Genomic DNA, 70339 nt, shown 5'->3' on the forward strand with positions numbered 1-70339 from the left:
AGGCTGAAGCAGTTAGGGGCAATCAGGCAGGCATGCAGGCGAGTGGTTGGGAGCCAGCAGTCCTGGATTGTGAGAGGGATGTCCGACTGCCCATTTAGGCCCGATCCCAGGTGGTTTCCCAGGTGGGATTGGGCCTAAATGGGCAGTCAGACATCACTTGAGGGGTCCCAGATTGGAGAGGGTGCAGACTGGGCTGTGAAACACACACCCCCGTGCATGAATTTTGTTCCCCGGGCCTCTAGTGGCTCTGTAAAACACCCAGGTTCATCTTGTTATTTTGTGTCACAGTCATAGAGTCAGCATTGCTCCAAGAATCCCTGATTCCTGCTGTTGGAGAATGGCATTAGGAACCAAGACCCGAGTGCTAAATGTGCTTATTGTTACTGTTGCTTCCAGGCCCTCTCAGCTAACAGAGGAGGAGATGTATGTGTGTTCACTAAGCCATGTATATCTACATATGGACCTGGGAGGAGAAGGGAGGGCAGGGAAAAGCCCAGGAGAGGAGAAGTACTGTCTACTCTATCAGAGTGGAGAAAAGTGTCTTTAAGGTTTACCTCTACTCACCTGCCCCAATAAAGAGGTCTCAGTAGAGGCTCCTACAACTAGAGAAATGAAGAAGAAAGCACACCGAGACTGCACATGCAGTCACATTCACAATATTAAGGCGGAGGAGGAGAAAGAGGGGAAGGGGGAGGAGGAGGAAGAGGACGCGGAGGTGGAGGACGATGAGGGGGAGGAGGAAGAGGAGGAGGAGGAGGAGGAGGAGGAGGAGGAGGAGGAGGAGGAGGAGGAGGAGGAGGAGGAGGAGGGAGAGGAGAGGGATGAGGGGGAGGAGGAAGAAAAATGAAAGAAAAAAAGAGTACCATTTTCTGCTTCTTCAAAGAAGAATGACAGTCTGCCCCTCACTTCCACCCTTCCAGCTTCACTCCTCCCCGGGCTTCTCTCCCTGTCTCCAGCAGCTCCAAAATCTTCTCCCTGTTTTTGTAGAACGTGAGCTCTTCCTGGAATTTTGGGGGAATGGGCCAGGTTATCTTAGGAGCGCATGAAAAGCTCACTTATGACAGTGAATTCTGTGCTCTTATCTCTATTTATTTTACACCTGCTGACTTAAGATAAACTGTACCTCTTTGCCTTACAGTTGGAACCATTAAAGAAGCACACTTGATCTTTCTTTAATATCTTCTACTGCATAAGGCCAAATTTCATGTCTTTTCCTTTTAAGGGTGCTGTAAGCACTGCCTATAGTGTAGGAAAGGACGCGTCAACCCTGGCAATAGCCTGTCCTCACAGGCAGGGGTACGTTATTGTACATGGCACTAATGAAAAGCAGACTGACTTCTAGTCCGTTTTATTATTGTTTTTAAATTGTCTACAGACAGTAGCCTCTCTTACCACCTGCCCTCGGGGCAGAGCGCTCCCGGAAGCCCCCTTGCTCAGTTACAGGTGCCAGAGCTGTGCTATGTGTTGGTCCTCACACCAGTCCTGTGAGATGGTGCTGTTATCCTCCTGTTACCGATGGGAACGTGGAGATACCCCCCTAACTAAAATATCCCTTGTTTACTATCCTGTGTTCTTTTGTGCGCATGCAATGACAAATTCAGTTCTAGCATCCATGGCTCCACTGGAATTTCTAAATGGTTTTTGTGGATTTTGCCGCCTGCTGCACTATTCCTTCCAGATGGGAGGTTTTCATTTTCAGGAACAGGTATTTCCGAAGGCCAGTTACAGTGAGATGAGTTCTCATGAGCCATGCTTGATACATGCTGGATGGTGCCACGATTCTCACGCTTTCTTATTCCATTTTGTTGTAGCTGCTCCTGTGTTTCCTTAAAATCCCATGGAACCATCCCGTGTCATCTCTGAGGGCACCGACGCCAAGGCCCCTCCTTGTAGGAGCAAATGGCACCCCCTCTGACTCAGCCTTCCTATTGCAGAACAGGGACATCGGGGTGTGGTCAGCTGCAAGTCTAGCCCCTTTTGTAGTGGGGGCCAGCCTGGTGTCCAGGCTAAGCCCAATGAGGCCAACCTCAGCTGGGGCTTCCCCAGGGGCCAGGTTGTCCAGCAACTTTCATTGATTGGGAGGCCTGTGACCAAACCACGTTTGCCAGGGTCCCTGGTATTTGGGGGCTGCAGGTCATCTCTGCTGCCCCTGCCTGGAGGTGCTTAGGGCTCACGACAACTGGTGCCCCCAAGGAAGGGTACTGGGCCTCTGCTCCTGCCCTTATGTCCCTCTGGGCCTTCTCAGTGGTTGCCCAGCCCACTGGGCTAACCCTGGTGGAGTGGCAGCCAGGGGCTCCCCAGAGGTGGAGTCACAGCCTCAGTGCCCCCACTGTCCCCTCCTCTGCCTTCCAGGCCCTGGCCCCATTTCTGTTGATTTATTGTTTTTCCTTTAAATGAACCATACTTTCCTGTTTCTTTGTATGCCATGTCATTTTTTTGGTGTGTTTTTTTTTTTTTTTTTTGTTAGAAACTGGACATTTGAATCGAATTATGTGGTAATTCTGTAAATCAGATTCTTCCCCCTTCCTCAGGGTTTGCTGGTTTTGGTTATTGAATTTGTTTATTGTTTTTATTTTCTTAATTGTTGCAGGCTTTGCCACGGCCCCGGAGGTGTAAACTTAAGGTCTTCTCGGGTCTTTTCTGAGTTTTTTCTTGGGCATACGGGGTCACTTTCTAATTTTCCCTGTGGTTTTTTTCATGTAGTTTCTATGCAACTGTTTTGGAACCTTTAGTGCCTGCCTCCCAGATGAGGAAAATGAGAAGGGGTATGTGTGAAAAAAGGGTCCCAGCCCTTTAAATCTCCTGGAAGTGCCTTCAGCTGGAGGGGGAACGGCTTGCATCAAGAAGTAGCCATCAGCCATCAGAGCAAAGATTCCTTATATTTACAAGTCAGGGTCCTTTTTGCCCACCCGGGTTCCTGAAAGCTGTGTGCAAGCTATTCTAGGAACATGTGCACAGACGGCTGCTACAGAGCTGAGGGGCAGGGGGTGGGAGGGATGGGTATCTGCTACTGTGTTCAAGGCTGAAACTGACCAAAATTAACCACAACTTACCCTCCAAACCTTCCCCTGTAAGTTTCAAGCTTTCAATGGAACCCAAAGGTCCAAAATAGTTAGATCAGACAGATCCTACCAGTGGCATTGTCTAGGCGTGGAGACAGGTTCCTGGTGCTTCCTGCTCTGCCATCTTCCCAGAATCCTCTAAACTGCATTTCTTCTTTGTAAAATGATGCTGACGTTTGGAGTATCCTTCTACCCTACATTAATGGTTTTAAACATTTTCCCAGTGAGGAAAAAGCTTTTGAAAACAAAGTGTTCAAGCCCTGGCTGGGTGGCTTAGTTGGTTGGAGCGTTGTCCTATGCACCAAAAGGTTGTGGGTTCGATCCCCTGTAGGGGCACATGCAGGAAGCAACTGATGATCTCTCTCTCTCCCTTCCTCTCTCTCTCTAAAATCAATACAAACATATCCTTGGGTGAAGATTTTTTTAAAAAAGTGTTTAATGGAGAACAGTTTACAAAAATGGATATAAATGGAGGCATTCTAGTTGAAGTTGGGCGGAGGAGTTCATAATAAAGGAAGGGCTCCATCCATCTCCGTCCAACCCAAACCTGCCTCTTTCCAAGTCTGAGTCATGTGTTCAGCACCCCTGGTTCACCTCAGAACATTACCTGAAAATTACTGTATCAAGTGGTTTAAAAAAGTTATCTCTAGCTGACTAAGTGGCAGTGTAATAGGTGACAGTGCCTCAGAGCCCAGAATCTGTATTTAGATTGCTCTGGGTTCAAATCCTACCTCTAACATATATTAGTGATGTTAACTTTGACCACTTAAGCTCTTTGGCCCTTAGTTTCCTCATGTACGAAATGGAGGTCAATTGTAGTACTGGCATATAGAATCTTGTAAGGACTTAATGAAATAATTTATGTAAAACATGTGAAGATAGGTAGATAGTAGATAGATGATTTGCTAAATTTTGTTGGAGTTTTTGTTGGAGGGGATATTGGTGTGTAATTTTATTTACTTGTAATATTTTTGACAGATTTGATACAGGCTGGCATTATGAAGAATGCGGGAAAAGTTCCCTCCTCTTTATATTATTAAAGTTTCTGTTCAGTTTGGTGATATTTCTTAGCCATTTGGGCCTGCAGGGGTTTTTATAAGAACACAGTTAATCACAAATTCATTTTACCTAATAGGATATAGGGTTAATACTAAAGGAAGATTATAACAATAGGATGAAAGTTATATTGAGGTACTTCTATTTTGTCTAATCAATTGGCAAAGAATCCAGATGAATAATTCAGATGGCTGATTTTATACCCTAAGACTTCCACAGACCTGTTCCGAGTCAATGTGACACGTAACTTCAATAGACTGATGGATGGATAGGTAGGTAGGTAGATAAATATCTGAAGAAATTGACATGGAGTATGCCTAAGAAAAAAGGTAAAAACCTAATCACCCAATTCTTTTCAACAGCAATATTTATACAGAGTTCAAAACAAAAATAATTCAGCAATAGATTCTACAATCAAGAATCTTATAATTTTGCTGAGCGGGTATGAGATATATAAATGAAGTAACCAGAGGATTATGGTTGAGCGTGACAGTGGCCTTAAAAAGAAAGGAGTAGTTGGAGGAAAAGATAATAAACGGATATATGTTCTTTATCTTTAAAAAAACACGTTGATTGCATTGAATAGTTATAAATCCTTAGTGCCTTCACTATGGAGGCCTCCTACTAGTCACTTCAAGACTTCAGAGCTGCCCTGGCCTGGAGGCTGGGTTGGATGGAGCATCGACCCATACACAATAAAGGCTGGAGGGCTCAATTCCAGGTCAGGACACCTCTGTATGTATGGGAGGCAACCGATCCATGTTTCTCTCTCCGTTTCCATCCTCTGTAGGGGCACAAGCAGGAAGCAACTGATTTCTCTCTCTCTCTAAAATCAATAAAAATATATCCTCAGATGAGGATTTAAAAATATATTTTTTTTTCTTGGTTTCAGAGCGGGAGAGGGAGAGATAGAAACATCAATGATGAGAGAGGATCAGTGATCGGCTGCCTCCTGCAAACCTCCTACAGGGGATGGAGCCCGAAACCTGTGCATGTGCCTTTGACGGAATTGAACCTGGGACCCTTCAGTCTGCAGGCCGATGGTCTATCCACAGAGCCAAACCAGGTAGGGCAGGATTTTAAAAAATAAAAGAATTCACAACTATTTGATAGAATTAGCATCACTCTTTAATAGATGAGGGAAGTGAAGCACATGTCATCTAAAAAATTGCCCAAGGTCATATTGTGATTTGTCCTGGGATTAGACTGTTTCTAAATTCCATGCTTTCCCCAATACTTTATGTTGTCATCCTACCTCCTCTAATTTGATATATTCTTTTTCTTTTCTGTTTCCCTTTATGGTAAGTAAAAACGATTCATTGAAAAAAATCTGTGACTGTCATTGAAAATCTATAAAATACCAGTTAAAGTTTGAAAAACTTTCTTCAAAAAACTTGATGTAAAACTTAGATAATAGCAAAAAATATATGTGTTATAAATACGGAGTGTCCCCAAAAAATGTATACAAATTTTGAATAATTATAAAGGTAGTGTTTATTAAAATACATTTCACTTTCAAATGTAATAGAATCTATAGACATAGTTTATACAGTTTTTGGGACACCCTGTATAGAATAAAACATATTTTTGTATGATTCTCAGCCTCTGAAGGAAATTTTTTAAAATTTCAAACTTCTTTGAAATAATTGCAGCTTCTAAGGTACAGAGTATATTTTTTCAAGCTTATTTCTTACAAGGACAATATATTTGGATGCACAAGTTCTGGTGTTTTAGTTAAAATAAAAAAGAAACTTTCTAAAAACAAATTTGTTTCATTCCCATTTATTTTCAAAGATAAACTTTTTTTTTAACAAATAAAAATTGGCTTTCAAATTTCTGATTCTGAAAGAGAAAAGATGCCATCTAGTGAGCTAAACACACATTAATATTGGCAAGTATTGAGGAAACACTGCTTTCAGACAATAAAAAGTCAGATAGAATTAGTTTCTTAAGTCCTAGCTGCTTGGCTCAGTGGATAGAGCATTGCCCTGTAGACTGAAGAGTCCCAGGTTCAATTCTGGCCAAGGGCACATGCCTGGGTTGTGGGCTTAGTCCCCTGTGTGGGGCATGATTCTCTCTCATTATTGATGTTTCTATCTCTCTCTCTCCCTCTCCCTCTCCCTTACTCTCTGAAATCAAGAAAGGTATATATTTTTTAAAGTTTCTAATAGCCTTACTTATAAATTTAACACAGCTGATGTTTCATGAAAATACTTAATTGCAATGAAGTCACTATACCTTCATCATTTTGTATCTTTCTCTGTGTTTCATTCTAGTAAATGTCTTATCTGCTCAAGTAGATGTACACTTCTGAGAAACAGGCTTCTTTGTTGTTTCTTTTCATATCCTGAAAATACCTTATGTAAAATAATGGGAAGAACATAATAAGGATTTCATAAATTTTGAATCAATAACTTAATTTGCTTCTTTATAAGTAACTCACACAAGGTATGCCATTAGGAAGTCGAGGAAGGATTTTCTGAGTCCTATACCATTACTCTTTGACCACATATGTAGTATTGGTTCACAGGAATTCAAGGAAGAAATGGAAAACACATATAATTTATTTATTTGTGTTTTTGTCTAACATGTTATTTTCTTCTCTATGAAAGTTTTCTACACCTTCAGAATTAATTATATATTCCCACCTCTGTTTTTCCAGTAAGTGTAGTACTTAACTATGGACTTTACATTATATTCTGTGTATAATTAGTCTGTATATTAGGATGGTACAAGGATAATTTTTTGCTGTATCTGCAGTAAGACAGGTTCTGTGATAGGCCTTCACATAAGGCATTATTTAGTGTTTGCAGTAACTTGGAATCCTGGAGCAGTGGTTCTCCAAAGAGTACATCAGAACCCCTGAGAGCTGGTTAAACCCCACACTGCTGGGCTCTGCCTCAAGACATTCTGATTTGTCAGGCCTGGGGGGAGGGAAGATTAATAATTAGCATTTCTAACAAGTTCTCTGGTGATGTTTGATGCTTCTAAGCTGGAGACTACAGTATGACAAACATTGCACTAGAGAAATGCCAGAGGTTTTCGTGACTTATAGACCACAAGTCTCATGGCTGCATTAATATCTTTACAAACACAAAATGCCAAATGCAATATATTCTATGCTTTATTTTACACTTCTGATTATTAAAATTTAAACAGAAGTGTTTGTTTAAAAAAAAGAAAAGGAAGGAAGGAAGGAAGGAAGGAAGGAAGGAAGGAAGGAAGGAAGGAAGGGAGAGAGAGAGAAAGGAGAGAAAAGAGAGAAAGGAAGAAAAAAGGAAGAAAGCAGCAGTAAAAGTAAATGCTGGGAGCGGATGGGGGCCCTGTCCTGGGAAGGGCTGCACACATTTGCAGGGCATCTCAGCAGAGTGGCCTGTGGAGCTGGACCTAGTGAAGACAGCGGTTAAGCCAGGACTCGGGGTGTCCTGAGACTTGGGCACAAATGGATCTTCTTCCTGCTCTACCCCAATCCGGGCTGCATTGGATTGAAACAGGGTCAAACATCCCCAAAGTGCACTGCCATGCCTCTTCCTTCAGAATCTTCAGGCCCGTGCACCCTTCTCTCCACACATACGTGCACTCATTCACACACTCATCTAGCACGTGGGCACATGCAGACACATTCACACACTCACAGACAGTGCTTCTGATTTTAGGCTCCATCGTGGCCTCAGGGTCCAACACCAGGGTCAAGATGTGTGAGTCTCCTTAGCAGATTGACAAAGGGCCACTGTCGAGGCAGGGAGACCTAAGGACCCAGCCAGGGAGGAACTGCATTCTGTACCCCATTGGTGCGAGGGAGCATTCTATTGACTAACTGGAGCTGCCTGGTCTCATTAGGAAGGTCCAGATGCTAGTTCTGAAATGCCATCCAGCTCTGCTTCACTCCTCAATAACCAACTGATAAGAAAGCACAGTGCTAGGAGGCCAGTCCCTAGGAGGTCCCCAACCCCTGTGAGGTAGGGGATACAGTGGCTGTCAGGATCCAGGGACTGGTGCCACGTCAGCCGAGTCATCACTTCTGCCAGGTACAGCAGGATTGTCACCTGTCATAATAACAAGCAGACAAAAAGACAATGACCAAGTCAGAAACACTAGCAGATTTCAAGGGCAGACACCAAGGTGGACATGTCAACCCCAGGGAGTCTCCTTCCACAAGCTTCTCTTGGGGTCTGGCGCTCAGCTATGAGCTTGTGCAGGGGCCAAAGAGTCCACCCTCTTCCACTCTTGCCTAGCATCCCTCCCTGTGGTTGGACCCCACGCCTGGCATATTGAAGTGCCAGACAGACCTGTTGCTGATCACTAGCCTTGACTTTCTCTGATGCACCAGCTCCACTCAACATCCTTGGAACCTTAGACACAAATCTTGCTGGGACTTCAATGTGGGTTTTCTGGAGGCCCACTTATGGGCAGCTTTGAATAGCTGGCTTTTCCTGGAGGTGCCAAGGGGTCCACACAGCACTGGTCAGGTCTCAGGGCTTCTCAGTCCCTAGCTGCAGGCTGCCCACAGCTCCTTTCCTGCTGTTGCTCAGGACAGTTTCTCAGACTGCCCCAGCCTATGCTTCAGGGTCAGGGACATGCTGAGATTGCAAATGCCACAACTCAAGGAGATCTGAAAATGCTAGCCCCTTAAAAATTGCCCACCAATGTCCATAGTAATCCCTGCAGAGTCCCCAGGCCCAGCAGGGCATCAGCCAGCTATAGTCTTGGCAGAAAGTCTTTGATATCCTTATCATTATCCAGCTTGGACTAAAGTCCACAAATGCCTTTTAACAACACCCCAGCAGGGGTCTGGTCCCTGCCCATCCCGTCTATAATAAGTGATGCATAAGGCCCAGCACATCAGCTGGACCTGTTCATCATCTTGCTTCAGGGCAACATGCTGCATTTTCAGGATGGCTCCTCTGATCCTCTGTTGAGGAGTGTAGGGTGAGTTGTATACAGTATGGACTGTGCCTTGTGAAGGGTGGAGTAATGAGTGTGCTATGTGGAGGGTGGCCTATGCAGTGTGCAATGTGGAGGGTGCAGCATGGAGTGTCTAGTGAGGAGTTAGGGATGGCCTCTGGGTCTGGATCATGCCCTTGAGCTTGAACAAGTTAGCTTGACTCCTGGAAGATGGGGACTGTGTCCTACATGTCCAGGACCCCCAACTCCACCTTCTCAGCGTCTCTCCCAGGACAGGGAACCACCACTGAATGCTCCTTTGCTGCTGCTACAATCGTCCTTACCTGGATCAGGCCTGCTAGCAGATAGAACGCCACAAAGATCTTGCTGTTTGGGACCGAAGGGCCTTCTACCAGGTAGATAACATAGAAGAAAATCAGATGGCCTGGAATCACCAGAAAGAGCAGAACTCGGGCTGACATGGAATTAATTTCTGGAAGAAACAGAACCAACGAGATTGTGTGACCTGCCTGACATGTGACAGTCTCCAGTGAGGCATCCACATTCATTCAGCTGCTTCCTGAAGGTGCCAAAGGGTAGTTCACACAGCCCTGGTGGACTATGTGGCAGGCATATTTCTGCAGATGGGGAATATAGCCCTATCCATTCGTTCATGGAGCTGGCATTTTAGAGAAGAGAGAAAAATTGGAATTGAGTAGCAGAAACAAATAGAAAAGGTCATTTCAAATTGTGACAAGTACTAGGAAGAAAATAAGTCAGGGTAATGTGGGAGAGAATGAGTGTCTATTAGTGGGAATGAGCGACAGAAATTGGAAGCTCTCTCTCGAGGAGGTGACATTTAGGCTGAGATCTGAATCTGGGGGAGAAGATTCTGGCTAGAGGAAAGAGAATGTGCAAGGGGCTTAAAGTGGAAAGCTCGGGAGTGTCGAAAAACAAAGGCTCACTAGCGATCCTTAGTGATAAACTAGCGAGGCCCTCATGGGCCTTCAGCACATTGGTGAGGTCTGCGTGCTTCCCACTCTTTTCAGGAGCCAGTGCTCCATGAGTTTGAAACGGCAAGAAATGTGATTTACCCTGCCCATCTCTTTAAAACTATAACATGTGAATATGATGGACGACTCAAACACAAAGCGTTTCAATGAAAAGTAAGCCTCCATTTGCTTATGCGTTGATATAATGTATTTTATCAACTTAATAAGGAAAAGGAAGGAAAATCATATGTAGCTTAGAAACTGGAAAGTCTACTGTAAAATAATATGTAGAGAGAGAATGAAACCATAGAAAAGCAACAAAATCTATTCATGATGAAAAATCACATAAGGTTAGATTCTTTAAAAAAAATACTTAAAAAGGAGGAGGCAAAATAATTATTATAGGAAGGTGACATAAACTCAAGAAAATTTATAGAAAGCTGCATAAAGAATTCAGGAGAACCAAGATGGCGGTGTAGGTAAATGCTTGTACTTGTGGCCTCCCACAAACACATCAAAATTACAACTAAAATACAGAACCACCGTCATCCAGACCCACCTGAAAGTTGGCTGAATGGAAGTCCTACAACTAGAGAAGTAAAGAAAGTACACCAAGACTGGTAGGAGGGGTAGAGGTGCAGAACCCGCTGGACCGGCGCCCATGTGTGCTGTTTTTTAAATCGGGAGGGAAATCATCTCTGTGGAGTCCCGTCCTCCCCCCACCCCCCCACCCCCAGGTGTAAGGGGTCTCAACCCCCAGCCCAGGCTACCAGAGCTGGGAAGAGAAGTCCCCGTAACTTCAGGCTGTAAAAACCAGTGGGGATTGTGGCTGAGAGACACAGAGGCTGCTGGAGACCCAGCTGTTCCTTTTAAAGGGTGACACCATACCTCTGAGTTCCAGCCCAGACACATACGAAGGGGAACTGGACTGTCTGGCATTGGGGCAGGAACTCAGGGGCGGCTTTCTCCCAGACAGGGGTGCTCGCAAGAGTCATTGTTCCTGTGCTGGGACCTCCCCTGTCGCAGGGCTGACTGGCAGCCATATCCGAGTCTCCGTCAGCCTGGAGCACACTGTTTGCTCCACTCTGGGGATTCCCTGAGGCCCTGCCCCATCCAGTTTGCAGCCCCATCCCAGCTGTTTGCAGCAGCTTTTCCATATGATCATCTGTGCTGAGGTCAGCGCTGGTCTTAGACATCATTGCTATAAACACGAGGTTCCAGTGACATTAATTTTTACTTGTTCAAAGCAATGGCCCCATGGCCTCTGAAAAACCTAAGACCCACCTGAAGTGCAGAAAGTAGAACATGGGTTGGGCCAGAATTTTTTCATCCAGAGGGGTAGGACCCCAGGTGTGCTCCACATGTGCAGGTAGGTGGAGATCCGGCTGGTCTGAATGGCCACCAGATTGCCACCAACACCTGTGAGGAGAAAAAGAACCTGGTTTCCCCTTCTTTACGCCAGTCTCTGAGTTCTGTTCCTTATGTTAACATCACTTTCTCCAGGAAGTCTTCCGATTCAACACTTGATCTCTTTTCCTTCTTTCCCGTTTGACCTCAGATCTTGTTTAGCACCAAACGAGGGTGGCCTGGACCTCATGAATGAGGTATCAAGGTAGTACCTGTATCACCTTCACAGCTCTTAAGGTGAAGGAAGTGTTGCAAAGTAGGTCCCCGATACATATTTATTGGGTAGAGGGAGTGTGAAAGGGAAGGAGGGCGAGTGAAAGAGGGAGGAGAGTCAATAGAGAGGTCAATGAGAGGTATCTTGATAAGCCACCCAAAGCCATAGGAAGTGACAGAAACTAGAGGACAGACTGGAATACCTGAGAAGACAGAAGGGATCTTTTCCACCTCAGGCAGGACGGAGAGGAAAGAGAACATTGGTAAGAGCAGTAAGGGAGGAGAGGCAATCATATGATGGCGGAGCTGGGGCAGCTGATAGTGTCCAGCTCTGCCAGGGGCAGAGGGCCCAGTGACACAGGCCATGCCAAAAGAGGGAGGAGAGTCAGTGGGGCTGAATTTGGGGCTGGCAGAGAACAGGGCCCACAAGGGTGACGGTCAGCTTTCGAGGTGGAGTTGGGTTGCCCCCATTCTATGTCCTCAGCTCCACAGGGAACAAACTCTTACTGGACCTCATGTGTCCCAGTGATCTCCAGGGGCAAAGACCAACTGCCTCGGGCTTCCAGACGATGCCAAAAATGGTCAGTGGGCAGAGGATGGCTGCAGATCTATTTTGCCTGGCCCACACATGATGAAAAAAATAACTCAAATTCATTGGCAGCACTTACAAATTGGGCCTTTCATCCAGATTCCCACCTTCTCCTAACAAGTCAGCTCAGGCAACTCCAAACCTTAGTTCCTACCAGGTAGCAAGTGGCCAGAGCTGAGCAGGCCCTACTCCCTTCAGTCCAGGAACATGGGCTCTGTTCCCATCACTCCTCACTGCCTAGCTGTTGTCTTGTTTGCTTAACTCAGTCAAACTGCTTGCTTGGCCCCTATAGGTATCCAAGTTGGTGCCATCCACGAATATCTTCCCAGGCTTATGGCTTTCTGGGCCTGACTTAGCTGTTGCTGTCCTCACTTATAATGGCCAGCCCTTGTGCTGGGAATAGACCCGGTTGGACTCTGTCGAGGTACAGACCTACAGGTGGCCTACTGACATTCAAGGAACAGACCTACAGGTGGTCGGCCTACTGACATTCAAGGTGCAGACCTACAGGTGGCCTACTGATATTCAAGGCCTGAGTTCCCACGGAAATGTGCGTCTTGCGGGGGGGGGGGGGGGGGGGGGGGGGCTGGCCCAAGGACCCTGACCTGCAACTGAGCCGTTCCTGTTTCTGAAGTCTCAGAACGCCACAGCCTGGGCATCAAGCAAACTGTGCAATAAGTCATCATGGCTGGTTGCTCCCCTGACCACTGGTTCCGTTACAGAGCTTTATCAGAAACCAGACACATACCAAGCTTTGGTTAAAAGAGGGTTCCTCACACAAATACCCACAGGGCCTAACCCAGAAGGTGAATCAGTGAAGGGCTGGGTAAAAGACAACAGGGAATGGAGGGGATTGAGGCAAACTGGTCAACACAGGTCCTGTCTCAGTGGCAGCTGATTCCGGCCCAACCCCCAGTGTGTAAACCCAGTATTGTTACAGCCTCGCTTTTCAAGAAAACAGAAATCCAGATTTTTGTGTGTAATGTCTCCAGTGAATCTAAGTTAAAATAAAAGAAAAACCATGAGAGGCCAACACTCCAGTTCCGAAGGCCACATTCATTCTGCAGGTGTGAGAACCTGGGTTAGATCCAGGGTGCCTTCAAGGCATGGAATTCAGGCCGTGGGAAAGCTCAGGTCTCATGGCCTGTGAGGAGCAGGGTGTGATCTGGTGGAGCAATGGGCATGCTTCTCCCTGAGGTCTCCTTCTGTTAGGAAAACCAGCCTTGGTAGCCTCTGCCTGCCAGCTTCCTGCCTCTGCCTCTGAGGGCCGGGGGCTGGACCTCTGACACCACAGCTGCCAGCCCCCACCACTTGGGGCTGCGGGGCCAACCCAGCCCAGGGTGCCCGGGTGGCAGGGATTGCCAATACCTACCGCAGATGATGGGCGTGAATATGGCCATGCCTTTGTATTGCTCCTTAGAAATGGTTTTGTTCAAGATGAGCCCTCCGAAACTGGGGAGAGAGCAGACGGCAGTTAAATGACTGGAGTTTGCGCTTGTAAGTGGCCTTGCAAACTGCCTTATCAGGCTGTCTTTTCAGCTTAGCAAACACTTTCCTTAGCCCTCTGCAAGATATCTGTTGCAGCCAGGCTGTCTCCACAGTGTGCCCTGCACCTCCCACATGCATTTTCGTCTCTAGTCTAGTCTTCGCTGTTCTCGAAGTGTGTCTGCCCACGGAAAACAAACAATAAACTCCTTTCTGAGGCCTCTCGGCTCGCTGGGCTCTGTCTTGTGACAGCCCCTGACCTGCAACCGAGCCGTTCCTTAGCAGAAAACGAACCTGCACGAGTGTCCTCTCCAGCCCCTTGTTCTTGGAAGGTGCTGCAGCAAGGCCTCGCTCCCACCAGCCCCTGTAGTTTAGCCAAGGCTGTCCCACCCCGAGGGCCCTGAACAAGTGCGATCCTTTTGTGTAAGGAACCCAGGAGCAAAGATGCCTACACCATTGCCTCTCTCCTCTGAGAATCAAAGTTAGGAAAGCACATCAGAAAGAACTGGGGTGGCCCCCTCAGGGCCTGCTAGCGGGAAGGGCCCTTGAGAATGGAGCTAGACGGCAGAAGGCCTGGGCTCAGCTAAAGGCCCAGGCTCTGGAGGCACTAACCCCTCAGCCCCTCTAGGTCCCACAGGCAGCCATGCTGTGGAAATGGTGTTTGCAGAGCCATTGCCTTGAGGCCAGATGAGAGACTCCCTGCAGCTTAAGCAGGGGCCAGGCCAGGGAGAGCTGTGGCAGCAGGGGAACGGGAGGCGGGGTCCCACAGGCCTGGACAGGGCAGGGAGCCAGGGCACTAGCACTCAGCTGATGTTTCCAGGTTCGGCTCTTCCTGGCTCTCTGGTGCTCTGGCAAATGTAAACAGGGCTGCCTCTCAGAACAAACAAGTCTAGGGTTCTTGGTAAGAAAAACAGAGGCAGAGAGTAAAGAGGTCTCACTCAACCAGCCTCAGTCCACGCCCACCATGGCCACAGGGCAGTGACCCGCCCCCTCCTCGGGGGTGCTTGGCTCTCAGGCCACTCTCTTGAACACAAAGACGGGGGATGGCACGGGGAGGGGAGAGGCCCTCACTCATGCTCACCTGCTAATCACCATTGCTAGGATGATTGGGAACCACCCGAACTTTAGGATCTTCATGATGGGGGGGTTCTGCTTTGCAATGAGGACCCACACCGGGGTCAGGGCCATGAAGCCGATGCAGACCACGGGAGTCAGAAACCGGCTGTCTGGGAAGAGAAAGAAGAAAAAAGGGGATGCACACAGCCATGTGGCCAGGGCCAGAGCACAGCATGGCGTGGTGGGCAGCGGCCTGGGTTGTAGAGGTAAGAGGTGGGCTGGGAACTAAAGGCTCTACAGGTGTGAGGAGACACTTCCGACCTCATCAGCTTCAGTGACACCTCCCCAAGCATTTCCTCATCCTGTTAAGCAACTGGAAAAGCTCCTCTGTCCTCAGGTCCTGCCCCCTTCACTTTCCCTTCTCGGGTTTTGCTATTTTCCTGACATAAATACCCTCCTCTGCCTCCTCCCACCCAGTGAGATGGAAGCAAGTGTCAGTCTGGGAGACAGCAGCCTGCAGGGGCGCCTACTAGCAGGACACCTTTGCGTCTAGTCCAAGTTTTCTGGAACTCCTCAGAAGCCTCAGCAGAAGTCCCACCTCCTATTCTCGCAGCCCTGTGGTGGACACTTCATTCCCCTGCACATGGCTTGTCTTCCTGACTACACTGGCAGATGTGATAGTCAATGGCTCACACCTTGTCAGTGAAGATGTGTCTGATATGTGCCAGGCCCAGTGACGCACTCCCCACCCCCTACCCAGTGCACCCAAGATAAACTCACAGTCCAACTGGAGAGACGGACGACCCGACAACGATTCAACATCTAATAAAGTCGTGAGTTGAAACCCACTATTTCAGGAGGGGTACAGCAGGGGCGAAGTGGAAGGGTCTGGGGACACCAGTGACCCGAATTAATTTTGCAAATCAAATAGGATTAACCCGTACACAAATCTTCTTATTCTAAATTCAGTTTGGCTTAAAAATAAAATGAGGTCATCTTATTATTAACTCTTCATTATCATGCACATGAACGTTGAGAGGCTCCCAAATCATTAAATAGGGTTGGTGGTAGGCAGTTCCCAGGGTAGCCAGGAGCCAGCCCAGAGCCGAGAAAGGCTCCGCGTGCCTGAACACGCGACGGCAGAAGTGTTTTGTTGCTCTGCTTCAGCCGCCAACACGTGAACACGGGGTGATTTCTCCAATGCTTGCGTGCGTGTTCCCACGAGGCGGTGATAAACTGGAGCTCCGCTGTGCTGCTCCTTTGTCTGGGGCCTTTCCTCCCACCAACTGTCCCCCATGCCCAGCCTCCCCACCGTCTCATCACCACCCACTCCGTTCACTTATGCTGCCTGCCCCCGAGCACCCAGGGTCCTGACGGTGCCCGGAATCGACACTCACTAGATGCCAACAGTTGTGGGCAGCCCTCTGAGCGAGACCGTGCCAGGTGGGAAGTAAAAAGTGTGACACTCAGAAGGGAGTGGTCAGCTGTGGAAACCCGGAAGGGAAAACCCCTGGGCCTGGGTGATGCTGCCCGGCCACACTGCCCAGGGCATGAGCAGACTCTGTGTTCATGGCAGCCCTGGGAGACCTCTGGGAACGTGAGGGCCTGCAGCCACAAGACGTGTGAACTCCTCCCTCAGCTACTGAGCAGGCTGCCAGGCCGCCTTCTGAGAAGCCCGGCTTCCCCTGGCTGGCACCTGCAGGGACAGCATATGCTGCTGCTGCCCGGGACAGACCTTCCTCCCTGGGAGACTTCTGGGGCAGGTGACATGTGCCCAGTGTGAACTGCCTTCCCCGAGGAGGCGCTGCCGCTGTGTTGAAGTGGCCAGACCAGCCTAGAACCTCCCCGGCCTCCTCGCATACCCTGGTCTAAGGTGATAACTGACAACCTATGTGTCAGCTAACACGGTTGGGAGAGCCGAGGAACTTGCTGGAGAACTCCTTGATTTGCTCAGGGACTTCAGGCTTTGTTTCTACAAAAGGAGGATCGCCGACGCCACCACCGAGCCTGTGGGTTCCTTCCTGCGGCGCCCGATTTGAATGTTGCAGCTCAGTGCAAACCTTCCCGCTCAGCCTTGCTGGCGGGCCCCTCCTCCTTGGGACCCCCTACCTTTGTATTTATAGAAGAAGCTGCTAATGAAAGCCAGGATGGACAGCGTGATGAGGTCTCCCAGGCTGGCTGCAATGGGTGTGGCGATGTTGTCTGGGTTGACCCCGAGCTTTCGAGCACCAATCACTATACAGACCATCAGCAGCCCTGCAGAGAGGAGAGAGAGGAGACTCGAGGCTCGGGGAACGGACTGACCCCGAGGAGGCTCAGCAGCACAGGATGAGGAGGGGGTCAGGAGGCTGCTCAGGAGCGCCCTTCCCTCTGTCAGCACAAGCCAGGCCACCTGGCTGGGAGTGTCAGACTCCGCTTTGTGGCTCTCTGGCATGATGCTAAGGAGCAGCCCCGAAGCTTTGATGACACACTCAAACCCGCTGGGGAGACCACAGCAGGCGCTTCCTGGGCTTCCAAACCGCTTGGACTAGAGACATGAAGCTCACAGGCCCTCACTGCGGGGAAGGTGCTCCCAACTGCTCTGAGCAATGGAGCCCCAGGGACCGCGCATCGCCTCCCATGCCTGCTGGGGCGCCTGGAGAAGCAGATGCCCAGGTGGAATCAGTCAAGTGAGCAGCTCCAAGGGAAACAGGAGGGTGGCGGAGCAGGGTGGCCCCTGCGGCAGGACAGAGGGAGAGGAGGGGCACGTGCAGACCGCAGTGCAGTGCTGGGAGCGGTCCTCAAGCCAAAGGCGGGTCCATGTCTGGGGAACAGGCCCATCTCAGGGGCCCTGAAGAGCCACCACCGGGTGGAGTCAGCAGGTGGCCTCTGAGTGAGGGCTGATGGATTTTAGGGTGCAGCACTGAGGACCTGCCCCGTAGCTGGAGACCTGAGGGGGACACCACCACTTCAGGTCCTACTTTCTCTTCTGAGGTGAATGTCACACGTGGACTTCGAGCCCCCATCTGCTCCTTAGGCCCTAACCCAACCACATCGCATGTGGGTCTTTATGAAGACACTGTATCGTGGCTGTTGCTGTTTTAACACGTTACCCAGTATCCTGTAATTCTAAAAATACTTAGCGTTACCACCTCAATGTCGTCTTAACGCTGGGTTGACCCATGCTTTCAAGCCACAGTCTGTGCCCTATTTTGTGGCCAGGTCTTAGCTACTTTATCTCTTTTGAAACAGCAGTTCTAAGTGAATCCGAATTTGCATGGTTAAACTGGTGGTCTGGTGCCAGTCCCACCGGGACTACACACAGGGACACCGTCAGTTTGAGAGCACTGATTAAGAGCCGCCACCACCCCCTGGCTTTATGGCACAGTCATGTCGTGGTCACACTGTGAGACACCGGCGACTTTTCTGACCTTCCACACAACTTTGGGTAATCCTGATTATGTCCATGCATCTGCGCTTCACCCCATCTCTGGGCCTCTGTTTTCTCATCTGTAAAATGGGGAGCTATGACATTCTGTACAAGGCCCTACAGGAACAGGCCTTCTGAATCATTTGATTGTATTGTTTTCAGAGGAAACTGCATGCCAACCATCTCCTGGGCTCTCTATTTCTCCAGGTTTGGCATACCATCCTGCCTTTCCTTTGACCAGACTGAGTAATTGTGCCCCACCCCATGCACATGCATAGGCATGTGACCCGGTGCAAACATCCCACCTGGGAAGCACAACTTGTGAATTTGCTCCTAGGCTTCTGCACTCTTACCTCCCCTCCCAATCATGGGCCCTAGTGCAGGAATGCAGCGGTTCCATCGATCAGCTGCCTGGTAGGAACAAAAATCACCAAATAACCCGCTGCATTAACTTACAGAGAGCTGAGCTCAACGGTGTTTTGTGGGCAGTCAGATGGCTGGACAGAAGTGTAAATACAAATCCAATGTATAAAGTTATCACTTGTTCCTTCTTGCATTTGCACACATTGCGACATACCCACAGATACACAATCCACAAGAGAGTCAGAATGAAGTCCATCCATTCAGCAAACATTTGGGAGCTGGTTATATGCCTGGGACTGTTTTAAGTAACTGGGCTCTGTACTCACACTTAAATGCCTGTCGGATTGAGGAACAGACCATATGCAAGGAAGTGAACAAGCATTTGAAGTAAATAAATAGGATACTAAAAACAAAGAGTGACTTTGGACAGGGCTACTCTAGAGAGCTGATCAGAGAAGGCCTCAGAAAGGAAGAGGCATTGACACTTAATTGGAATTACCTGTCTGCTCCCATATGGATGTCTCACTCTGAACTAGAATATAAACATCACAAAACAGGATCCCTGGGAATTTTGCTCACGAGTGTATGCTCAGCACCATAACAGTGCATGGCCAGCGGCAGACACTCAGTAAACACTGAGTAATAACGAGTGGGTGACATTCTTTGGTACAGCCAACTGGTTCTCCACTGACATGCGTGGGCTCCAAGGTCGGGGTTACGTCTGCCAGAGCCTCCGGCTTTCCGCCTTCCGTAGACACGTAGGAAGCATCTTGTGGCAGCCAGTGTGATAGGAGCAGCAGATGGAAAAATAGGAGATGGAGGCCTCCCGCTCTGAGGAGCTGACATTGTAGCAGGAAGGTGAGACGGAAAATGAACAGAGAAACCAGATAATCTCAGATTTTCCCAAGTGTTCCAAAGGGGAACGGCATGGGACAGTAGTGCATGGCGGCAGTGGAGAGGGGAGAGGGAGGAGGACAGTACATGGGAGGGGTAGTCAGGAAACACCTCTCTAAAGAGAGAAAATTTAAGCTAAAAACTGAGCCTTGCTCCTCACATGACTGCACACAGCAGAGCAACACAAGCCCACACCCAAGCCATGCCTGAGAAATGGCTAAGGACTGAATGAATGAGTGAATGAATGAGTGAATAGATGAATGTCTACAGAGCCACAGGCCGGTTCTTTAAACAAGCAGAGGGAAGAAACGGAGTTAGCAGCTCCCCCGGCACACACACCTTACCCAGGACGGGGCTCACTGCCCTCTTCCCCTGCCCACAAGGTGGGTCGTGACTTGGCAGGATGCCCAAGGCCCCACCAGTAGTGCTCCGTTTTTTTTGGAACTGAAAGCAACAAAGTGCTGAGAGTGGAGCATGGGGCCAGCCGGGAGGAGGAAGGTGCTGGGGTTGGGGCACAGCTCACCTAGAGCAAGGGCCGCGAGGAAGGCGGTGATGACACTGCTGGCACACAGCAACTCCACCTTCGCAAAGTCCAGCTCCCCCCTAGACGCAGCTCCCAGCAGCAGGGCAACCATAGCAGCCAGGAGCCCCACGACGGTGGCCTGCACCTGTCGGGCAGAAATCAGAAATGTGAGGAAAGGTCCTCTGATCTCTTGCTTCTCTCATTCTCTCAATATTCTCTGATCAACCTCCCTAGTTGTCAGGAAAATTTTAAATGAAATCGTAACTTGAAGACATATTATTCATTTGTAACTGCTATTGGTCCTCCTCTATTAAAAGATTAGCACAGTCTTATTTTCTGCTGGGATCCTCAGCTTGAGGAGAGGCTGAATCTCAGCCCTCATCTGTGCTCACCAAATAAATGGATGCATGAATCTATGAGTGGATGGGATACACTCTTTTTACCCATCAGACTAGGTAAAATTAAAATTTGAAAGGTTGATAATATAAAATACATCTGGAGGGAAATGGTCTCATACATTGATGGTGGTAAAATTGGTACAGGGATTTTGGAGGAAAACTTAGATGTACATTATCCATATACCTTATGATCAAGCATTTTGCAGGGAAACAATTGTACCTATGTACAAAGAACCATGTAATGATAATGATATTTGGAGCTGCTATTTACTGAGTGCTTACTATTTGCTATTGTAAGAGATTTTCATTCATTAAGTCGTTGAGAGAAAAGTACAAATTACAGAATTACATGTACAGTGTAATATTTTTTGTGTTGTCAATCCGCACCTGAGGATGTTTTGCCCATTGATATTGAGAGAATAGAAGGGAGGGAGGGAGAGAGAAACACTGATGTGAGAGAGACACATTGATTGGTTGCCTCCTGCACACACCCCAACCAGAGCCCGGGATCAAACCTGCAAAGCAGGTACGTGCCCTTGACCAGAGAATGGAAACCTCGAGCCTCTGGTGCATGAGCCAATGCTCTAACCACTGAGTCACATCAGCCAGGGCTACAGTATAATATGTTTTAAGCTTAAAAATACAGAAAATTGTTATCATACATTGTCTATGGCATATATACACTGAGTGGCCATATTATGATCTCTGAACGCATAATAATCTGGCCACTCAGTGTGTGTGTGTGTGTGTGTGTGTGTGTGTGTGTGTGTGTGTGTGTATTAGAGGCCCGGTGCATGAATGCGTGCATCGGTGGGGGAGGGGACATGGGCGGTTGGCCAGCCTGCCTGCTGGTCGAACTCCTGGTCGAGGGGACATTTTGCATATTAGCCTTTTATTATATAGGCTATACACTGAGTGGCCAGATTATTATGCGTTCAGAGATCATAATAATATGGCCACTCAGTGTATATGGTAAATACAAAAAGTAGTTTAGAAGAATACTTTCAATGCTGGTGAGGTTATGAAGAAACCAATACTTCAAATATTAATACTTGTGCTATAGTTTAATACTAAGAAAGCAAATATTTTGTAATCTTTTTGGGGGAAATGTGGAGCTTTAAACTGTTCATACCTTGTGAACTTGTGGGAAGTTCTCTCAAGAAATTCGTGCTAAAGAGAGCATTTTCATTGCAGGATAATTTTTCAAGTAGAAGCCTCCACACAACTGCAGGTGCATCCACAGGGCACCAGTATAGTGAAGTGGGTCCGGGCCGAGGTTAGGCAGGTTTACACTGGTCCTGCTGGGCCAGCTCTTGATGGCTGTCCTTCAATCTTACTGGGGTATCTCCAGGCGCTACTAATTGTTAAAAATTTTAAATATCACTCTTGGTTATATTTACACTAGAGGCCTGGTGCACGATATTCATGCACGGGTGGGGTCCCTAGGCCTGGCCGGCAATAATCAGGGCCGATTGGGGCCTTCCAGCTGCCAGCTGGGGCCTTCCTTCATTCCGTGCCGCCCCCTGGTGGTCAGTGCATGTCGTAGTGAGCGATCAAACTCCAGGTCAAACTCCCAAGGGGATACTTTGCATATTAGCCTCTTATATATATATATACTAGAGGCTCGGTGAACGAAATTCGTACACAGGGGTGTGTGTCCCTCAGCCCAGCCTGTACCCTCTCCAATCTGGGACATCCCTCTCACATTCCAGGACTGCTAGCTCCCAATTGCTCGCCTGTCTGCCTTCCTGATTGCCCCTAACCGCTTCTGCCTGCCAGCCTGATCAGCCCCTAACCACTCCCCTGCCAGCCTGATTGATGCCTAACTGCTCCCCTGCCAGACTGATTGCCCCTAACTGCCCTCCCATGCAGGCCTGGTCACCCCTCACTGCCCTCCCCTTCAGGCCTGGTCCCCCCCAACTGCTCTCCCCTGCAGGCCTGGGTCCCCAACAAACTGCCTTTCCCTGCAGGCCCAGTGCCCACAACTTCCCTCCTCTGCCAGCCTGGTCACCCCTAACTGCCCTCCCCTGCAGGCCTGATTGCCCCCAACTGCCCTCCCTTGCAGGCCTTGTCCTTCCCAACTGCTCTCCCCTGCTGGCTATCTTGTGGTGGCCATCTTGTGTCCACCTGGGGGCAGCCATCTTGTGTTGGAGTGACAGTCAATTTCCATATTACTCTTTTATTAGATAGGATACTAGAGGCCTGGTGCACGAAATCATGCACGGGGGTGGGGGGTGGGTGTCCCACAGCCCAGCCTGCACCCTCTCCAATCTGGGACCCCTCGAGGGATATCCGACTGCCCTCTCACAATCCAGGACTGCTGGCTCCCAACTGCTCACCTGCCTGCCTTCCTGATTGCCCCTAACCGCTTCTGCCTGCCAGCTTGATCACCCCCTAACCACTCCCCTGCCAGCCTGATTGATGCCCAACTGCTCCCCTGCCAGCCTGTTTGCCCCTAACTGCCGTCCCCTGCAGGCCTGGTCCCCCCCAACTGCTCTCCACTGCAGGCCTGGGTCCCCCCCAACTGCCCTTCCCTGCAGGCCCAGTCACCCCCAACTTCCCTCCTCTGCCGGTCTGGTGACCCCTAACTGCCCTTTCCTGCATGCCCGGTCACCCCCAACTTCCCTCCTCTGCCGACCTGGTCCCTCCCAACTGCCCTCCCCTGCTGGCCATCTTGTGTCCACATGGGGGCAGGATCTTTGTCCACATGGGGGCAGCAATCTTGTGTTGGAGTGATGGTCAATCTGCATATTACTTTTATTAGATAGGATAGAGGCCTGGTGCATGGGTGGGGGCCGGCTGGTTTGTCCTGAAGGATGTCCCGGATCAGGGTGGGGGTTCCCTTGGGGCGTGGGGCAGCCTGGGTGAGAGGCCTGTGGTGGTTTGCAGGCCAGCCACACCCCCTGGCAACCCAAGTGGAGGCCCTCGTATCTGGGGTTTATTTATCTTCTAGTGGCTTGTGGGTGTAGCGGAGTGATGGTTAATTTGCATATTACTCTTTTATTAGATAGGAGGACTAGAAGCCCAGCCCACAAAATCATGTGGCCCCGCCCACCCGCACGGCCTCACCATGCTCGCAGCCCCACCCACCCACACGCGCCCCACCCACCCACGCTGGTCTTTGGTTGTTACGGCATTAGGGCCACAGGCCTTTTATAATATAGATTAGAGGCCCAGCGCACAAAATTCATACACGAAGGGGGGGTCCCCTCAGCCTGGCCTGCACCCTCTCCAATCCGGGACCCCTTGGGGGATGTCCGACTGCCTCTAGCAATCCAAGACCACTGGCTCCTAACCACTCACCTGCCTGCCTGCCTGATCGCCCCTAACTACTCCCATACTGGCCTGATCTCCCCTAACTGCTCCCCTGCTAGCCTGATCGCCCCTAACTGCCTCTACCTCGCCTTGCACCTAGGACGCAGGATTCCCTCCTCCAGCCGGTTACAGGCACCCGGGACCTGGGACCTGGGCTTCCCTCCCTCCGGCCAGCCACAGGCACCCAGGACCCAGGCCGGCCACAGCCGCAAGGGATCGTGGGTTGGCAGCTTTGCCTGGGCCGCAGCCTCAGGCACCCAGGACCACGGGGCGGGTGGCTTGTCCCTCTCCCGGGCCACAGGTGCAGGGGCAGGCGCTGGCGCCCGGGACAGCGGGGCAGGCGGCTTGTCCCTTTCCCGGGCCACAGGCAGAGCCGCTGGCACCCAGGAGCACGAGGACTGTGGGGCGTGTGGACTGTCCCTCTCCCGGGCTGCAGGTGCAGGCACAGCCACTGGCGCCTGGGACCATGGGGCGTGCGGCTTGTCCCTCTTTCCCAGGCCACAGCCTGGCTGGTCCCCATTCCTTTCTCACAAACTCATTTGTGCCTGGCTGGTCCCCATTTCTCTCTCCCCAGTGTTGAGTGTCTGAGCTGTTACTGCGTGATGGTGTGAGGGTGTGACAGCGTGAGAGCGTGATGACCATTTTCATATTAGCTCTTTATTATGTAGGATAGATGATGGAATATGCTGAAGTTTTAAAAAGTTTTCTTGTGAAACTTGTTGCACTACTTATGCTTATGTTTAGTGTTTTAAAAATAGAGGGGACAAAATTTTACCCTCACTATCATTCGAACCATGTGCCAAACTACTGCCTGGCCCAGAATGGGACTTAATAAATGTTTGTTAAGTCCAATCATGTGAAAATGTACATACATATGAACAAGGATTTGGTGTAAAACAGAAAAGTAAATCCAGTGACTTGTAGCTGAGGTATTTATCACTTACCCCTTTCAGATCCACTGTTAGGGGTATCAGGAGTGTCTCATTTAATCTCTGAAACTCTTCAGCTACAAGCCAAATCTGGCTGTACATTATCCATATACCTTACAGCAAGCATGTCAAACTCATGGCCCATGGGCCACATGCCTCATTTATTTGGCCCGTGTTAGCCTTTGTGTTTGACATGCTTACCTTACAGTATATCACGGGTGGTCCAGGCCCATGCAAGTCACTTCAAGTGGAGAAAGAAACATCCAAACACAGAATTGCAACAAGGGCAGCCCCAGCAGCACATGCAAGGCACCAAAGAGCTGTACCTGGTGTCAGGTTAGAACCGAGACCTAACTAGAGTCTTTAAAGGGCTTCATTGCCAAGTGAACAAAAGGAAAAAGGACATTCCAAGAAGAGATAACCGCATATGCCAAGACATGCGGCTGGTGGGGCAGGTGGGACCAGACCGTGAATGCTTTTTGGACCAGGCCCACACTTGGACAAGGGGAACCAATAGAAGGGCTGAAAGAAGAAGGGGTCTGATCAGCTTTAGGCTTTCGAAAAGGTCACTTAGGTAACCATGCAGAGGTGAGTGGAAGGTCAAGAAGCCTGAAGCAGTTAAAACAGTGAAGACGTTTGCAGTCAGCAAGGGGACCAAGAGGCCGAGGCAAGGAGGGGCAAGGCTGGATTCCTGCATAGCTCAGAGGTAGGATGCTCAGTACCTGGATGTAAGGACAAGGGGCAGAGAAGCTGAAGTGATGCAGTTTCCAGCTTAATTAAATGGTCAGACCAGGGGTCCTCAAACTTTTTAAACAGGGGGCCAGTTCACTGTCCCTCAGACCGTTGGAGGGCCGGACTATAGTTTAAAAAAAACTATGAACAAATTCCTATGCACACTGCACATATCTTATTTTGAAGTAAAAAAACAAAACAGCAAAAACACCCACATGTGACCTGCCGGCCGTAGTTTGAGGATGCCTGGGTCAGACTATGCACTAGGCATAGCTAGCATGATTGATTATCACGTGCAACCTAGACACCATGCCTCTCCTATGACCCACAGCTCACAACAGCCCACCTTGCAGGTGAGGTGAAGTGACTTGCCTGAGGGTTCCCAGCTGGTTGACTTCCAGAGTGAGTTTTCAACCATCAAACCAGACAGAGTTGGGGACTTCAGAACAGGTGAGTGTGAGAAGGGAAGGTGATGAGGCCAGATCTAGCTATGCTGTTTCAGGGATACTTTGGGGGCAGTTTGCACCCCAGGCTACGAGAAAAAGAAATGAACAAGTACAGGCAAATCTTTCAAGTAGCCTCCAGCTACTGCAAGCATGTGGTCTGGTGGGCATGGGGTGAATGGATGAGTAGCTCCCATCCCCAAAACTCCATCCAGAGCGCAGGGACAAGGCTCACTGAGCCCTCACTCTTCCCACCAGCCTGGCTGCAGATTCCAAAGAGGGGAGGGGACCCATCCATCAGGTAAAGGGAGAGTCACCTGAATGAGGGCGAGGTTACTGTTGATGACTCGGTGTTGCTCCCGGGGGTCATCAATTTGTCCAGTGTTGGCCTAGTATGGGGAGAAAAGGGCAAAGGGTAAGTCTGCTTAGGCCCAAAGCCAGGGTCAATCCTTCCTGGAAAAAAGGCAGTCTCTCAGGAGACAAATCAGCAAATACCACTTCATTGACATCAGAGAAAATTATTAACCAGCTTTCAAAAGAGTGACTGGGGAGTGGAGAGGTAAAGACACGGGTACCTTTGAGAAACAGATGGTATCATGAACCATCTCTCCCATACCCAAGTGTGGAAACGCACACACATGTATACATGCACACAAGCACACACAGGCATGCGTGTCACCCGCAATTTCAGGGCCACTTGACTCCCAAGTTCCTCCACACGCCACAGGGGAGGAGGGCTCTGTGACCCTGGCCTGCGCCCTCTGCCAGTTCTCTGGCCCCATTCTCCTAAAATTCCCTTCTTCCCACGCCAGTGGGACGTCTCAAAGAACCACCCACCTCCCAACCTCATCTCTGCAAATCATCCCATTTCAGAAACACATGCAAGTCCCTCTCCTCTTAGTATTAAAAAACAGGCTCAGAATGATGACTTTCTCCTTTAAAGATGGTAGGTAGTTGGGTCCAAATATAGCAATTGCCAGCAAAATTCAATACATAGATAAGAAAAGATTTCAAAGCAAAAATGTTTTCTCAGCTCCTTTGTACTGAGTTCTTTAAGTTCCTGAACTCCCAGGGGCAAAATATAATCACTTTTCTTTGTACAAACAAGGAGAGTTTTTTTGTCATTAGCATGATGGACATTGGGGACATATCACAGAAATGTCCCGGGGCCTCAGTCAACTCTTCCACAGACAGACGAACACCCACCTCAGGGATGCTCATAGGAACAAGGGAATAAGGTGGAGCAGAACAGCTGCAGGACCTTCCCTTGCCTGGCTGACTTGTGCCAACAGTGGGATACCTGGACGCAGTTAAGACTGCGTTTTGGGGTAAGAAAAGGCAGAGCAGTACCTAGAGTGGCCAGTAGAGGGACACACAGCCCCCAGATCCATAAGACCAGTCACTGGTATATACCTCCAGGCAACACATTCTGACCCTCCTCTCAATCACCAGAGGTAGCCTGCTCTAAAGAAGGCAGCATTCTCGAAAACACAGAGTAAAAGGAGATCTAAAATACAACTGTAAGAGAGTAAACTTCTGTTGTTTTAAGCCACTAAATTTGCAATACTTTGTTATAGCTGTAACAGGGAACCTGGCACTGGCTTAAGACACAGAAAGTATTCTCTTACAGGTCAGGTGGCCAGGGGTCTGCAATGAGTCTGATGGGGCTAAAATCACGGTGTCAGGAGAGCCTTGCTCTAGGGGAGTCTGTTCCTGTGCTTTTTCCAGTAGGTAGAGCAACATGTTTTGGCTCATGGCTCTTCCTCCATCTTCCAAGTGGCAGAACATCTTCTCCTTGGACTCTGCTTCTCTCAGAGGCCTTCTCTTCTGTCTGAAACTTCCCTCTGCCTTCCCGACATAAGTGCTCTTATGATGACACTGGGGTAATTCAGGATGCTCTCCCATCCAAGGCCCTTAATGTAATCACAGCTGCAAAAACCCTGTCCATACATCTTTGAGGGCTGTTGTTCAGCCCACACCCCTCACCTGTCTTTCCAGAGTCCTGCTCCAGGTAGCCGCTCCCCCACCCTTTGCATTCCACCTAAAGCCATTGCTCTTCTCTCATTTTCTTGAACACACCTCACTTCCTCTTGCCACAGGCCTTTTTCACATACAGAATTGGATGTCCAATGGGCATCAGAGAGAGGAAAAGAATTTCCATTCCCGGGAGAGTTGGGAGAGGTGAGAAGAGGGGCACAGCTAGGGGCCTTGTTAGTCAGAGCCCACAGGAAACAACTCTGGTTGCGGGGCAGTCAAAAGCCCTTCTGCAGAATAAAACCCCTCCTGGAGATCATTACCAGCACTTAATACCCTGTCTCCTCTATGACATCCTCCATCAGCCCTGTGGTGCTCATCATGGCTTCAGTGTGAATGCATGGAGCTGGGCTCAGGGTCCAGGTGGCCGTGCAGAGGCAGCCCAAAGACTTGGGCACAGGGACACAGAGCCCTACCTGACATTGGGTTAAAGAAGAAACTCAGGGCACACAGGGGCTGGGCCTGGGCATACAGCAGTCCAGCTTGGCTAAACAGGATGATGGGCTGGGAAGAGTGACCAAGTAGAGCAATGTGACAGAACAAAACTCAACACAACACTTCTTTTTGGAGAGTCCAACCCACCCACCTACAAGCTACGTCGGGGAGACCTGGTGGTGCAGACATTTCCCTCCCTGAGGGGTAGGTGACCCAGATGTCCACTTACAGCTGTGGAGAGTCGTGATGCCAGTGTCATCTCCAGGTTCCCCTTCAGGCCCACCAAGGGTGGCACCAATGTCAACAGGTCTTTAACCTCCACAAACACGGGCCAATGCTGGTGGGACAGAACAAGAAGCTCAATCCATACACACATAATGGCATATCTCGGACATTTCTTGAGAGCTTTTCACAAGTTACTCCTCACTCCCTGTAAAACAAATGAGTAAGATTAAATCGTTTCCTTTAAAAAAATGTTTTTATTGGTTTTAGAGAGAGAGGAAGGGAAAGAGAGAGAAAGACATCAATGAGAGAGAAACATCAATCAGCTGCCTCCTGCATGCCCCCTACTAGGGATCGAACCCACTACCTGGATGTAAGAATAAACGAGTCATCTTTTCTGTCAAATAACAGTTTAGACAGCCACCATTTGGACTGCGTGACTTGGCAGCTGCCATGTTGGCCGCATGGCTTGCAGCTCCCCTGGGGGCCGCCATCTTGAAACAGCATAGGCCAACCCCTCCCTTTAAATCAGCCAATCACGAAAGACTGTGCGCCTGAGTTCCAATCAAGAGCAAGGGACAGGTCACGTGCATCAGGGATTATAAATCTCAAGTGCGCTTCCAGATCATGTGTGCGCACCCTTCTGCATAGAAGTAAAGATATTTGCCTTGCTGCCTGGCTCCCGAGTATGTTTTGTGTTCTACCAGGACCCCTGACTTGGGGAGCTCACCTATTTCTAACACTGGGCACGTGCCCTTACTGGGAATTGAACCTGTGACCTCTGGGTGCATGGGATAACACTCAACCAACTGAGCCACATTAGCCAGGGCCTAAACAGTTACTTAAGTGGCTTTAAACTAAATACAAAATAATGATGAAGCTGTGAACTTTTCTCAGTACTATTCAGTGAACAGCAGTAGAGGCCTCAAAAGAGTCCCTTTCTCTCTCTGGTCCTCAGAACCTGGGAAAAATGGGGGGGAAGTTGGATTGAGCCTGTGGACACACTTTGTCAGGTGTACACAATGTGTTTGTAGAAATAGGAATGAGTCACCAATTTCAAAGCTGGGAGATCCACATGAATTGGGAGAGCGGGGCTGAGAGTGGCACTGCTTTATCAGGGACAGGAATTCCCAGCTGGCCAGGCCTGCTGGCTGCTCCAGCACCAAGGCTGAGCGCAAGTTGCTCTGGAGTATCATGTGGCGGGGCTCTGGATTTGTCTAAAGAGATAGAAGGTGCCTCCATATAGGTCTCTATCAAACATAAGGAAATAAAAACAAAAAGAATGATAGGGGGGACATGGATATGGACAACAGTGTGGTGAGTGTGGTGGGGGGAAGGCGTGAAGGTGGAAGAGGGCATAGAGGAGATAGATACTAAAAAAATTTAAAATTTAAAAAAAATTAAAAATGAAAGAGATGCATGTTTCAAGAAAACTAGAAGAGGAAACAATTCTTTGTGAAGTGGAAACTATTCCAACCTATTTAACATGCAACTAGATTATTCCTCTATCAATTTGTAATGATTCTACTGACTTGAATGAGCTCCTGGCCCCCACAGTTATCTGTGACCCCTATACTAAAAGCTCCTCCTGGTTTTAGAATGCAAAAACTGAAAAAAACCCTACTTTGTCAGCTAGGAGATAGGAGGCCTGGGGACCCCCATTGCCTGAGACAAGAGCGGCATGAAGCTGTGCGGATCCGCTCACTTCTGGGGCCTGGAGAGTCATCTATAACGCAACCTGGAGGTGAAGGGACTGGGCCAGGGCATCTTACACACACACACACACCCCACCCGCCCAAACCTCTGAGCTCTCCACACTGGCGCCTAAGACCACATCCCCGTCCTATGCTGACCTCTCTAATCTCTCCACCTTGACCTCCACTGAAGGCTCTTCCTCCTCCCAACCTTTTAATTTTTTAAAATGTAATTAAATAATTTTATTCCTCCTCCCCCCCCCCAAAAAAAAAATTATTTCCTTTTTCCATATAGGAAAGCTACACGGTTAGAAATTTCACCAAAGTCTAATAATCCTTGATTTAAAATGGGCACAGGCTTTCAACTCTGCCTAGTCCTCAGGTTACTGGACAGCCTTGTGGGCTGATTTGACCAAACTAACACACTTTTTCCAGAAAACGCAGGGGCAATCTTTTTCAAGATTCCAATTCGGCAGCTGAGAAACGCCGTTGATTGAACCAAGCCGAGGGAAGGTCAGGCTGCCCCAGACCCCTGACTGCCCTGTGGCGCACGGGGCTCCTGACCAATCCTTTCCCACCGTGCTTCACCCAGCCCGTGCAAAGTCTGCTCCTTCCAACAGGAAAACCCAGAGTTCGGGAGACCCGCGGGTGCAGACCTCCCGACGTAATCCTGACTTTCCTTCACACTTGGTCTTCAGTTCCCCTTTCTGTCCAATCCTCTCCTTTCCAAGGCTGGAGCTAACTTCCAGAGCCACCCCACCCTCCATCCACACAAACGGCCTGGAGGAGGTGAGGGCTGGACCGTGACCCGTCATGCAGGTGTCCCCGCTTCTTGCAAGTGGCTGCTTGGGTGTGGGCTGGGACACAGCGTGGCCCAGGAGATTTGAGACGTCATGTCTAGAGACATGAGGCATCACACAACCATGAGGGGTCTATTCAGGGACAAAGTCAATAGACATAGAAGGTAAAGAAGAAGAACGGTAGGACCCTGGATACTGGGTAACACTGGTAATCCAGCGAGTGAACTAGCGCTGGAGCTGCCTGATCTGTAGACTTCTTTACAGGGGTCAGAAATGGTTTAGTGACTCTGAGTTACGTTTTCTATTCCTTACAGCCAGAGCACCCTGGCTGATGCACTGGGTTCTGTGCTGGTGATGTGCGACGTCACCGGCTCAGATCTGCCTTCTGAGTGGCACACCTGTTGACCCAACTGCTGACTGAACCTTGATATCCCACAAGCCCCTCAAACTCAGGATTCTCAACTCAACCCTCCTCACCCAGCCCCCCATGCCCTGCTCCACCCACCCGTTCCAAGCATCCTTCCTGCTCTGCCGGCCAGGACTTAATTAACCCTTAGTGTTCCCCGACATCCTGCCATCCAAATCTTTGTAACTGTCTTACATTCTGCCACTGCCCTCTTCAGCAACACTTTAAAGACATCTAGCCGAGGCACTAGGGGGGCTGAAATCAATCAGAAGTGATGATTCTTCACTTGTGAATCACAACCACAGCCTCCCAGCTTCCCCCTGGGGCCTGGAGCCGCACCCTCGGGTATCTCTGACCCTGCTGCCAGGGTTGAGTTTTGCTGCACGTAGATGACCATGGCACTCAGCCCTTTAGAACCCTTCATTGCCAATTCCCCTCCTGGACAGATACCCAGTAGATATGAGTCCTTTTGCCCCCCCCCCAAAAAAATATACAAAAATAAACCTCTACCAATGGAGACCACCAGAGCCCCTGGCTGGCCTGGACCCCCAGCCTGACCTCTGTCCCTTGTCTTCCCAAGGAAGAGCCCCACGAAGATTCCCGGGGTTCGAGGGAGTAGTGCCCATCACCCTCAGGTCACAACACAAGGTGCACTTGGTCATCCATCCTCACAGTCCTGCAAGGTGGGTGCATTTATGAGTCCCATCTACAGATGGGGAAACTGAGGTGGGGGACACTAAGGAGTTCTCTCAGATACTGAGCAAATGGCAGAGCCAGGATTCGAACTCCTCAGTCCCTGCCTAATGAGTCTGCATTCCCTGGAAGGAAAATGGTTTGAGCTCCTGGGGCGAATGTGGCTCATGAGGGCTGACCTTCAGAGAGGGCTCCAAAGCTGTAAATCTCAGGCACTGGAGGACCCATCTGCCAGCACCACTGAGCCTCAAGGCCTGGCTTAAGGCTCAGCCCCACTCGGGGGCTCCCTGCATCCCCACACCTGTCCTATCTGTGAGGCCTGGGAACCCCAGTCCGCCCAACCCCAGGCCTCACACTGCCCCTCAGATGCCCAGTACGCACTTGGATGGTGTTCATCACCAGGCCGGCAGTCATCATGCCCAGACCCGAGAGCAGAAGGGGCACCACAATCTGGCACGTGATGGTGAAGGTGGTCTCAGGGAAGACCCCGTGGGGGGACCGGGTGAGCTCACAGCTGAAGCCTCGCAGCTTCTTGCCCTGAAAGCGGAACTCCAGATTCAGCTGGGTGACCACCATGGTCAGGCTGTCAATCACAGTCCCAGGAGCAAGACGTCCAGGCCCAGGAAGCCCTCCGTCCTCTGTCCTCCTCACCCTCAGTGAGATACGTTTCCTAAGAAGTCCGCACAGGTGGGAAGGCCAGGTGCCCTGCGTCTGTGGAAGGTTCCCCAAGTGCCCCTCAGCCAGAGTCAGAGCAAACGAGTGAAGAGAAAAGGCCCGTGACTCCGCCTCCTTCGGGGCCTAAGCCAGCTCCTGCTGTCCATCTGATCTCTGCAGATAAGGTTTTCTTCAGAGAGGCTGCTACGTCAGCCGGGACCTCCCTCGGCTGGCCTGCCACAAGAAGGCTCACTGTCCCTCGGCACGACCTTGACAGCATCCAGCCCTCTGGCCCACGCTGGCTCTGGCTGGACCCAGAGATAGGGACACGTGAGGCCTGGCCTTGGCAAGGGCCATGCAGAGGCCTGCCTACCTTGGTTCGTGTGCCCTGGGCAGCCTCCACTCTTGGCAGATAAGGGTCTAGACCAGTGGTTCTCAACCTTCCTAATGCCGTGACCCTGTAATACAGTTCCTCATGTTGTGGTGACTCCCACCCATAAAATTATTTTTGTTGCTACTTCATAACTGTAATTTTGCTACTGTTAATGAGTCGTAATGTAAATATCTGTGTTTTCCGATGGTCTTAGGCTCTACAGCAGAGGCTCTCAACCTGTGGGTCGCGACACACAGGTTGAGAACCGCTAGCAGGGTCGCAACCCACGGGTTGAGAACCGCTAGCAGGGTCGCCTAAGACCATCGGAAAACGCAGATATTTACATTACAATTCATTAACAGTAGCAAAATTACAGTTGTGAAGTAGCAACGAAAATAATTTTATGGTTGGGGGTCACCACAACATGAGGAACTGTATTAAAGGGTTGCGGCATTAGGAAGGTTGAGAACCACTGGTCTAGACAATCTCAGCGTGAGGAACCCACGCCTCAGGTCAGGTCTACAGCCCTCTGAGGGTCTGCAGGTCCCCAAGATATACCTGGGGTCACCTTGACTTTGATGTCCGGGGGTCATGGGCACACAAAGAAACTGTGTTCAGAGGAATCACAGCCCTGTTCTTTCAAACGCCCAGGAGATTTGTAAACGTGCTTCCAGAGGGACCCATTCTCATCTGCTACAAAGGTCAGACCAACCCGGGCCAGGAGAAAGGGCTGGGCTGCCAACTGACTTCCAGGAATTCTGTTATTGTTGGGCATGTCCATCATGCATTCCACGGGTGCCAGGCTGGAGCAGGGATGAATGCCATAGCCAGCAGAAGCCCAAAGCTGAGGGTCAGGTGCACACTCACCTATGGACTGAGGACCTTACCTAAACCAGGCTCTGGTGTAGGCCTCGCCTCCTGTTCCTAAACCACAGCCCCCTTGGGCACTTAACTGGTTCCCCTGACTATCCCATGCTCAAGTCCCATCCCTTTAGCCTGAGGTTCGCAGCCCTCACAAGTCTAGATCCTACGACCTCTCCTTGCCAACTCCAGCCAAACATCTCCAATAACTGTTTCCTTCAAGCCCCAGATATTCCTCTCACTGCATCTTTCCTCACACCATTCATTCACTCATTCATTCAACAGATATTTTTAAACCCCTCCCAGGAGCCAAACATAAGAAGCTCTAAATTTCGTTGGCATTCCTTCCATTGAGAGTTGGAGTTCTGTCTCCTCCCCTTCAATCTGTGATTGCTGGGCCAGTAGAACTCAGCGGAAGAGACACTGTGCCAGTCTGGTTCTGGGCCCAGACCTTGAGAAACTGACGGCTTCTACTTCCCATCTCTTGAGATGTTCCTGCTTGAAACCCAGCCACCATGCTATGCAGAAGCCCAAGCAGTCACACAGAGAGGCCACATAGAGGGGTTCCAGCCAAGAACCCCAGCTGAGGTTCCAGTCGACAGCCAGCTGCAACTGTCATGTCACGTGAACTATTTTGGAGTGCCTAGCAAGCCACCCCTAGAGATGTTGCATTGAACAGCCAGCCAGTCTCACTGAGCCCTACCCAAAGCCCTGCAGATTCATGACCAAACTGAACGACTAGCTTTAAACAGCCACAGAAGTTTGGTATGGTTTGTTGCATAGCTGCACACCATAGAAGACAATTCCTGCAGACCCTGCCATGGCCCATGCCTGCGCTCACATGGCTCCTCCTGCAGCTCCGCACGTGGCCCAGGACAAATTCCTGCCTGGACTCATGGCCAGTTGAGGCACCTTCTTATCTTTGAGGCCTCGCTGGCTTCCTGGCCACAGCCTAACATACCTTCCCCAGAATTCCCAAAGTACTTTTTTTTTAAGCTGTCTGAAGGCAAGTCCACTTAATGCAAGCATGAACTGCACAAGAATCTACTCTCCCTTCCTGGACTGTGCTCCTCTTGAGAAGGGAGTCTGACTGACTCACTACTGCAGTCTTCACAGCACAGAAAATTATTCATTAATTTACTCCACAGATTAGTACTTAGGGCCTAATGTTTGCCAGACTCTGACCTAACGGTCTAACAGATGTGGTGCATCTGTCAGTGGGCTTTCCAGTGTAGTAGATCATCGTAAAAAGGAAAATGCAATTATAACCTGGGAAAAGTTCTCTGAAGGAAAGTCAAGAAATGCTGAGCACATAGAGCAGAATCAACTACACACATGCTCTGAATGACCAGTAAACGAATGAATAAATGAATGAAAGAATGATAGGTCTTCAGTTTCTCGTGCTTCTCAATGCCCTTTAACAAGGAATCATTTCATGTTAAATCCATCACCAGACTCTCAAAATATCTCCAGATGCTTACCAGCAAGTACTGCCTTCCGTAGGCCCTGAAAGCTTCACCCTAGTTAGTATGAGAGGCAGGACTAAGACCCTTAGCTCTTGACTCCCAGTGCAGACTGCCCCCACTGCCCGCCCTGCTGAACACTCCCTGACCCTTTCGCCTGTACCAGTAGGAGGCTGAGATGAATGGTGTTTCTGAGAAAACAGGTGCAGAAGTTATCTGGTTTAAGAGAGCTAACCGGTTTAAGACAAAACCCCTCAGCTGGCCTGAGACACCGACCACACCGCTCCCAAGGCACACTGCTGGAGAGGCCCCAACAAGCAATCACTTTCTTCTGACCTTGGCAACGCCTGCACTTTCTTTATAGTTCTGAATGTGTTCAGACATCATAACACAATATGTCACCACACACAGCAAGACCATGAACCATTCTCATCAGTACAGAAGATATGGAAGTAGATAATCACGTATACAATTTCATATAGAGATTCCTGATTAAGCAAGTTATAAATCATTACAAAAATGTTTCTCAGTTTTAAAAAAATCAAGTGAGAAATTAAGATAAACACACTCACACAGACATACAAACAGTAAAAAGTTCAGAAAGATATATACCCAAGTGCTCAAAGTGGTTATGTTTGAGGGGCATAATTATAAGTGACCTTTATTTTATAATTTGCTATATATCCTATTGTGATTTTTTTGCTTTTATAACCATCAACTGTCACCAAAAATAAATAAAAGATGTCATTATGTGCGAAAAATTACTTTCCTTGAAACTTGAGAACAAAATGTGTCAACACAGTTTATTGGGTCATAATCCAAATATAAATTTAAAAAAATCAAGAATGCGATTTTAAAAATAGTTCAGTAGCACAGTGGAAAATCTCCAAGGAGCTTAAACTGGATTCCAGGGCTGTACCAGGTAGCGGTGGAATCTGGGTCAAGCATCAGGTGGATTTCTGGGTGACCTGTAACAAGTCCCTGCCCTTTGGGCCTCTAACCACGCACAGCCCCCAGCATGAGGGCGGGACTGCATCAGTGGTTTTCAGTCCACAGTGCTATCCGAACTACCTGGGAGCTCCTAAAATGTGCAGCCCCACCTCAGGGCAGACCAATGAATCAGATCCCCAGGCCTGTGGCATCTGAACCACTCCTCTATGCCAACACCCCTTGATTTTTAGGGTGTGTGTCATTGCAGGACAGTTAGGAGGTGCCGAGGGCAGGCAGAGGGCTCTGGAATGCATATTGCCATTCCTAGCTTTCACTTCTTATTCTTCGGCGAGAACTGGTCTTATTCCCAGGAGTACACCTTCCAAACGGCCTCCTTTTCCTTTCGTGGGTCACCTTGAGCCTTGGCTGATTCTGAGCCAAATGGTCATTCTTAAAGGCCTGAATTCTTTCCCATCCTTTTAGGTCCTCAGAAATCAAGCCAATTACGTTTTCAATAACAGGAAAAGTTCTTTATTTTCTGCTTCTTTGGCTAGGCGGGCCTACCCACAAGTAAAAATGGACTGAGTCGCTCGCTCCCACCCCTGTCCAGCTTACTCTCATGAAGTTTCTCCAAGCAGCTCCTTCAGGTCATTCAGGCCTCATTCCAGCATCTCCTCCTCAGAAAGGCCTTCTCGGACTCCCCTGAAGCCTACCACCCAGCTCTATTTTCATCATAGCCCTTACTGCCATCTGACATTGACTTATGCATCTACTGTCTGTCATTGATTGTTGCCTTCTGCACAGGCCCTGACCAGGGCCTGGACTGGGGAGAAGCCTGCAACCAAGGTATGTGCCCTTGTCCAGAATAGAACCCAGGACCCTTTGGTCCACAGGCTGATGCTCTATCCACTGTGCCAAACCGGCTAGGGCTCTCCACTCAATTTTGATAGCCGTGAGAGCAGGGCCTGGCTGTCATGTCCACCCTGGTGTTGTCCAGCATAGTGCTGGCCCATGGCACACATACTCATGTTGCACGAATGAGTGAATGAATGATCCTATATAATAAAAGGGTAATATGCAAATTGACCCTAATGGCAGAATGACCAGAACGACCGCTCGATCAGTCACTATGAAGTGCACTGACCACCTCTTGGTCCCTTTCCCAGGCTGGCAGGCTCCCATCGCCCGATGGTGAATGGGCAACTGGGGGTGGGTGGCGGGGGATGCCAGTGGTGCCAGGCCAAGGCCCCTGCCCTGCCAGTCGCCCCACACACAGAGGGTGACGCACAACGGGGATGGGGCTGGCGAGCAGGCAGGAACAGCTGACCTCTTGGTCTCTCCCCCCGGCCTTCAGGCTCCAATCGCCCGATGGTGAATGGGGAACCAGGGGTGGGTGGCGGTGGGGGGCAGGGCTGGCTGTGGGCAGCTGGGGAAGATTACCCTGATCACAGGCCAGGCCTAGGGATCGTACCCACACACAAATTTCGTGGGCTGGGTCTCTAGTTAATGAATAAACAAACAAACAGAATCATAGAAACAAAGAGAAAAAGAAACCCAGTCAACCTTTCATACGGTTGAGTGGTGTCAAGCCTAAAATTATTATGATTTGCTGCCTTGACATTTGGTGAAACCATGGCCTCATTGCAATGTCCCCTCCCCTCTCTGCTCCAGCAGATAAGGTCCCCTAGCTAAGCAATGCTTCTTATCAGGCGGACCAGGCACAGTTCCCGATTATCCCTGAAGTGGGTTTTAGTTCCTGCCAGCCCATGAGATGATTCAAACAAGCTAATCTCCCCCTCCCCCAGAACCAGTGGGCACCTCACCCTATTGTTACCACACAGCCTGCCTCCCACAGCCCCTGGCAATTTGCTCTGCTCCCAAGCACAACCTGTATGGCCCTGAGTGGTAGGCAGTGTCCTTCTCCCCCAGGCTGTGAGTACTGTGACTGACCAACTCAGTGATCTCATCTGTCCAGTGCTGGGGTCATGGGTCCAGTCAACCCCATAACACTAGGGCTGGAATCCCTCTCTCACCAATTAAGTCAAGAAGAGGCTTTCAAAACCACAGCGGGCATCATGAACAGGACAGCCCAGCCCTGACCTAAGACTCTGGTCAGCTCTCACTAATTGCTCTTTGCTGACTGACTAGCTCCTGACACAACGAAGGCCGCCTGGGATGGAGCCACTAATTGCTGGTCAGCTTGTGCACTAGCCTGCTCCTCGTGCGGTCATCTCTCCTGGGCACTGTCGTCTCCTCCCACCCTAAAGTGTCATCCCGGCCCCCAAGGCAAGGACTATTGTTAACCGACCATATCCCGATGTGAGGTGTCTCCAGGTATGGTTTATGTCTGACTTACAAATTGGCTTTGACAAAATGGAACTCCATGAACCCCCCACCCCTCCGTTAAAATAGTTAATACAGCCCAATGTAAGCTAACACAGGGCCTTCAAGGACTGATACTTTTCATATAAGACCTACTTAGTGAAGGTCTGATTACCACCTTTAAAAAGTGCTTCTCCTTTTAAAAGTCCAGTTTGGCCTGTTCTTAAACTTGGAAAGAATATAAGGTGCTTCGGCATGGATGACCACACCATAATCTGTGGTTCCATCCAGTGAGACCCAAAATCCAATGTTATTGAGATTACTGACTCCATCCAATCAGCAACCAGTAAATAGTTTGCTACCACAGACTTGGCTAACATGTTCTGTTTAGTGCCTATTTCAACAGCCTCTCAGCCACAGTTGATCTTCAGCTCCGCCGGGACACGATGCGTCTTTTCCAGGCTTCCCATGGGCCACCTCACCAGCTCTGCCATCACACAGACTTTGCAGGCAAGATCTTAACTGCATGCGCCTTTCTCCAGGAGCACAGGTCTGACAACACCCTGTGGACATCCATCCCTAAGAAGACTCACTTGAACACACCCATTAAAGTCATCCAAATACTCACACAGGAGCTCACAAGAAAAGGATGGGCTATGGTCCCACATGCGGGGCAATTTGCCACCTTGGTCAAATTCCTAAAAATTATTTGGTACATTGAGGGCAATTCGATCCTCCACACTGTCATAAAACAGCTACTGACCTCTCAGCATCCACAATGCCCGACATCTTTCAGTCCTTTTTGGATTCTGGAGGCAACGCAGTCCGCATCTACACATTTCACTGATGCCCACTGATGCTGTCACTTCAAAGCAGCCTGCAGTGAATGAGCACCTCCAACAAGAGGCTCTGGAATCTGTCCAAATTAAGATCAGCAGGCACTCCCATCAGTGCCCTCAGGGACTCTTTCACGGTAGACAGAGGCTTTAGCAACCTCCACCGATGTTTCCTGGAGTCTCTGGACCACCTACAATAAGTCACTCAAGGGGTTCTGATCCAAGAAACTGCCCTCTTGCCTGCACTACACATCAACAGAGAGCACTGATTGCTGGATGCATACCGTGCACTCCTGGAAAGAGAGGCTCTCACAGGCCCTGGCCCTTGACCCTCAGTACCCAGATGCTCGCTAAGCCTTGGGAGGCACAGCTACCCAGGCCTCCTCTGGCGTATCCTACCTGCAGGAGGGGGTGGCCTCCCCTGTCCTCAGTCCCTTGCCAGATGCCACAGTGCCAGAGGGGGTTACCCCTCCCCCAGGCTCCTTGGCTATGTGGGGACCCGCACCCCCCTTGAGATCCACTGAGTGAGCAGTGTTGACAAGAAACGTCCAAACCCATAGAGAATTTTTGTAAGTTTATTTGGGCCAAAATGACGACATGTGCTAGGGGGCAAGATCTCCAATGCTCCCAAAAGTAACAGTTTTGTAGATTCTTTCATGCATTTGAAATTAAGGAGGGACATAAGGAAGACTGGAGAGAGCAGAGCAGGGATTGGATTGTAGGATCATTAAAATTATGTACTCTCATAGGGGTTAATACTCCCTCCGAGGGGTAGTTACTTCTGGTATTTCAAAGGTGTGTTAACCTAGATGCATAAGAACAATGGACAGGGCTGGCTTAAAACCTTTCACTAAGAAGCTATACGCCTGGGGCGTGACTGCCCACCATGGCTGCCCAGTTAGGAATTTATGACCCAGTGACCCTGTGAGATTATTCTCCATAGAACCCCTCTTTTCGTCCACAGCAACAATGGAGTTTGAACACTCACGGCTAGTATTGCATGATGGAATGCAGTGACATGCTGATGTCTCTGGTAAAGGACAACCCACCGATGGTCAGCACAGGTGACCAAACATTAGCACCGGCTGCCCTGCCAGCAAATGGCTCCATCTGTACCTTTTACAAACTCCTTGGCCACTGCCTCATAGTGTACCTTTTTAAGGCAAGGAACTGTAGGAACGCTTGCCTCAAAGACACCCAAAAAAACAAATCAAGGTCACACAGGTCTCCACATATACTAAGGCCACAATACAAGGCCTCCCCAGCACACTCCTTGCCGTCATTGGAGTTCCGACATGACTGACAGTGGCCTGGGCCCCCCTTTCAATTCTCAGGATGCACAATGGGGCTCTAGAAGGAGGCACTCGGTACACCTCCACCTCCCCACACACCCGGGCGGCCAGCTGAATGGAGAGGCATAACTGAGTTCTCAAATAACTCCTATTTGTCCACATTTGAACATCCAAACCTGTAGAGAATTGTTGCAGGAGTTTATTTAAACCAAACTGACCACCTATGCTGGAAGCCCGATGGCAAATGCTCCGGAGAATAACAGTTTCGCAGCTTGTTTTATTCATAAGGGGGGAAGGGGGCGCTCTTCCTCTTGGGAGCATGCCGCTGCCTTCCCCTTCCCCTTCCCCTTCCGCTCCCCCAACTCTTCTTCCTCCCAGGTGTGTTACCTTTGCCTTTCTCTCCCCTAAGCTTCAAGGGCCCTTCTTTTGCTTCTGTAACTTGTTTCCTGAGCCCACACCGCCCAGCTGGCTCACTTCTTCTACCTCCGTAACTTTTTAAATAAACTTTCTCTTATCATCTGGGAAAAAAATTAAGTAGGGAACTGAAGGAACATTACATGAAGGTGGAAGAAAGCAAGGTGGCAAATTGGATTACGAGAGTTAACAGAGGAAGTGCTCTCTTGAAGTCGGTTGCAGTTTATTTTAAAGGTGTGTTGGTCTAGAGCAGTGGTTCTCAACCTTTTTAATGCCTTGACCCTTTAATACAGTTTCTCATGTTGTGGTGACCCCCAACCATAAAATTATTTTCGTTGCTACTTCATAACTGTAATTTTACACAGGTTGAGAACCGCTAGCAGGGTCGCCTAAGAGCATCGGAAAACAGATATTTACATTACGATTCATAACAGTAGCAAAATTACAGTTATGAAGTAGCAACGAAAATAATTTTATGGTTGGGGGTCACCACAACATGAGAAACTGTATTAAAGGGTCGTGGCATTAGAAAGGTTGAGAACCACTGATCTAGATGCACAGAAACAATGGGCAGGGCTTACTTAAGGCAAAGATAAACCTTTTACTAAAAGTTATAGGCCTGGGGCAAGACCACTCACCATGACCTGCCCAGTTAGAAGTTTATGATCAGATCATCCTATGAAATTACTTTCCATTGAACCCCCGTTTTATCCACATATTTAAGTTACAAGGCGGCAACCCCAGTGAGGCCATCAATAAATCTGGCATTGATTAATGTGGATTGATGCTCCCTGGGGATACACACTCCTTGCACCCCCAGTCCCACAGGTCTCTAAACTGAAGTTATTGGCCACAAAGGGGAACCCATATAGTTCACCATGGGGCCCTCTCCTTCCTGATCCAGAGCCTGCTTAACCTAGGTTACGTTTAGTCTCTGTCACCAATAACTAAAAGAACCTTTACCAATTTATAGGAAAGTTGTATTTGAGAGGAGGAGGCCCTATCCCATGTTCCTCAAGCTGGGCCCAACATGTAGCTGCCTACCCTTTAGGATGACATTAGGCAGTGCCCCCAACACCATCATCCCCACTTAGTTCCCACTTACCTGGAAATAGTTCAAAAGTATGCCAGCCCCAGACAGTCCCAGGCCTGCAAACATGAAGGGCACGGTCACCTGAAAGCCAATGGACAAGGCAGTCTCCTTGCTGAGTTCAGCCCCCAGTAGTTTAGAGGTCACCCTTTGGCTCTCAGGGACAGCCAGAGGTCCATCTTCTGAGGCTGCAGGGAGTCTCCCTGTGCTGAGGGCGGGTGGCAGCCCTAGCTCCTCTGGCCTCCGCTGTCGGGTCTCTGTCCCATCCATGTGAGCACAGCTGAGCCCCTGGCAGCCTGCACCTGGGAGACACAAGGCAGCAGGGATGGTAGGGCAGAGTTCCTGACCCCCAACAGAGCTGATACCCTGTAAGTCCTCAGGCCCTTCTAACAGAGGCTGGCATCATTCCAGTCAATCCACAGCCCTTCACTTGGTGCCTGCTCCACATGGCCTCCTGCAACCCCAATTTACACACATTTTTATTTAATATGCACACGTTTGAGAAAAAAACACATACATACAAAAGACAGCATTAAAATACATGAATTATAACCAGCAAAACCGGTGGTATAAGGACTTCTCAAAATTCTCTCTTTCATAAAAGCAACAGGAAAATTGTCAGAAGTAACTTTTTCGGAACTCTGAAAATTAATCAAAGGCATGCAGCAACACTGATTTTTTTAAAGTGTATTTTTATTAATTTCAGAGAGAGGAAGTGCGAGGGAAAGATAGAAGCATCAATGATGAGAAACATCGATTGCATCGGCTGCCTCCTGCAAGCCCCCTACTGGGGACTAAGCCTGCCACCCAGACATGTGCCTTTGACTGGAATTGAACCTGGGACCCTTCAGTCTGCAGGCCTATGCACTATCCACTGAGCCAAACCAGCTAGGGCAACACAGAATTTATTCAAGAGAAAATGCTGAATCTCAGAAAGAACAGCAACACTGTAATGTCCATAATGTTTCAACTTGCCTTATTCCCATCCATCCCCTGCTCTCTCCCTCTGCAGCAGCCTTAAAAACCTTTAAAAAAGAGAGGGAGGGAATAGAATGGGCTAGAGCTATTTCAAAGCCTCATTCCCAGAGAATTTTCATTATTTGACCTATCAGCTGGTTCACTGGAAGATACCACTTGTAGACAGCCTGATTTCATGGGACTCATAGGTCACTTAGCATAAAACGGCTTTTCCCTAGAGGACATTTGTTGAAAACAAAAACCATTTGTGGCTGCCTGAGGCAGTAGATAATAGTTGGGATAAACAATACACTAACAGAAACATAAAAGAAAAAGCTAGGGAATTTAAAAGTTCCTACACATTTAAAAGTTCCTACACATTTAAATACAGACTTTAAAAGTTCCTACACATTTCAGGGAACCTAAAAGGCCACTCATAGTGAGCTGAGCATATGAAATACCTGCAAAGGCCCGGAGCATTCTCACCCCTGGCCAATTGGGAGACTCTGCACAGGCAGAAAGTGGAGGGGAAGGCAGAGTTGTAATGAATGACCTGACTGAATGTTAAAGGTGTGCCCCAACAGCAAACAGAGCCCCTTGGCAAAGACTCAGAGACTTACAGGTTCCGGGCACAGTGATCAAGGAAATCTCTAACCAATCATTACCTGACCACTAAACGGAGACGTCAGTGACCACAGGTAATAAGGAATACAGACTAAAGAATTAGTTCAGAAAAGTTACTAAACAAATAACAACTACAACAAACAGAAATAATAAGAAACCCTAAGAAGGGAGAATCTGATTTCCAGAGTCAACAGTGTGCCAACCAAAACCAAAAATCAACAAGCCCGGCCGGCGTGGCTCAGTGGTTGAGCATCAACCTATGAACCAGGAGGTCACGGTTCGATTCCCGGTCAGGGCACATGCCCAGGTTGCAGGCTCCATCCCCGGCGGGGGGGAGGGGTGCAGGAGGCAGCCGATCAATGATTCTCTATCATCATTGATATTTCTGTCTCTCTCTCCCTTCCTCTCTGAAATCAATCAAAAAATATATATTTTTAAAAAATCAACAATTCCTCCATAACCCCAAGGAATGGAAATGCTGATGGAGAAAGAGGTCAGAGACAAGTGCTCAGTAGAAGAAGAAAGAGAAGCGTCCAGTCAGCATGACAAGACTAGAGACGGGGGCGGGGGGGGGGGGGGGGGGGGGGGGAATGACTTAAACCCAGCAGGCAGAACCCCTATCTCATCATCAGATGGCCCAAAGGCCCAGGGAGAGAAGCGCCCCCATTGCCTGGGGGAGGGAGGCAGTGGGTCCACCTCTGTGAAAGGCAACTTGGTAGTGACTATTCAGTACCCACAAGGCACAACCATGGGGACGAACACGGGCGCACAAGGAGACACACCCCAGAGCGGTGACAGCACCGCCAATGCTGAGCTCCTTGGGGTCCCAGAGGGGGCATGAGTGTGGCTCTGCAGGAAGGGCAGCACAGCGGGCACAGCACAGAAACCTCTTCCTCATGAAACCACTGTCACATGGGGAAAGCAGGCCGAAGGATGGCATCTAGAAACATCCCACACTGTCCCGTCCTGTGGTCCACCTTCATGCACGTGCGTGGGTGGGCAGGGAAAGGTCTGGCCAGGGGTGACCTCAGGAGGGAGGGGAGTTGCTGGGACAGAGGCCCCACCTGGGTCACACGACACAGTCTTTTCTACCTGCTCTGTGCCCCTCACAGGGTGGAGACACTGTTCCACCGGAGGGACCTCACATCCCCATGGATGATGGTCAGAGGTGAGTCTGATGCTGCAATAGCTCATAGCGATCAATTCACTGGAAAAGTGGGAGTGTTTCGTAAAGAGAATGTGTTCCAATGTCACTGAGGTTGATAAAAAATGAGTACAGATGGACAATCCAGGTCCCGAAGGACTGGCCTGCTGGTGAGGGAAGCTCCTGTCAGGAGTGGGCTGTGGGTGCAGGAAAACCCTCCTTTGGCCTGCAGGGAGGGGTGAGGCTGGGGGAAGGAGTCCAGGCCAGCCTTCCCCACCCCCCCACCCCCCACCACCCCAGGAGAGACAACAGACTGGGGAGGACACTGACACTGCCTCACCCAATGAGGAGGTTGTGGGGAGAGAGGAGAAAGCTGGCCCTGGATCCCCAGCCTCTGGGCACCCCAGTGTTCTGGAACCTGGTCCTTAGCACCTCATACAAAGGTGGGGGGCAGAGCCATTCCTGACCACTCTGGGGGTTGGGGGTGGGTCAACATGCTGTGAGGCCTGAGCCCCCTGGGCTTCACAGGTGACCTGGGCCAGTGGGACAGCTTCGGAGCCTGCCACAGGGACTGGAATCTCAGCTTCTCCCCTTCCTAGATGCGTGGCTTATAATAGTTACATTTCTGTGACTCCACTGCCTCATCTGGTAAATGGGGATAATTGCACCTACTTCACAAGAGTTGTGAAGAGTGTGTTAACATAAAAAAACCACTGAAACCTGTAAAGAATTTGTGTGAGTTTATTTGAGCCAAACTGTCGACATATGCCGGGAAGCAGAACCTCAACGAATTGAGATTAATGCTCCAGAGATTGGCAGGTTACATCTGTATTTATACATAGCAATCAAAGGAAGGGACGTAGGTGGGTTACATGAAATCCATTGGTGATAGACTAGAGAGGCAGGAGAAAGCAAAGCAGGGAAACCCCTGGGATTGGATAAAAAGTAAAATGATGGACACATACTTAGGTGGGTGCAGAAACAATTAACATGATAATGAAGGAATTTGTGGTATCTGTCCTGGTGCCCAACCCAAGGGGTCCAGAAAACGGGAAGTTGCAAGTTACCCAGACATTTCAAAGGGTATGTTATCATAGATGCGAAAAGACAGATAGGCTCAGTTAAGGTAAAGGTTGACCTTGTCAGTGAAGATACGGGCCTAGGACGTAACTACCCACCATAACTGCTTTTAGTTAAAGTTTCATTTCAGACCATCCTTTGTGGTTACTTTAGGTCTCTGAGTTTGCAAGACCGCCATGCAGGCCTCCCCTGAGTTTGTCAGGTTAGCACAGTGGTCGGCAAACTGCAGCTAGCGAGCCACATGCAGCTCTTCGGCCCCTTGAGTGTGGCACCATCCGGCCCTGCGCCCGCAGTATCCCTCCCCCTTACCAAGTGCCCTAGACAGCGTCCCCTTCCCCCAGCCCCCGGACCTTATCTGGTTCCTTCCCCTGGCGCGGCCGCCGCCTTCACTCTCCCCCTTTTCCTCCGCCAACGCGTACCTCCCTGCCGCAGGTTCTTATCCAGCGCTCCCCAACCCGGGCCTCCCATCGGATCCCCGCTCCCCAACCCCGGACTCCCCGGGTGTGCCCCACCCTGCCCGGGATCCCCCTCGGACCTCTCCCCACTCTGCGTCTCCAAAGCCCTCTGCACGTCCCCGGCGCTCGGCTCCGGCTCCGGCTCCGGCTCCGGCTCCGGCTCCGGCTCCGGCACTCCCCCCGCCCTGGGCCTCCCTCGGAGCGCCCCGGGCTCCCCAGTGGGCCCCACACGCCGGCACCCCGCCCCGGCCCCGGCCCCGGCCGCGCTTACCCGATCCCACTCCCGGGCGGCGGCGAGCAGAGGCCGGCCCGCTGGCGGAGGACGAGCGCGGCCGCACGCGGGCTCTCGGAGGAAACGGCGAAGGCCGGGTCGCCCCACCGCCCCTCCCTCCCGCCCTCAGTCCGGCGGGGACCGGAGGAAGCGGCTCGCCAGCGCCGGAAGGCTGGGCCGCGCAGACCGCGCCCTCGGGTCCTTGCAGCGGGGAGGTTTGGGGTCCCGTATCTGCCCCAGGCGGGAGTCACCCCAAGAGAGACCGTTTGCTGAGCGCGCAGAGCTGTCCCCAGGCTTTTTTGCAGGGAATGCCCCCCACGGCCCTTTGGGGAAGCTTCGCTTTTGAGGCTGCTTTACAAAGATGGAAACAGCCTCCAGCTAAGAAACCTCCAGGGAGGAAAGGGGGCAGGAGGGTTTCTTCTTTAAAGGATGTGGGAAGACAGGCCGTTCCTAAGGCGTGGATGCCTGGCCTGCAGCCATCAAGTCTCCAGGATTAGGGTCTTGCTGTTGTGGGTAACTTTTTAATCATGGAAATGTTCAGACCTACAAACGTAGAACAAGGAGATGGCCCACACCCAGCGGCCACCTTCAATTATGTGCATCTTGCCTCCTTCTTTTATCCATCTACGCTCCTCCCCACGCACACCTGCCCCACCCCCAACCCAGTCGCTTTAATGCATTTCGTGAGACAGTGGTCGGCAAACTCATTAGTCAACAGAGCCAAATATCAACAGTACAATGATTGAAATTTCTTTTGAGAGCCAATTTTTTTAAACTTAAACTTTTTCAAACGCCACTTCTTCAAAATAGACTTGCCCAGGCCGTGGTATTTTGTGGAAGAGCCACACTCAAGGGGCCAAAGAGCCGCAGTTTGCCGACCACGGCCCTAAGACATAGTTCACCTTTAAATACTTGAGTATGTCTAGCTAAATGATAGATCTGTGTAGGTTTTTTCCCAAAAAAAAAACACATTCCCATACCAGTATCACACCTACAAAATTCACAACACCCGGTTCAATTTTTCTGATAGACTCAAAATAGGTCTTTTGACAACTGGCCTTTCTAATCAAGAGAATTTGGAAGGGGGCGGTGCGGAGTGGGGGGCGGGGGGAGGGAAGAGGGTTCAAGCAAAGTTACTAGAAGCCTGCTCATGCTCAAAGAGCCAGAAAGTTAGTCCCTCCAGAGGGAAGTCTGAAGGGTGGAAATGTCAAGTGGCAACAGGAATCCACAATTTGGGGAACTTGGAAGAAAGAAACTTCACTCAGTGCAAACAACTTAATTGTGATATAGTCTGTGCAGGGCTGTTAGGAGCCCTGGGGCAGCCCCTGACCAGCTAGACAGCCCTGGCCCCTGAGGTGCTTTCTGCCCTGAGCTGGTCTAGCCCTATGGCGGTGGAGGAGACATCTTCCCCATGTTCCAAGTGGAAACGCAAAATGAGCTCTCAGAGGTAGAGGGGAGCTGGCTTACATAGGCAGAAGTCCCCACCCCTGGTCCATGATTGGTTTCTCCTCATGCAGTTAAGGACTCCAAATCCTCAAAATGTGATGGGTTCAAAGGGCACTGTCCTGATTGGTCAGAATGGGGCTGCTCTTATTGGTTGGTGTAGATACTGATGGGGATATAGCTATGTAGCTCCAATTGGATGGGGAAAGCCTATTGGTTGAAATAGGATTCCAGGAACTCCTTTATAGGGTCTGGCTCCTATGACAGGATCACAGGGCAAGCAGGTAGCTTGCTGCAGGCTTCTCCCTGAAGTGTGAGAAGCCCCCGTATGGAAATGACTGTTAGGTTGTTGTTGTTGTTGTTGTTGTTGTTTCATTTGATCCCAGGTCACCACCAGGAGCCCTTCTTAGTGTTAGGTCTGTTCGAATAATTGAATGGACACCCCCGCCCCTGGGAACTGACCTTTAGACCACTTCACAACAGACATTTCCTTTTGCTTAGCACTTGCTAAGACTACATTCGCTTGCTAAGACCATTATCTTTCCCCTCAGGACCCGCCCAGAGAATTCTCCGCCCAGAAAAAGCCCACCTAGAGTCCTTTAAAATCTCTGACTCACCGTCCTTAGGTGCTGGCCTAATAAATTCATAATTCTTTACCCCTTTTGGCCTCGAGCATTCCTCCTTGGGCGACCCTAACACTTAGTAGGTATCTTCTTTCTCAGGGTTCACAGATATTTAACAAGATTTAGGAAATACTGCATTATATTATTTCAACAAAAGACAATTTTGCATGTTAAACACAAGAGGTTCTCCAGGTTCACAGACACAAACTGGCAGCCTTCTTCACTTACATCTAGATTTGGTTCCGCCCGCACATGTCCTCAGGAATCTGGGCTTCCGAGGGCCGGCCGTCCTATGGCTCCTCCTGCCTTCCCCATGTATTGAGGGGTCAAGACTGTTTCTAAGAGTGAATTGGCCTCATGTAGGCATTTCAGGCAAGACTGACTTCTGTATGTGTGCATTTCAATTTGATGCTGTTTTTAGAATGATGTGCATCCTCACCTTTTAAATATATTTATTGTTAAACCCCTTTACCTGTTTGTAAAGGCACTTCACTCCTTGGACCAGCTCAGAACCCCCCACAGCAGCCAGTGAATGGTTAGAGTGCCCATCAGGCACTAGTCAGAGAATAGAAAGCACAGTTAATAATTAATCGTGCCTACTTGAGGAAGCCTCCATAAAATCCCCTAATACAGGGTTCAGAGAGATCCCAGGTTGGCAAACAAATCTGCATGAGTGAAGCATCCCAACTGCATGGGGATGTACTCAAAACCTGCCCAGACCACACCCTATGTCTCTCTTCATCTGGCTGTTCATCTGTATCCTTACCATATTCACTGGGTTATGGTGAACTGATCAACGTAAGTAAACGTTTCCCTGCGTTCTGTGAACTGCTCAAGCAAATTAACTGAACCTAAGGAGGGGGTCGTGAGAACCGCTGTTTTATAGCTACATTGGGTAGAAGTTGGAGGTACACTGGAGACCTACTAATTGACACCTTCAGATTGACATCTGAAATGGGTGGGAGCAGTCTTGTGGGACTGAGCCCTAACGTGTAGGGCCTGATACGATCTCCTGGGAGATAGTGTCAGAATCCAGTGATATCATAGGACATTAGCTTTAGTGGGTGTTGCAGAAAACTGCTTGATGTGGGAAAACACCCTCACACGTGTGGTAACCAGAAGTGTCCGAAGTGAAGTGTTCTGTGTAAAAGTAAAGAAAACACGCCGGCAAGAAACACATAGGAGGGGGAAACTGGGTGGTTTTTAAAATTATACTTACTTATAGTTTCAGGAAAATGTGTAAAGAGGGAAAAGAGCTTTTCTGGCGGTGATGAGCCCCCCCACCCCCCCATGACAGCATGCCTCTCACTGAGAATCCCCTTCACCCCTCTCCAGAAGAGGAAGCACAAGGAGAAGCGCCTGGTGCAGAGCCCAGTTCCTACCTCACGGCTGTGAAACGCCCAGGGCGCTGTAAGGTCAACACCGTCTTGGCCCTGCACAAACGGGCCGCTGTGTGTGTTGGTTGCCCCACTGTCCTCTGTCAGGCGACAGGAGGAAAAGCAAGGCTCACAGAGGATGCTCCTTGAATCGAGATGAGTGGGCAACCATCCCATAAACACATTTTGGATTTAAAAAAATAATAATAAAGGGGAGAAGACTCGGAGCCTAGTCTTGTGTATCTAAACCAGAGGTCTCAGGTAGAACTATCGTGGGTGCCCTGGCCAAAGCCAAGCTCCATGTGTGTCTGAAGAGGGGAGGGCAGTGTTTCTTGGCTTGATTTGGGTTTGGATAGGACTGGGCTCGAGGCGTTGCCTGCTCTTCTGCTGTGAAGGGCTGTTTGCAGGGAGGCCAGGGTTGACCCCTCCAAACGCTTCCCACTGGGAGGAGCATGAAAGAACCAGCTGAGGGCGGTGGCCTTCGCCCCGGGCTCCCCTGCTGATGCCCTGGCTCTGGGGGTGTTTGAGGCAAAACGTGGACCCAGAAAAGAAACAGAGGTGAGACTTGTCTGGTTAAGGCAGGTCCACAACTCCTTAAAGCATCGCCCCTTCACTGAAATGCCAGTCTGGGGCAACAACCCCACGGTGGTCCAGGGGCTCCCAGCCGCCCGCCTGCTGCAGTGTCCTCTGATCAGCGATCAGCTGAGGCCTCTCTGACCTATTTGCTGCATCAGAGTCTGAGCTTCTTCAGCCCTTCCCGCTTCCTCCCCTTGGTGTCTGGGAGGAGGGGGTTACCCCCACAAACCTCTCAAACTCTTAACTCCTCTTCAGCACCGGCTTTCTGAGGCTGGAGCTGACATACACCCATTTCTCAATTCTGTGTCTCCCCACAGCAACTGGCTCTCCCGGGCCCGAAGCCTCACTTGTGTGCCGGGATTTGCAGGGCCACACAGGGCACCCCCAGACGGCCAGGAAAGACACCCAGGTGCTGGCTGCTGCTGGTCAGAACCTTTATTTGCCCTGGGGCCACTTTCTCAGTAGCCACATGTTGCTCTGATTGGACTGGGGTTGGGGGGACGGGGTCCCGGACAGGGACAGGGGTTGCAGGCAGCAGGCTTCCACCGGCCAGTCCAGGGGGAGGTGCTGGGTACCCAGGAGGGGGCTAGAAGGACAATCGGGCTGCCAGGGGAGGCAGGTCCGGCTGTGGAAGGTGAGATGGAGGCTTTCTTCTCACGAGACCTTTCTTCAGTACTCGAAGGTAACCGTCTTGATCCTCAGGTACTCATTCAGGGCCGCCTCTCCTGCAAAACAGCACGTGCCATTGGAACCATCATCATCAGAGTACCTCCTGTACGCATATTATCTCACAGAGCCTGCAGCCAGCAGTGGGGTCTGGCTCAGCCTCTGGCTCAGCCTCAGGGTCAGGCAAGAAACCGAGACCCGGGGGGGGGTCATCATCAGTAAGTGAGGGGTGTGTGGATTCCAACAGGCATCAGAGTACAGAACCAATCTGAGGTCACTGTTCCGGAGACTTCCCCAGCTCCAGCCACCTGCACTTAAGCGGGGGGGGGGGGGGGGGGGGGGGGGGGGGGGCGGGGGAGGTGGGGGGAGGACCAGCCTTATCAGCTCCAGGGCAGCCCAGAGGCCCTCGTGGTGCCTTCCTATTACCCAGGGGTGCAGCCTCTCCACTGATGCCCCCCAGCCAATTCCAGATCAAATTGGGACTGGGAGAAGGGGTGCCTCACAGGGTCCCCGGGACCCCTGGAACTTGGCAGTGCTATGTGGCTGGGTTGTTTCAGCCCCACAACCGGCATGAGAGGCCTGTGGCTGCCTGACAACTCCCCCGCCTGCTGAGGCTCGCTCCAGAAGCCAAGCTTCCCTGATGCTGCTGCCCACGCTGTTCTCACCACCAGCTGGGGCCCACTGAGGTCGCTGGCCCATCCCAGGTGGGCTATGTGGAAGGCCTGGTTTGTGGGCACAGGACACAGGGACAGTGGGAGGAAGGTCTAGGGGCGCAGGAGGCAGACTTATAAGTGACAGAGATCCTATCCTGGGGACCCGTGGCCTCCGTGGAGGATGATGGTCCTCGTGGATTTCTGTGGAGGACACCAGGAAGGTAGCCCGGGGGAGGCGAGGACAGAGGGGGCAGAAGTGATCAGCTTGCATGTGCATGCGTGTGTGTGTGCGTGTGCACCCCGGTTCTGCATGCAGAGTGTTTGTAGACAGTCAGGCTTGGGGGGTATTGCTGGGATCCTTTCATGAGAGCCCTTGGAGCTTTCCTCGGGGTTTGAGAGATGGAGGGAAGGACAAATAAAGTTGTAACTCTCCTTTGGTTTCAGCCTCCGCCTGAACCTCCCTGGAGACCTTGAGCTGGGCAGGGGAGGCCAGAAGGGATGGAGGCTTCTCAGAGACAGTGTGCTGCTCTCTCATACCTTTGCTCCCTGCCAAGCTTGGCATCAGAGCTATGGTCCCCAACTGCAGCTAGTCCCCAGCTGCTGGCTTCCGGAGTGGCAGGATGGGGGAGCGGGCCGCACCCTAGATCACACAGTAGCCCAGGGAGAGGGGGTGCTGGAGCAGAACTCCACTTTCCTGGCAGGTCAGGCCCGGCTTGCATTCTGCTTGCCACCTAGAATGGCCTTGTCTCTACACGAGGGACTCACACTGTACCAGTGGGCACACTTGGCCCTGTAGCTTCTCCTCTTTCTGAGGATGAAGCCTGAGGCCTGTCTGTGGCCTCTGGATCCCTCGATCTGCCCCCTGCCTACCCCTTGGGCCTGCTCTCTTCCTGATGTACCCGCCCTGGGCCCACACCAGCCTCTCTCGGCAGCTCCGAGACCAAAGCTGATGCCCTCAGGACCTGCCTCCCCTCTTCCAGGAACACACATCCTCACATGGTTATGGCTCCTCCCACCACTGGGGTCTCAGACAGGTCCTGCCTTTCCCTCCATGGTGGCTAAAGTTGCCCTCGGCTAGAGTCAGCACCTCCCGTTTTTGTCACCCGCTTCCCAGCTCCTTCCTTGGTTTCCTTCACTCCTGTGCAGGCTCCTCTTGCCCCAACTGCAAGAAGCCAGGTGGCTAAAGTTGCCCTCCCAGTCTCCTTGCCCAGATTACTCTGACTGGTCTGCTTTCCAGCATCCCTCACTTCCTAGAAGGATCTTATTTACTGCCTCAATTATCACTGTCCCTTCCCAGTAAGAAGTGAGCATCAACAACCATCTTTCAATGTTACACCCTTGCCCCCAGGGACAGGGCCTGGCACCAAGTGGCTTAAAACAGATGTGGAGGGTTAGGTTACCCAAGTCTTTGCCAAATCCAGACTGCTTGAAGCCTCCGAAGGGAGCGGCCACGTCGGTCTTGTTGTATGTGTTGATGAACACAGTGCCTGCCTCCAGCTTGTCACTGATGTACAGGGCCTTGCTGATGTCCCTGGTGAAGACGCCAGAGGCCAGGCCAAATTCTGTGGCGTTGGCCCGAGACAGCACAGTGTCCACGTCGCTGCAGGGAAAACCCAGGAAGACCTTGGTGAAGGAGGGTTGGAGGATAGCGTTGGATATGGGATTCAGGGAGACCTGCATCCTCTCCCCCAAAGGGAACCTGGCCCCCACCAAGCTTCCCACCACTCAGGACCTTCTGAGGAGAAAGGTGGAGGAGACAGGGCAGCAGAGAGAAGAGGACCAAGTTAAAGAGAAGAGGAAGAACAGAGTTGGATTTGTACACAGTCGGCCACAAGGACCCTTCGAGAGGTCACTGTTCTGGAGACTTCCTATGTTAAGGCTGGGGAATAGGGGCCCAGAGGAGGCTGGTGAGGTCCCCACCGCACAGGGAAAGGCACATGAGTTGGGTGTCCCCCAGGGAGCCATGTCCAGGTGTCCCTTGAAGATTTAGCACAATATTTGTTCCGTAGATGGCAGAAAAGCATCTTATTCTAATACAATCAGAATGGGATGATAATTTTTTGAAAGTATAGTGCATTAGGAGGAGATGTCATTTTGTAATCTATTCAGAGGCTCTTCTCTGAAAAATAACAGTCCATAAAAGAACGTGTGGTAGTTCAAATACGGCCACGGAGTCCAATCCCTCTCCCTTTCAACCCAGGCTGGTCTTGGTGAGTTGCTGGGCCAATAGAACCTGGTGAAAGTTAGGTTCTGGGGTTTCTGAGGCTGATCAATGGGTCTTGGGAAGCCTTGAAACATCCACCCAGTTTCAGTGTGGGAGGCCCTGAGGCTGCCATGCGGGAGAGAGCCTTCAGGGAGGCTGGACCCGCTCAAAGACAACCATTCCAGGTATTACCACCGAGTCCCGGACCTGGGACAGAGCAGAGCAGTTAGCTCCATCAATTCCTAACCAGATTGCAGATTCATGAGTGAAATAAATAACTGTCGCTATTCCAAGCCACTGTCTTGGGGTGGTTCATTACACAGCAGTAGATGATTAGGGCACAGACCAAGCATACCACGAGAGACACCCAAAGGCTCAGAGAATGCTCACTTGGGGACCCAAAGCCCTGCCAGTGCCCTGGGGCTCTCCTCACCTCAGTGGTTGACGCGACCTCGGCAGGCAGCCGGGCTTCATCCATAGCCCCCCACCTGTCTGAGTTCCCCTCCTGAGTTCCCACAAGCTCATGTGGAGGACCCATAACACGTGGCAAAAACAGGCTCTTGAGAGACAAAAGCAGGATTCCCTACCCATCGGCAAACCGGGAGATGACCATGACAGGCCCGAAGGACTCCTCCTTGGCTATGAACATGTGGTCCTCCACGTCTGTGAAAATGGTTGGCTCGAAAAAGAAACCTGTGGGGGAGACAGAGGCCCATGGCATGGGGAAGCCCTCCCCCAGCAGCCTCCTCCCTCCAGGCTGGGTCCCGCCAGCCACACGCACATCCCACTCCAGCAATGCCATGTGTGATACCTGTATGGTGGGTGCCACATTCTGTGCATGGCTTTCCTGTCCCACACATGTGAGCTCACTTCAGCCTCACCACCCTTTCAACTAAATGCTGCTGAGGCAAATGAGGTTTAGAGTTGGTCTATGATAAAGCTGACATTGAGGTCCAAGTCTGTCCAAGGCCAGCACAGAAGCTCCAGACTATGACAAAGACTTAGGTTTTTTTCTGGTGGTATTCAATCTGAAAATATATACAGATGTTCTTGGCTGGTGCAGCCTCCCAGATGGCTCTCCATTGGTCACTGTGAAATGGTGGGGGAGGGGGGTTGACCACTGGTCTTGATGAGCAAGACCTCCCAGCACTGCCTCCCTTCTCCTTCCTGGCACCTCAATGTGGGCCTGACTCCCAGGTGCAGGGTAAGTGCTCTTGGCCAGGATACAGCCTCCTGCTCTCCTGTCAGCATGGATCCACCACGTATTCCCACCCAGGCTGCCACCCTGCAGGCCCTGGCTGCCTGGACAAAACCATTTCCGATGGCAAAAATGCGTTCTCTGACTGTTTCCCCGCTGAGACCCTGCTAGACTGAGATTTAATTCTGACTTAGGAAAAATCAACAGACTTCACATTTTCTGTCTCTGTTTTTTAAAAAAAAATTAACTTTAAAAGTCATTTAATTAATAAAATATTCCATATTTTATATATTTATAAATATATTTTAACATTAATTACCATTTTAAAACTGTGAGTTATGTATGAATACATCTTGACTCCTGTGGTGTGGCCTGTATTTGCCCACCAGGTGCTGGGAGCTCTGGGCTGGCCAGCTGCTGTCCCTCTCCCATCCCTTCTTGCTCCTTTCTCTGCACTGCTCTTGGGACCTCCCTCATCCTCCAAATTCCAGTTGGGTTTGGCCACTAGGAGGCAGCCCCTGTCCCGTAGCTCTGCCCCTAACCAGGCCTGGGCCTGGCTGCCATTTAAGCTGGAAAAAGCGTTCACCAGGTGGGGAAACCAGGGAGGTGTTCGCTAAGCAGAGAAGCGGCAAATGCACAGAGAGCGAGAAAAGGTGAGACGTGTTCAAAGGGAGCGTTAAACATGGCCAGAGCATGGGTCAAGGGCAAGCAAATTAGAGATCCTCTTGGTGGGAAATTGAGAAGTTGGAGTTTGCTCTGCGGGGGACGGGGTCACTGTGGAAGAGTTCCAACACGGGGCCGGCACAACCAGACCGCTGGCAGCCGCACAAGCAAAGGATTAGCGGGTTCAAGAGATCTCAGAGGAAGCCACGGTGACGGCCCAATCAAGAGCTGAGCAAGATGCAGAGGGTCGACCTCATGATGGCAGGGATACAGGAGAAGCAAGACAGATGTCTAAACTTCAGAGCATTTAATTAATTAATTAAAAGTAGGAGGTTGAGAAAAGTCAGGGGTCATGAATTCATTCTTTCCTTAACTCAGGCGTGGTGTAGGCTCGGTGCTGACACGAAGGACCGAGTGGTATAGAGGGGACTCGCGGCTCCTGTGCCCCTGGAGCAGGCAGTCTAAGGGGAAGCAGCGCCAACAGCCCATACCTGTGGCTCCGGCCCCCCTGGCTCTGCTGACTTAATCAAATGGAAGATTCTAGAGATACCGGTGTGTGTGTGTCTGGGGTCAGGTTGGATCTGGGGCCACTGTGATGATGTGATGGATTTGGTACCCTTGAGTTTGAAGGGCCTGGGGGACATGCAGGTGGAGGTGTCCAGGTGGTCAGGAGTCCTGAGTGAGGAGGAGCCTGCAGACAGATATTTGGGAGCATCCGAGCCATTGCTGAGGGTGAGATCCTCTAGGGAAAGCGTCTAACATGAGAAGTGCTTCAAACTCGGGACAGACCTGGGATCTACCTACATCTAAGAGGGAGTTTCCAGCAAAGAGCAACTGCCAAGAAGTAATGGCCAAAGGCAGGAAAGCCATGCACTCCAGGGCCCTGGAGCCCACGGGAGGAAAGAATGTCAAGGGTGCAGTGACGTTAGTGGTAAGACAGAGTCCACTACAAGATAGATTAAACCAGCCTTCACCTTGCCAGTCCCACACTTGGTTTGGCAGGTGTCCGGCTAGCCAAGTCCACCCCATCCAAGAGACTGGATGGGGCCTGCGACCTGGGAGTCTGTTTGTGCAGGTACCGGGCCTTCCCGTACCTCCTGTTAGAGCTGAGCAAGAAACCACAGGCGATGCTGCCTGCTGCCTGTTTGCCCAAGCGGGCCAGCAGTGCTCTGACTGACCTGGCCGAGGGACTTGTTTCCCACCGCAGACCAGAGTGGCCCCTTCCTTCACGCCGCGCTGGCAGTACTCTATCAGCTTCCGAAGGTGGGCTTGGTGGTTCTGCGGCCCGTGGTTGGTGTCCCGGTCTAGAGGGTTGCCAATCTTCATCTTCTTCACCTCTTCTACCTGCGGAAAGTCCTCCCAGTCAGGTCTCACTCAGCTGCTGCAGTTTCTGACTTTGCTCATTACCTGACCCCCTTCCCATGTTTGCATTTTCAGGGACCAACCATTGGCCCCTGAAGAAAGTCCACACGCCAGTTTCTGGCAGTCAGGACATCCCATAGTCTTGTTCCCAGCCTGCCTTTCAGGATGAAATTCAAATGTATGCTACGTGCAAGGACACCTGAGCCCAGTGTCGGATGGACTGGGAAACACAGTTGTGCAGGGATATGGGTGAATGGAAAAGAGAGGCAGGTGTGCCTGTGAGAGAGGGAGGCCGGGGCTGTGGGCAGCACAGTCTCTACACTGGTCCTGCACCCAGCTTCACGGACTAAGAAGCTGAAGGAAGGCTTATCCTGGGAGTCCAGTATACGCAATGCCCTGTGACAGGTGGGACAGGCGCTGAGTAGAACGGAGAAGCCTGGGCCTTGAGTCCACCCCCCTCACCCCCACTTCTGCTGCTTCAGAATCGAACTTGAAGGCCCCCGTCTCCAGGAAGCCTTCCCTGTTACCTCAGCCAACATACAAGTAGGTCTGGGCTTTGCTACCTAGAGATGGCCTGGGTCTCCTCAAGGGGTGTACCAGATGCATTTGCCGATTCTGGGGCTGGGGTGGGGAGAGACAGAAAAGATCGGGGTGTGGGATGCTGTGATAGGAAAAGGAATGCAGGTGAACCTAGCCATCATGTGGGGGTGAAGGGGCAGCACCGGATATTCAGGGCTCTAGGCTGGAGTCAGCACCTCCCGTTTTTGTCACCTGCTTCCCAGCTCCTTCCTGGGTTTCCTAAGACCAAACAAGGACATCTCTGCCCTAACTGCAGCCTCTTCGAGGTAAGACCCAACTGGCCTCCTCCTCTGTGGCCAGGGCCCCTGTACTCCTGTGCAGGCTCCATACCCGCAGCCCAACCTAATAAGATGCAGGAGGCATTCAATCCCCAACCCCTGCCCTCCGGCCAGGGCCCCTTAGCTCCTCTGACTGTCCTGAGGAGTCCCCCAAGTCAGGAGAAGGCCTCGCTTGCTCCTACCTGGCCACCCAACTGCTCCCCTGTCTCCCCAGGACAGCAAGAGCAACCTTGCGGCGTCTCCTGGATGTGCAACTCACTCTCTGCGTTTGGGAATCCGAGCCCTGCCCTCCCCCAGTGGAGCTGAGGGAGCTCCACTCTCCCTCTCGGGAGTCCTGCCATGGGCCCTGCACGTGCCCGAGCACAAACTGCAGAATAGAGGACCGCGGGGACAAGGATGAGCCACCCAACAGAGTCACCAAGTGCTCCAGCTGACCTGGCAACTCACCGCAGCTGTGTGACAAGCTCAGGCGGACCTGGGCTGGTGTCCACTCTGCCAACCCACAGGAGCGTGGGCTGCGTGAGCAGCTGTCATCTCCAGCTACTAGGCTGGGAGTAGTTTGCTACGTGGCAAAAGCTGTTACACTCCCTTTTACAAAATCTGCCCCTTTCTTCACTGCCTTTCCCATTTTCACCCAAGTATTCAAGATCTTCTCCAGGAACGCCTTCCTAACAGCAGTCCCACCCTCTCCCCAGCCTATTCTCTCCTCTTTCCTCGCTTCCTAAACAGTTTGCTTAGACCTGCGCATAGAGGCTGTGCCCCCAGCATCCCCTTTCGTATCCACTGGGATTCGATCTTGCTCTCCATGACACGAAGGGGAGAGGGGCTCTTGGCTGAAGCAGCGAACCAGAGCTCCCCACGCCCTGCTATGCCTGAATGGATCCGGGTGGACCAGAGACCCGGAACCACCAGGCCGCACCCCTCCCCACAGCCTTTTCCAACAGAATTGCCGGGGAAAGAGTGCTTTTCCTCTCTGCATCTGTGTTGTAAGCATGGAGGAGATGCTGTCAGCCCCACCCATACCCTTTGCCTTGGGCACCCCCTCCGCAGCGGCCGTGGGAGGTGGCTGCTGGCAGATCCCGGAGCTGACAGGGGCTGCCTCCTCCAGCCGGTGGACAGGCCACAGTCAACAACTGTTGACAGGAGACAGAAGCCTGGCTCCTCAACTCCAGGGGCACACCTGAGTGGTGTCACTTGTGCTCCAAATCTCCTGTCTGTGGGTCAGGCCAAGGCTGGACGTCACCTGAGACCACGTCCTCAGTCCCCGTTCCCTCCTGGACCCTGGCATCTTCCAGGCTTCGTGTGAGAGCTCACCTCTGGTAGGACACATGGATTCCTGCCTCAGGATCCACTGCTGGGGACCTGGCCTAAGATAAACCCTTTGTGTTCATGACAATTTCAGCTGCTGGGTTTCTAAAATAATAAAATCCGGTGAAGGCTTGATACAGCTCCCCTGGGGCCCAATTCCACCTGGCCCAGCGCCTGCAGCCAGGTGACTGCCCCGGTGCACCAGCACCGCTGAGACCCAGGGGCAGAACTTACCACCTTCTGCACAAACTGGTCGTGTATTGAGTCCTCTACGAAGAGCCGGCCCGCTGCAATGCAGTTCTCGCCTTTGTTGAAGAAGACGGAGCTCATCCCCTTTGGCACATAGACAAGAATGCTGGATTACAGCTGCTCCCAGAGGTGCCAGCTCCCCACTCCCACTGGGCACCGGTACCCCCTTCATACAGGAAAGGGGAGGAATGCAAGTGTCCTGGCCTCCTACGGTGGCCAGGCCCAGCCAGTGCTGGGCACATGCACTGTACCCGTTCCTCAGTCACCATGAGAGGAGAGGCAAAGGGTGACCTGCCCTGGGGACAAGGCTTGTGTCCATGTTGCAGAGAGTGGAGAAGAAGAGGAAGCGAAGTGGAGTGAGCCTGAGGACCCTACACACTGGATGGGCTCCCTGGGGTGATTCAAGGAGAGACAGAGCCCACACCCTTGGAGTTGAGCCTGGCAAGTGTGTTAGCCTGGAACGGGCCGCAGAGGGTGGGCAAAGGCAGGCAGCCATCCCGGCTTGGAAGGGATGGGTTGCCAGCCCAGCCTGAGAGAATTCCTGGCAGGAATCCAGAATAAATGTGCACACAGGCCCAAGGGAGCCTGCTTTGGGGACCTGGAGAGCTCCATGTGGGGAACCAGGGGAGGAGCGAGAGGCTGGCTGCTCGGCTCTCCTGAAAGCTGGGACTGCACTGCCCCAGACCGTGGGCCAAGATCTTGAGCTGAGGGGCTGGCCTCCCTTGGTTTCCCCATCTGGTGAGGCTGGGCTCCCTTCCGTGTCCGTGCTGGGTGTCACATCACCCTCCACGGTACAATAGGACTGAGATGGGGTGGGGCATATCTGGGTGCCTGGCTGAACAGGCACCCAGATATGTAACAAGAACTGATGCACGGCCCCTGCCACGTGCGGCCACCATTCTAAGACGTTTAGACATAATCGCTTGTTTAATCCTTGTCACAGCCATAGGAGGTAGGTCTCCTATCCTCCCATTGTACACGTGAGGCCACAGAGGCCTAGGAAGGTTAAGCAATTTTCCCAGGACTGCCCAGTGAGTCTGTGGCAGAGCTGGGCAAGGTTGGGGGTAGATCGCTGTCAGCAGGACTGTGCCAGGTCCAGGGTTCTGCTTTGCTTTTCTAGGGGAGGAAAGGTTGCCACGCTGGTTTCAGCATGTTTCCCAATCCAGGAAGCTGATCCCAGTTATTCTTACAGCTATGACACTTGTTGGGAAATTGGTTTTAGAGGGTACGCATCATTCCTTGTCCCCAAGACCCCTTCTGGCCACAGTCTATGCTGTGGTGACACCATAGTTTAGGTTAAATGTGTAAGTTTGACTGTAGGATCAGAGAAAGCCTCCCCACATGGCTCCCCATTCGCTCCCTCACCCCACCGGCCCGCCCTCACCATCTGCACAGCCTTGCTGAGGTCACAGTCAGCAAAGATGATGAGGGGTGACTTCCCACCGAGCTCCAGGGACACCTTCTTCAAGTTGCTCAGGGCAGAGCTGAAAGAAACAGTGTTAGTGGGGTTGGGTCCATGTAGATGGGGACGCAGGGCTCGAGAAAGAAGGGGGTCAAGGGCAGCTCCAAAGCATGCTTTAACTTGAAAGAGCAAGCAGAGGGTTAGAGGGAGCCCCGTGTGAGACCAGGCCCAGCACCTTCCCCACCCCACCCCGGCCAACTGCTCCTTCCTGCCGGCCCTGACTCACTGGCTTTCCACTGTGCTTCCTCCTCTTCCAGCACCCAAGCCCACACCCACATCAGGCCTTGCTCTCACTGCTCCCCCTTCTGGTCACTCCTTCTTCAGAGTTATGTCCCTGAAGCTCACGTCTCACTCCCTGCAGGCCTCTATTCCCAAGCTGTCTTGTTAGGGTGCCTGCCCTGACAGCCCCATGTAAGATCCAAGCTCCCCTGCACCACAGTGCATTTGTCTGACCCCATCCACCTGAGCCTAAGGCCCGCCGGGGTGGGCAGGCATTTGTCTGAGCATGCAACCAGGTGTTCCATAATGTCAAACTAATAAATCAGACAGACTCATTCCTCCCCGAGGCAGCCGTAGTTCTGTAGGGCTTTTAACGATGGGCGCAAACAGGGAGTAGCTGGGGGTCCTGTGCCTGTTGCCTCAGTGGGCACAAACGGACCTACTGATACTGTCCTCAAAGAGACCCTCAGTGGACTGGGGAACACGAGGCATCATACAGGGCAGAGGGCTCCTCGCTCAGGACTGACTGCAGGAGGACTCCCCTGTTGCAGGCACCATCCACAGGGCCTTGGAGAGGATCCCGGGAAGACAGCAGCCGCAGAGCCACAGGATGCTGCTCACCAAACCCTTCTTCCCTGGAGTCCTCAGAGCGGACATTTCCTGAGTCCTCCCTCTACACGTTCACACACGCATGTAGATGTGACTGCCACCTACACACCACAGAAGAGACTGGCCAGCTTCTGAGTCAGAAGAGGTAAATGAACCGCTATGACTACTGGCAGTTACCGCCCTGCTTTGTCATCTGTCTGTCTGTCCATCCTTCAGTCCCTCGCTCTCTCCACCTTCCTTCTCTTCAATGCCGAGGCTTGCTCTGCTGCACTCGAAATGAATCAGAACAGCCAGCCCTGCCTGGTGCATCACAGGCTGTGACATCAGTCTCTACTGACCCTAAAGACATGATCCACCAGCCAACTGGCTGTGGCTTCTGACCCAAAAGTGGATGTTACACGAGAGCATTGTGATCGGTACAAGCATGGTGCCCCCTGGAGAAGGGGGTCGCGGCCCGGGCTGGCTCAGAGAGGGCCTGTGCAGGACTGAGGGGCACAGAGAGGCCCGTGGAGTTGTGGGGTCAAAGGCTTCAGAAAAGGCCCAGGGAAAGACAGCATTGCTCTGCATTAGGAGCTACAACAAGGAGACATTGTTTTAACACAAGAGAAGCCTTTCTCCCTGCAGAACTGTCATGATGCAGCTGGACTCCTTTCACATGTGACTCTTGGAACAGTGGTCATGTGAAATGAGTGGAAATGAGTGGTCATGTGTCCTTGGAAATCCTGAAGGTCGATCGGCTCAGAAGAACCCAAAGCTCCTCTCTATTTGCACCCATCACTCAAAGGGCAGATACCCAAAACCCACCCCAGAAATTCAGCTTCAGTGGGTGGGGCAGCCAGGGTTATGCACTCCGCCCTGGGATCTGCCCTATGTACCACTCCAAGCTCTTCCGCTTTGCAGACCGGAATTACCAGGCCTGTAAACTGCCTTCAGTGAACTGGTGAGGAAACTGAGGCCTGAAAGGGTCAGGGGTTGGCCTGGGGCCAATCGTGAATTAGCGACAGAGCTTGAAACACAACCCAGTCAGTTTACAGCCAAAGACCATGGAATAAAAGATTACAGAACATCCTAGATCACTGCCATCTATTGCCATAGAACAGAATCTTAGCCACATATGTAATGACACTTTTTTTAGTAGCCACATTTAAAAAAAAATACACCAAAAAAAAAAACTAAAGCAAAACTGGTGAAATTAATTAATACTTTTAATTTAACACAATTAATAAAAAATCTTATCATTTCAACCAGTCCTATATAATAAAAGAGTAATATGCAAATTGACCGAACGTCAGAATGACCAGTCACTATGACATGCACTGACCACCAGGGGGCAGATGCTCAATGCAGGAGCTGCCTCCTTGTGATCAGTGCACTCCCACAGGGGGAACGCCACTCAGCCACAAGCCAGGCAGATGGCTGGCGAGTGCAGTGGCCTGCCTCCCGGCAGAGGATGTCCGACTGACGGCTTAGGCCTGCTCCCCACGGGCCTAAGCCATCAGTCAGACATCCCTGAGGGCTCCTGGACTGCAAAAGGGCACAGGCTGGGCTGAGGGACACCCCCCTCAGTGCATGAATGTCGTTCACTGGGCCTCTAGTGATAATATAAAATTATTAATATAACAATTATTAATGAGATGCTTTACTTTGTGTGCTAAGTTTTGAAAACCCAATATCTTTTACACTCCTCATCACATTCCAATTCAGAGCAGCTCTATCCCAGGCGCTCAGCAGCCACCTGAGCTCCAGCATCCCTCCATCCAAGTGAGCACCACAGAGCAGCTACCACTGGCCATACCAAGAGCATGCCACACACTAGCAATCAGAGCCTGCGTTAACCTGGCCTGTGGGAACTGCACACACATGGAGGCTGAGGAGCAGGATCGAGCTCACGCACAGCACTGTCCAGTTCCAGGCGCCAGGACCAGCACCGCATGGTGGCCTCTCCCACACACCCAAACCACCTACCTTTTCATGATGTGCTTTCCCACCTCTGTGGAGCCTGTGAACCCAATTTTTCGCACATCAGGATGGTCTAAGAGTCTCTGGCCAGCCACTGAGCCTGCGGATGGGAGTAGGCAGGGCAGGGGAGGGAGTCAGGGTGGTCTCCGAGGTGCTGGGGGTGAGAGGCATGAGCCCCTTTACCCTCACATGTCCACCCCGAGGCCAGAACTCTGGGCCATGTCCTGTGTGCTTAGCACTGTCGGTTCCTGAGGTTTTCTGGGTCTTGCTCCCTGTTAAGGGCATAATTGTATCTCCTCAAAATCCATATTGTATAAATGTAGATGTGAACAAAACCAACTCCATCTCTGTGTCCTGGATTTCATTTCATTGTTAAGCTTCATGCTGTGACCTTTGACCAACCTCACTGTCTTTAGCAAGTACACCAAAGCTTTCTAGACGATTATCTGTGTTCCTTAAAGGTAGCCATACATATCTTTGTTAGTAACAGCCGTGAATGGCGTGACAACCGAGAGAAATACCAAAGTGGTAATAGCATCTATTATACACAATCATCTATCACAAGACCACCAGGAGGGATGGCCCAGGTGCTATTGCATTCTTTGTCCCTTTAGCCTGTCAGTTTTAGTGCTCGGGATTTACTATTAAAAATGTACCATAACAGGGGTCTGTGCAGAGTTGCTGGTCATCTCTTCCACTCTGACCCAATCTTCCCATAAGTAAATTACCCTCCAATAAATTCTGTTACATCTATGGAGTGGCCTGCTTCATCTTTGGGTCTGAAGACACCACTATGATGGCCATTACCTTTGCCTACCGTTGGACATACATGTTGAAGCTCTGACCCCCATTTTTTCAGATGTGACTGTATTTGGAGACAGGCTTTTTAAAGACGTAATCAAGGTAAAATGAAGTCATCAACCTATCCAATCAGGGTTATGATGCCTAACTCAATCTGACTGGTGTCCGTATAAGAGCAGATTAGACAGACACACGCAGCGGAAAGGTCCCGAGAAGATACAGGGAGAAGCCTCAGAAGGAACCAACCCTTCTCACACTTTGATCTTAGACTTTTAGCCTCCGGAACTATGAGAAACATATGTCTGTGTATTTTAAAATGTTTAAGTTTATTGATTTTGAGAAAGAGAGAGAGAGAGAGAGAGAGAGAGAGAGAGAGAGAGAGAGACAGACAGACATTGAGTTGTTGTTCCACTTATACATCCATACATTCATTGATTGATTCTTGCATGTGCCCTGACAAGATCAAACTTACAACCTTGGTGTATCAGGACGAGGCTCTCTAACCAACTGAGTTACTAAGCCAGAGCTAAAGGCCTATTGTTTAAGCCCAAGCAAACTCATACAGTCTAGGTGCACACCCAAGGGTGCAGGCACCCAGACTTCCAGCTTTTACAGGGTCTCCAGCAGAGACCCAAGGATTGCCTGGCCTGGCTGTGGGGTCGGTGGTGCCCCAGCATCACAGACTCCAAAAGGCCTTCCTTGGGGATGCAGCCTGGCCAGGAGGGCCCCAGGGATCGAGAGACTGGGTGTGGAGGGCCCAGGTGTGCAGACCCAGGCATTCACTGCCCCACCTGTTTGGAATGCTTGGAACCTAGCTTGCCCCTTATCCCATGGCCTTCCACTTTACCACAAGCCCTGCCCCTGTCCCCACATGTGGCTAATTCCTATTCACCCCTCAGATCCCCTTTTCAATTAGGCTCCAGGGTCACCCCTCCCCCTTCCCACTGGCTCTGCAATGGGTTGCTCACCTGCCAGGGCACATAATGCAGCAGACCTTGTTCTGACCAAGTGTATGTCCAGCTGCCTGGAGCCCTGGATCCCCCAGATGCCCACGGCCCCATTCACACCCTTACCAGATCCTGGGATGATGTTGATCACGCCCTTGGGAATGCCAGCCTTCAAGGACAGCTCTGCAAACTTCAAGGCTGTGAGTGGGGTCATCTAAGGAGGCAGGAAAGAAGATTGGGTCAGAAGGGATTGGGAAGAGGGGCTCTGCCCTCCTTTCCCAGGAGCCTAGGGAGCAGGCAGGGAGGGGAAGCCGTGGCAGGAAGACCCCTCGGGGAAGCCATGTTCATGCCTCATCATCGTGGCACCACCAACCAGTCAGCTTCCCTCGTGCTCCAGCTGGGAGCCAAGAACAGGGCTTGCTAACCTCAGGTACCTTTCTAGCACCTTCTCCTGGCAGGGCTTCAGCCCCTCAGCCAGGCCTGGACCCCTTTCTGCATGTGTCACGGTTTACACTGAGCCATCAGGGAGTGCAGAGTCTGAGGACTGCCCAGCAGGGCATCATACTCAGAGGGCTGCAGGGCATACCCACTTCCTGCCTCCTCAGAAAAACTGCTCCTTCTCTGGTTGTGGTGCCACCTTAGCTGCCCACGTGCTGAGCTCTGGCAGCACCTCAACCAAGGAGAGCCTGGTGCTCCAGGGTCCAGCTGTGACTCTGATAACCACTCCACTGCTGGGGGTGGTGTCCTGCCCTTGACCAGCTAGCAACTGACCTTCTGGAGGAAGAGGGACTTAAGTGGTGACCCAGGCAACTTTCCTGTCTAGGTAAGGCTATGCCCCACCCACCACCAGGCCTCAGGCTCAGGGGCCAAATCTGTGGGGTGTCGGCCCTGGGAAGGTCTTTGTGTTTCCAAAGGCAATGGGCTAGTATGGGGGTCTTCCAGGGACAAAGCCTCCCCCCCATAAAAAGCGGGGAGGCTAAGGGTCATCTCAGGGGGTTGTTGTGATGCTTAAATAAGCAAATGTATGTAAATTACTATTAATTTGTTATATATGCTAAAATGCTCAAGGAGTGCCTAACTCCAGGCACTATAATACTACAAATGTCAACGATCATTTTTTTTAACCTTTATATTCTTGGGGCCAAATTGCCCCAAAGAAGCTGGGGGAGTGAGAAACCTCCTGGGCCCGCTGTTGAGAGCCACCTGCTGGTGCACCTCACATTCAGTTCCTGACTTCCCTGAAGGCAGCAGGGGAGGGGCTGTTACTGTCAACGCACAGACACAGAGGCTGAGGCTCAGGGATGAGGGGGTGTCTTCACCTCTGGGGGCCCTTGCTCAGGCCCTCCTGACCTGAATGAGCGGCCCCTGACATCCTACCTCTGTGCCCCTCTGTAAGGGGCTGGGGTGGCAAATGCACAAATCCCACTGCTCATCCCACTTCCCTCCAGGACTTTGGTCTCTGAAGCCAAACAGGAGACCACAGCACCTGCTCTCTAATAGGCCACTGCAGGCTGAGAGACCACGGCACCAGCTCTCTAATAGACCACTGCAGGCTGAGAGACCACTGCACCAGCTCTCTAATAGACCACTGCAGGCTGTGAGACCACTGCAGGCTGAGAGACCACAGCACCAGCTTCTAATAGACCACTACAGGCTGTGAGACCACGGCACCAGCTTCTAATAGACCACTGCAGGCTGTGAGACCACTGCAGGCTGAGAGACCACAGCACCAGCTCTCTAATAGACCACTGCAGGCTGTGAGACCACTGCAGGCTGTGAGACCACTGCACCAGCTCTCTAATAGACCACTGCAGGCTGAGAGACCACTGCAGGCTGTGAGACCACTGCAGGCTGTGAGACCACGGCACCAGCTCTCTAATAGACCACTGCAGGCTGTGAGACCACGGCACCTGCTCTCTAATAGACCACTGCAGGCTGTGAGACCACTGCAGGCTGTGAGACCACTGCAGGCAGGGAGACCACTGCACCAGCTCTCTAATAGACTACTGCAGGCTGAGAGACCACTGCAGGCTGAGAGACCACGGCACCTGCTCTCTAATAGACCACTGCAGGCTGTGAGACCACTGCAGGCTGAGAGACCACAGCACCAGCTTCTAATAGACCACTACAGGCTGTGAGACCACTGCACCAGCTCTCTAATAGACCACTGCAGGCTGTGAGACCACTGCAGGCTGAGAGACCACAGCACCAGCTCTCTAATAGACCACTGCAGGCTGTGAGACCACTGCAGGCTGTGAGACCACTGCACCAGCTCTCTAATAGACCACTGCAGGCTGAGAGACCACTGCAGGCTGTGAGACCACTGCAGGCTGTGAGACCACGGCACCAGCTCTCTAATAGACCACTGCAGGCTGTGAGACCACGGCACCTGCTCTCTAATAGACCACTGCAGGCTGTGAGACCACTGCAGGCTGTGAGACCACTGCAGGCTGAGAGACCACTGCACCAGCTCTCTAATAGACCACTGCAGGCAGGGAGACCACTGCACCAGCTCTCTAATAGACCACTGCAGGCTGAGAGACCACTGCAGGCTGAGAGACTACTGCAGGCTGAGAGACCACAGCACCAGCTTCTAATAGACCACTGCAGGCTGTGAGACCACGGCACCAGCTTCTAATAGACCACTGCAGGCTGTGAGACCACTGCAGGCTGAGAGACCACAGCACCAGCTCTCTAATAGACCATTGCAGGCTGTGAGACCACTGCAGGCTGTGAGACCACGGCATCTGCTCTCTAATAGACCACTGCAGGCTGTGAGACCACTGCAGGCTGTGAGACCACGGCACCAGCTCTCTAATAGACCACTGCAGGCTGTGAGACCACGGCACCTGCTCTCTAATAGACCACTGCAGGCTGAGAGACCACTGTACCAGCTCTCTAATAGACCACTGCAGGCAGGGAGACCACTGCACCAGCTCTCTAATAGACCACTGCAGGCTGTGAGACCACTGCAGGCTGAGAGACCACAGCACCAGCTTCTAATAGACCACTGCAGGCTGTGAGACCACGGCACCAGCTTCTAATAGACCACTGCAGGCTGTGAGACCACTGCAGGCTGAGAGACCACAGCACCAGCTCTCTAATAGACCACTGCAGGCTGTGAGACCACTGCAGGCTGTGAGACCACTGCACCAGCTCTCTAATAGACCACTGCAGGCTGAGAGACCACTGCAGGCTGTGAGACCACTGCAGGCTGTGAGACCACGGCACCAGCTCTCTAATAGACCACTGCAGGCTGTGAGACCACGGCACCTGCTCTCTAATAGACCACTGCAGGCTGTGAGACCACTGCAGGCTGAGAGACCACTGCACCAGCTCTCTAATAGACCACTGCAGGCAGGGAGACCACTGCACCAGCTCTCTAATAGACCACTGCAGGCTGAGAGACCACTGCAGGCTGAGAGACTACTGCAGGCTGAGAGACCACTGCAGGCTGTGAGACCACTGCAGGCTGTCTCAGAGCATGGGGCACCAAGCAGGGTTTCTGCTTCCCCGATCCAGAATTCTTATGTCTGTGGAGAAATACCTGGCTCCACTCACCAGGCAGCTGCAAACACAAGCACAGTTTTCCTGACACAGCCGCCCCAGGGTTATCCTGACACAGCCGCCCCAGGGTTATCCTGACACAGCCGCCCCAGGGCTGAAAGAACTCGAAGTCTGCAATGGCTGGCACTGGCCCTTCCAGCTTCCTCCTCTCTCCACTCCAGGCCTGCTATCCACTCCAGGGCCAGGCTTCCTGACATGGCACCAAAGGTCCTGCTGGAGGCAGCTCCCGTCTGACTTTGCAGGCCCTGGCGGGCAGTGTATCCAGTCTGGTGGAGCCCGTCTTCCCAGGGCACGATGGCACGGGACACTGAACGTTTCTGATCGGAGCTATGAGACCAGGCTAGTGACGCAGTTCTGGGGCCACAGCAGGCCAGCTCCCGTCAGCAGTGCCCTTCCTTCCTTGAGGAGAAACCAGGACTGGGGTGGGCAAAGGGCGAAGGGACCATCTGGCTCCTCCCTTACAGGTGCTTCCCCAGAACCTGTGCGGCCCTCAGGCCCTGCCCATACCCACCTGGGTAGGCTTGATCACCACTGTGTTCCCAGCAGCCAGGCAGGCGGCCGTCTTCCAGGAGAGCATCATCAGGGGGTAGTTCCAGGGGATGATAATGCCACAGACCCTGCCGCACAAAAGAAGAAGGCCTTCACCTCTCCACTCAGCTGGGTGCCCACCGCAGACCTTCCACGTCCTCCTCTCTCCCAGGCCTGCTGTCTGCTCCAGGGCCAGGCTTCCTGATATGGCACCAAAGGTCCTGCTGGAGGCCCTCTTCCCAGGACATGACGGCATGGGACACTGAACGG

General features: G+C 51.2%; 2 protein-coding genes across 6 annotated transcripts in view; both read right to left on the bottom strand.

Annotated features, from left to right (window-relative positions):
* Positions 1-7226: 7226 nt before the first annotated feature.
* Positions 7227-46958, bottom strand: SLC41A3 (solute carrier family 41 member 3). Of its 5 annotated transcripts, none has more exons than XM_079783952.1 (11): positions 46801-46958; positions 42354-42571; positions 28449-28556; positions 26068-26139; positions 19934-20078; positions 16854-17000; positions 14770-14914; positions 13576-13655; positions 11279-11413; positions 9347-9495; positions 7227-8164 (listed from the first exon to the last, which is right to left on the bottom strand). In XM_079783952.1, the coding sequence occupies exons 2-11, from the start codon at positions 42537-42539 to the stop codon at positions 7955-7957; spliced, it is 1377 nt and encodes a 458-aa protein (XP_079640078.1). In that variant the 5' UTR covers positions 42540-42571; positions 46801-46958; the 3' UTR covers positions 7227-7954. The 5 variants fall into 5 exon arrangements, with proteins under 5 accessions (XP_079640078.1, XP_079640076.1, XP_079640077.1 ...); XM_079783950.1 differs by having other exon boundaries at positions 42285-42571; XM_079783951.1 differs by lacking the exon at positions 46801-46958 and adding an exon at positions 46610-46651 and having other exon boundaries at positions 42285-42571.
* Positions 46959-51267: 4309 nt separating this feature from the next.
* The window catches only part of ALDH1L1 (aldehyde dehydrogenase 1 family member L1), a 40938-nt gene continuing 21866 nt past the window's right edge, over positions 51268-70339 (bottom strand). Inside the window, exons 14-22 of the mRNA XM_079785322.1 lie at positions 70053-70158; positions 66101-66188; positions 64233-64326; positions 61362-61461; positions 59963-60061; positions 57380-57545; positions 54928-55033; positions 53538-53737; positions 51268-51543 (exon numbers count right to left, since the gene is read on the bottom strand). Of these exons, the coding sequence (XP_079641448.1) occupies positions 51488-51543; positions 53538-53737; positions 54928-55033; positions 57380-57545; positions 59963-60061; positions 61362-61461; positions 64233-64326; positions 66101-66188; positions 70053-70158 (1015 nt within the window). The 3' untranslated portion in view covers positions 51268-51487. The remainder of the gene's footprint in view (positions 51544-53537; positions 53738-54927; positions 55034-57379; positions 57546-59962; positions 60062-61361; positions 61462-64232; positions 64327-66100; positions 66189-70052; positions 70159-70339) is intronic.

This window comes from Cnephaeus nilssonii (genome assembly GCF_951640355.1).
Source record: "Cnephaeus nilssonii genome assembly, chromosome: 11".
NCBI classification, from domain to species: domain Eukaryota; kingdom Metazoa; phylum Chordata; class Mammalia; order Chiroptera; family Vespertilionidae; genus Cnephaeus; species Cnephaeus nilssonii.

What these genes read in the sequence shown, in the direction of transcription:
- SLC41A3 (XM_079783950.1), bottom strand. Translation starts at nt 42,539, where the DNA reads ATGGATGGGACAGAGACCCGACAGCGGAGGCCAGAGGAGCTAGGGCTG. An exon ending in CTTCTTCTATAAATACAAAG is followed by an intron (nt 14,915 to 16,853) that starts GTAGGGGGTCCC and finishes TTCTCTTCCCAG; the next exon opens with ACAGCCGGTTTCTGACTCCC. An exon ending in TGCTAGCAGGCCTGATCCAG is followed by an intron (nt 8,165 to 9,346) that starts GTAAGGACGATT and finishes TTATTATGACAG; the next exon opens with GTGACAATCCTGCTGTACCT.